Below are 63422 nucleotides of genomic sequence, written 5' to 3'. Positions count from 1 at the left end.
CGACGTTAGCAGGCGATCACATGATTTCCGATACAAGTCAGTTGTCGTTTAGACCATAGACTGTATATAAAAAGGTTCAGACCGGCAGAGGGTTTGTCTCAAAACTATGTAATTGATTCAGAAATGTTTGTTTGAATGTTGTAAATGTTAGCAAGATATTCACTAATGATTTCCATTCATAATTAATTTAAATTATTAATTCATGTTTTTATTCATGGAAATTGATTTGATTTGTTTTATATTTGCAAGATATTTTTCTTAGTTTACAGATGTATTTTTTGTATTTGTGGAAGGTGTTCTATATTTACAGATCACACATTTACTCACTGATTGTTTGGTTTGCCTAAATAGTATTGAGACAAATCTACCTCCATACCCATCCCTCTGTACAAGTTTTCACATCTCATTTCCTCATTTCCTCATCTCTCCTTCATTCTTTTCCTCCCTTTCTCTTTCATTCCTCTTTCTACTCCTTTCTTCACTCTTCAAATCCAGACTTCCTCTTCTGTCTTCTTCTCACTCGCTCTCCACCCCTCTTCTCCTGGTTCTTCATCACATATTTTTCTCCTCTCTTCTCTTAACTTCAGCTTTTCACTCCTTTCTCACTCCCTTCATCTCTTCTCCTTTTCTTGCTTCTTTTCCTGGTCCACAGGTTGTCCCGTCCTTTCCCCTTGCTGTTACTCATTTTTCCTCATGGCTCACCCAGCTCGCCAAAAATGAACCCATCAAGTGTTTTGAGTCAAGCCCAAATGCTCCACAAGTTGTCGGGTGACCTTTATATGGCTATTTCCCCAGTACAGTACTAATAGGGCTCCATTGATTTGCCGGTCTGGTCAGAGAGACTGAGAGGAAATGACACCAAGTTGAAGTTATAAATATAAATATTGTTATTATAAACTTCATATAAGATTCAGGGCTTTTGGGAAAAACATCCGGGGCTGGAGCCCCATAAGACGCACCCCTCGCTCCACCTATGCCACAAAGCCAACCTCATTGAGGAGTCCTCATGTCACTCATATAATCAAGAATTCCTTTGTGGCATCTGTAGAGTGTGTCTGAATTCCTCAGAGAACTTGATGCAGAATGTAGAAAGTCACATTACAAAGAGAAAGACTTGTCCTGCTTGTGGATGAAACTTCAGCATCTTTTTTAAAAATCCATTTGTGAGCGACATGGGAGAAACCATACAGCTGCAAAGCCTGCGGCAGAAAATTTTGTAAGCTCCACACAGGCGAGAAGCCCAACAAATTCCACATATGCTTCATCCAATTGAGCTGCAAGACTATGACAAGATGTACAGCTGCAGGGACTGTGGCAAAGAAATGTGTGTATGCACATGAGAGCTCACATAGGAAGAATGTGCAGCTGTGAGTTTTGCATTAAAGATTTCAAATATGTTAAAATTTTTTACATTCACAAAAAAAGTCCACATGAAGGGTTTGTGTCTGTGATCTATGTGGAGGGGTTGTTTTAGCAAAAAGGTCTCAAACAATATCTTAAAGCCCAATACGGATTTATTCCAAGTGATCTGAGTAATTTGGAAGTTGGGGACAAGCTGAAAGGTATACAGATCTATTCTTTGATCCCACAGAGACAATGCATTTGATTCCTGATAGAAGTTTGCCTGAGTCATCTTACTTTGTCTGAGCCAGTTAGCCTATTTGAGTTTCATGGCATTAAGTGCCATTGTGTAGCCTTGCTGTCAGCAGAAATGATGTGGGCTCAATTCCCAGACCTGGGGTTGTGCTAATGCTTGTTTCCCGTAAAATGTATTTCCACTTTCATATTCATTCACGGCATTAAAATATTGCACACATAAATATTGAAAATAGCCACTCCAAAGAAACCTAATGGTTCTCCATATATGTGGAATGGAAATCACTGTTTAACGTCTCTCATTAAGCAAAGTGTCACACACACACACACATTAAGAGTAATACAGCAGAAACAGACTCTGGAAATATAGACTTGTTTTGCAATTCTAAAAAAAGGCAAAGGCTTGCTTTAATCAGTCAGACAACTGAAGTTAGCTGAAATTGCTTTGAACCACTAAATTACTTCAGTAACCCCATAATCTACAGTACTTGTGTTGTGGTCTCATCCAGATTTTGAATTGGATATTAAGTACAATTGCAGGTACAAAGACAATTTTTTTTAGGTGGGGACACTTTAATGTAGTTATTTCAATATCAATGCAAAATATGTTTTACCCTGCACATGATCTAATTGCTGTAGAAAATCTGCGTATCATAGGTTCTATATGCAAAACCTATAATACACTGCTTTGCTAGAAGTTAGGTCAGGCTATGCACTAAGAAGTTACTCTTAAAGTATTCTCTCCTGCATGAGTACTAATAAATAAACACAACTCTTGAGCAAAATGTGAATACAGCATTTCTAGATTTAGTCTGAGTATTTCATGACACTTTTTTTTTTTTATTGTACTGTAGTAAAGTGTTTCTCATCAGAACAGTGCTCCATGTGTGAGTGGGTTTCTCCTGACAGTGTCCAGGGGGAGGTGGTGCTGTCTGGCAGATGCTGCGGTGCGCTAACGTTATTTCCTGCTGCTCCCTCCCTCCCTCTCCCTCTCCCTCTCCCTCTCCCTCCCTCTAATACAGAGCCTCTCCCTCTGTGTGTGTGCTGGCAGTGGCAGAGGTGAGTCGCCGCCGCTGTTCACTCGGCTCCCTGCTCTGCGCTGGGAAAAAGCGGCCGACGGATTATCCAGCTCGGTAACGTTAGCTCGTCGGCTAACGGTCAAGACAGACACCGAGAAGCGCCATGAAAAGCGGCCGGAGCCAGTGAAAGTTAGTCACGGCTTACTTCGGGACTTTAATGTATGGAAATAAACAAAAAAGGACGTTCGCGGATCATGCCGTCGCCCCCAACGGGGACTTTTCTCTAGTATTTCCACTTGGGAAAGGCTAGCTCAGGGGCTAGCGAGGCTACAAACTATTTTTAATTGGCTTTGGGCTCAATGGCTCTCGCTTGTTTTTCCCTGTCATAGCGACAGCTTGGGAAATTAAAACGGGGAGAGGCCCTGAGAACTTCATGACAAACCAAAGCCCGGCTTTGAAGCGTTACTTCGGAAGACTAGACTGGCAAAGGACCGAAAATGAAGAAGCAGTTCAATCGGATGAAACAGCTCGCCAATCAAACAGTTGGCAGGCAAGTACTGAAGTTGTTTACTGATTTGAAGCTCACCAGCAAACACACTTTCTTTCGGTGACTTCCAGGGCTTGTCTATTTAATTCAACTTTAACCATTCACTGTACTTTTCCTTAACGTGCCCTCTAGCAGTTATGGCATTGAAATGTTGCTCAAAAAGGGAAATTACACAAACTAATACAAACAAACCTGGTCAGTGGAGGCTGTGTTGACAAGGATAGTCTGTTATGAATGACTAATTTGCTTTTAATAGCTGACAACAAGGTTTAAGGACATGGTGCTGTTAATAAAAACTGGATGGGGGAGTGTTAAAGGCTTTCCTTGATGTGTGCAAGCGTCCACACTGCTCTCTAAACCCAACCAGATGTCCCTCTTTAAAGAATGAATCAGCTATCTACGCAGTGTTAGCAATAGCACTATCTGATATAGTGGGAAATAAACACCAGCCACGAGTCCAGTTTCCCTGCAGGGTGAAATAGCATATGTGTGTTGTGAAATTTTGAAAAATATTGGGCATGCTGGACAGGTTTAGTGATGCATTAATAGTCACTTTTGAAGCTGTTGTGGATAACGGACATTTTCCCACCAAAATCAACCCATGCCAGGCTGCATTTTTGAGTTTTTTTTGGGAGTCTTTGTATAAATGGAGATGCAGAAGAGGTTGAATATGTCAGACGTGCCTATTGTTGGTTGAGTTTGTTTCCCATACACATGAAAAAAGTTAAGTAAAAGTAAAAACGGTAGCTGCGCAACTGGTCAGATATGGACAGGTAGAAATGTTACTGGGCTAATAATAGTGAAGGTTACAAAGCCAGTATCCCCATACAGATACCATATTATGACAATATGTTGATTTGTCCCTAGCCAGGGGTCAGGCCTTTGCTGACCCGTCACTGTCTGGTCTTACATTCTCCTGTGCAGCAGAGTTCAGATATCATCTTAAAGGAAAAAGATGAGAACCGAGTGAGATAGGGCTAATATGGTAAGGCAGTGGATGCTTTGTTTTATACTCTGCACTACAGCAAGATTCACTTTCAGTCTGTGCTGATAAAGTGGTAGAAACAGCTTCTCCATTAGTGAAACACTAGACGTTCAGCTTCAACCAGACATCAAACTTGAAGCATAAAGAAAACAGATTAATGTGTTTAAGTGATGGAAGTATCTCCCTGTCTCCACTTAAAGCATTCATTTCCTCTAAACTTGAGGCATGTGCCAGTGTCTAAGCTAATAAGTGAATGGATCCACTTTTAGAAAAAGAGCACAGATCCCAACAATGACAATGTGTTCTGCTGTGTCTAGTGCTGTTATGCTGTTGTGCGATGACAAACAGTGTCCCCGTGTAACTGGATATCTAAAGTAGCACTGGCTGTGGCCCGGCCTTGGGAGGACAAGAGGGTGAGACACGTCACACAGGCTGTGTTCATCATGGGAGGTTGACGCTCATTTTTTCTGGCATTTTGTGTGTGTATTTAGTGGTTGTTAGCGTGTGGGAATCAACAATGTTTGGCACCTCAGGCGGACAGCGAGTGCACCAAGCACTGGACATCACTGACAGCCTGGGAACGATAATGTGTCTTTTTAAAATAGACTGGCAGTTTTTATTTCCTACATTTAAATAAAGAAAAAAAAAATTGAATCCATATATATAAAAGTGTGCAACAACTGAATATTTTCTCAATTAACTGATTAAATATTTTATATCGAAAATGTGAAAAACTAGTAAAAAATGCACTTTACATTTGCCAGAGCCAAAAATAACATGCAGATGTCTTGTTTTCTCCAACCAACGGTTGACAACCCAAAGATATTTCATTATTTCATTATAAAAGACAATGAAAGGCTGCAGATGCTCAAATGTGAGGAACTGGAACCAGCAACTGTGTGAAATTTTGTTACTTGAAATATGATTAATCATTTATGAAATTAGCTGCAGATTGATTTTCTGTCTAATTATTTATGCGCTAAAAAGTTAAAGATTTTAATAGAAGAATAGAAGAGGCTTCTTATGCTTCTTATCAGTCAATGCAAATATGGGCTATCGGACCAGTACTACACACAGTAGTATTTTGATCATTTTAGTAATTCATCACCTTAGGTATTGTATCCTCCGAAAAATACAGCTCTGTTTATCCATTAAATATTATGTTTTCATAACTTTTAATGAACATGAGTCATTATTTTTGTCATATTACAGTCTAAATTATATAATGCCTACTTTAATATGATGATATGATAGATGATCTGAAAATGAAAATAATCACAGGTAAGCAGACAAACCAGAGGGAGTTGTTATTAGACAGTCAGAAGTAGAATCTTTGGCAGAGATGCAGTAAACATTAATTACCATCTCGCCATCCCTGTAATGTTTATCTGATGGAAACTATATCAGCAGACTCTACAAAGAGAATCTGCCCTAATAATGTTCCTACAGCCAGGACTTGAGACCAGAAGCAGCAGGGCAGCTGGAATACTCATAATTTCCTCACTGAACTGTACAGCAGTAAATTAAGACTGGAGAGAATGTAATGCAGAAAACAGACACGTGTGTGTGTGTCTGTGTGTGTGTGCGTGTGTGAGCGTGATTGCAGTAGCTTGCTCATTTGTATGCACGTGTAGGGTGGATCCCCTGTGCTTTCATATACATGCACTTCTGAATGAGGGATCTCGTCAGCGGTTGGAGTAGGGCAAGGAAGCAACCTTTGCTTTTTGCTTTGTCCATTAAGTTTGAACCTGCCTGTGTATCTACGTCTGCAAAAATGTTGGAGTGCAAAAGGCCCTCTCCGCTGCCCCCTGGGTTCCTGTGATTGTGTGAAGGTAGAACACTGTGTCCAGAAAGCAGCCGCTCTGAGGAAATCTCTCCTTCTTCTTCTACAAACAGGAAACTGCCTCCCAGAGACATGCTAGTGCTTTCTAGAGAGGAGTAGGAGAGAAAGAGAAAGAGAGAGAGCTTGGAAAATTGATGTAGGAGCAGAGAGTGAAACTGAGGTGGAGGGGGAAAAAGAGCAAGTTATTCATTCCAGGGAACATGGTGAGGATTCTTGGGATCTCCTTGTAGAAGTTTATTTCTGTGCGCTATCTTTGAGCTCCCTGGCACTTTACATGCACGTTTGCTGCAGGTTAATTTGAAAGATAGTAACACCTTTCAAGGAGATAACCCATGAATACAGTGTTACAGGCTATAACCACTATCTGAGTAAAGATAAGCTAACAGTCCTGCTCCGCAGATCCAGGGGGAGGACTGAATTCGTCACCGTGCAGCTGATTTTTTTAAGAGTTTACATTTTCTCTGTTTTGCTTGCGATAATGACGTCACCTGTAATTGTCAGGAAATCAGACTTAGATAAGTTTGTCAGTCACATGATGTGGTTCAATCAAGGCATGAGCACAGAGGCTGCTAATAAGGGACGGTTCAAAGGTAAAGAGTATTGTACAGTGAAGGAATAGGCCTTAAAAAAGGGTGACCTGAGACATGAAAGTGAACCTGTAAAACGCATATCTCAGTTTATTATTTAGGCACCTGAGCTAGAAATTGTCCTTCTAGCTTGGTTCATTATCTTAGGCTCCTCAAGGGATTTCAGCCACTAGCAGCCAGCAGAAGTCACTTGCATATATGTCACACACCACATTAGTGTAATTGCTGCATCACTTTCAGTTTATCTGGATTGGTGAGGTAGTTGCTTTGCTACACCAGAGTAACTTCAGTCAGTCAATAATGAGTTTATCACAAATGACTGAATCAGGAGTCTTTTTTTAACTACCAGTTCCCTGTTCTGAGACTCTGAGCTTCCTAAAGTCGGGTCAACAAAATCACAGATGGTTAAAATTTCCCCCCCTGCACTGTGACAGAACGTATACAGTTTTTTTATCAGAGCTTTTCTCCTCACTCACAGTAAATCATTCACTGGCATTATAAACCGCTGTATTGTATAATCCTCTTTGATACCATATCTAACAACAACAATAGTCCTACCGGCTCAGTGTTACGCAATCTAATGCAGATCTATTGTATTGTATGAAAGTCCTTTAATACAGAGTCAAGATGAAATGACTTTTTCCCCACAGGGATTAACAAAATGTCATTGCTGAATTAACCAGGACAGGTAACTCCCACATCAGGTATGTGTGCAACTGCTAGTGATAAACTAGACCTACAAGGTCCTGGCTCGGTTTGTTTGTCAAAGTAATGTCTGCTGTCATCCAGATTATTAATTGCAAAGAGAAAAACGTAATTGGCATGACTGTGCATCTTTTAATTATAATCACTTCAAGTAATGCTGACTGTTGGGTGGTTTTGACTTGACTTAGTCTAAAGCCAACGTATCCTCAAGTGACAAACTAATCACAGGTCTGATGTTAACAGCTTAAGATTTTTGACTAATGCTGGGCTTAAAAGGTAGAGTAACAATACCACAGCTGAAATGATTAGTTGTTTAATCAGTAAATTGATCAAGAAAGAATTAATCTGCAACAATTTTGATAATCCATTTATTCATTTGCGTCAGTTTCAAGCAATAATATTGAATATTTGCTGGTAGTTATTAATTGTTACAATAATGCAATATAAATATCTGCCAGGAAGGAAGCATCCTGCCCTGTCATGATATATATAGGTTAGCTTAGCCTTGAGCTATGATCGTTTCAGTTTTCAGCTCCATGTTATTATGCTCACTCTCCAGCTCAGGTCTAATGTGAATGTAACAGCTCACATAATCAGCTACATTAGGCAGGTTGTATGGGCTGAGTCAGTCACTTATTCTCCCTGTTCCTTTCATCTGGGTCCAGTATCCATTACTTTATGCCTTAAGCTGCCAACTGTTGCAGCCGTAAGAGGTGGACCCTCCCTGCTCCTCAGCCCGCTGATTGTGTTGAGTGGCCTGCAACAGCCGCTCTATTGTGCTTATGGCTGCAGTATTTACTTACCACCCTTTTCCATTTTGATAGTAGATCGTCATGGTTACCATTCTGAACCAGTGGCCACGGCTGTGCAGGGAGGATCTCTTGTTGTTAAGAAGTCACATGCAGCACGCAGTGACACACTTTCCTCCAAAGGCTCCTGCTTCAGTGAGGCACGATGGGGTCAGCGCTATTCGCTGTAGGTCAGCTGATGCCGGCAAAACAATTGTTGTTTTGTTTGTTGTTGTTTGTCCTCTGCTCAGCCTGCACACAGCCTATTTTTGCCTCTGTGACACAGTGCTTTTTGGGGTTGGTTCACACAAATGTTGCTATTATACAAGCTAACGACTCCAAGTATCTTCACATGCACTGATCATTCAGTTGCAACCAAGTTAGGGCAACGTTTGCAAATATCATGTAAACCCCACTCTCACCAGGTTCTCTTGCTCACATCAGCTTCAGTAAGCAGAACTCAGTTAATAGAGCTGGATCACTCATCAAGCTTTTGTATTACTCTTGGCATGTATACAGTTTAGTCTGGTTTCCTCTGGTGTTTTGATTAAATTCAGCTCATGAGCTACAGAGGTCATTAAGTGGACCAGATGTAAAGCGGTGTTTGAACAGCATTAGTTGTGGTGGGAAAAACAGTAAATGTTTTTTTGCAGCCACAGCAAAACCACTTTTAAAGTGCAAGTCTCACACTGCAGCGTGCAGAGATTTGGTGGTCCTGCTGTAGAGACTCATCACTTCTGAAAAATATTAAGTTCTACCTCCATTTTCTTGGCACATTCCTATGTGCATGCATAAAGTACGATATTACAGTCCCTCTGGACATTAAGCCAACTAGCAAGCAGAATTTATAGGGGAAATTAAGTGTGCACATAAACATACTGAATAACCTGTTTTTACAGGCGATGTTTGTGATCTATAGGCAGGTATTCATGAAGGGATGAGTCTACTTGATGAACACAGTGGTTTTTCAACAGGACCACATAAAGAGCTCTTCAGCATGTAGGCTACACCAGAACATGGATTCCATACTGTGGCTTCATAATCACATTGTGTGTGCATGCGGCTCACATTTTTCCTGCAGCGAGCTGGAAGTCTTGTCTGTAGGTTTCTGTGAGTCCTCACTCTGCTTGTGTGACCTCACCAGCTTGGCTATGGCGCTCCTCCAGCGAAGAGAAACTCTTTCCATTCATCTCAAGCTTCTAGATTATTCTGGTTTGGCACTTTTAAGAGTCTTTAACCCCCACCCCCAAAATCTCTGCATTTGTATTTCTTTCCTTCTAACCCCCATACGATCATCATCCCATCTCTGTCAGTCTCTCTCTGTTTCTCCCTGCTCCCTGCCTCTGTGTTGTAATTGAAAGCAGCTGTGACAAGGTTACTATAGTTCATAGAAAGCAGTTTTTGGAGGAGGGCCCAGGCTTCATTTAGAGCTCCAGTTACCCTAAATGCAGGCAAGCCACTGTCTACAGGTCCCTTCATTTAGGAGGGTGAGCTTACACTTGACTAGACATAACACAACCAGTGTTACCTGTCATAATCTTGGGTGAAAGTAAAGAAACAGAAAGTGTGGCATTAACATTAACTGATAAATCATTTAGGCTGAAAATGTCTGAAAATGCCTGTTACACATTCCCAAAGTCTAAGGTGATGTCTTTAAATGTATTGTCTTATATTCCACACTCCAAAACCCAAACATATCCCGTTTGCTATTGTAAAAGGTGAAAGAGACGAGAGAAAAAAATTACATCTGGGAAACTAGAACCAGTGAGTTTTTGGCATTTTTATTTAAAAATTTGACTTAAACAATGAATCATTTGTCAAAAGTTTTGGCTTATTTCATTTTCTGTCAGATGTACTAAAAGCATGAAGTCTTCATATGGTAACAGTTACCTGACTGGCTGTTGGTAGAGCAGACACTTAACTGACCATGGTCAAATTTTAACGTTTTCAAAGTTTGTTTAATGATTATAAATTCCCACGCTAGTTCTGGATTAACCAAATTATGTGTCACTGAAACCCCGTAGCTAGAGCATGCGAGCGAACATACTAGCGCCTAATATTCTTCTTTAGCTGCATGGATGCACCGAGATGTCAAGGCCAGTACAGACCTTTTCAGGTGGACAGAGTATTGACCAGACATGACCAATCCACTGTAAATAGTTTCTTCATCAATAACATAATAAAATTCAGTGTTAAAGTGAGTCATTACATCATGGCTGGTTATTGACCCAGTTTTTAGCGCTACAGCAGCCCATGGCCTCATTTTACTTTACATAAAAAAAGATTTTGAGAGCACTGGTATTGGATCAGTTACATGCATTGGCAGTGGCTGTCTGTTGAGGTATCAGTAACATGCCAATAAAAAGATTCTTTGCCTTATTAAAACTCATATAGATCAAAGCATTGATGTGTTTGCTTCATAATGTAACTTCTGCACCTGAAAAAATTAACAATACAGCAGGTGTTAGTGTCCTTCTGTAAGTATACTGTAGTTTTGCTAAATTGAGTCTCTTACAGTTGCATGTCATAGCACCCAACCTGACTCCTGTCATTGACCCTTTGACTGTAGTGTTGCCTTTTCCTCCCTGTAGTCACAGATGCCACCAGCCTGTGTGAAGGTGTTGACAAGCAGTTTGAGCTGCGTCCGTTTTTCCCAGCCTTCTCCTTTTAAGTGAATCTAATCCGTCTGACCTCTTCACGTCCAACTATTAGTTTACTATTAATAGGCTAAGGAGCAAGGCTGTGTGGCTGCCCCCACGCACGACACCGTGAGCACGGCTAGCTTTGGCTTAAGGAAAATCAAAGTGTGTTGAGCAACAGAGAGGCACCTTCTGTTTGATTCTTTCTCACTGAGCTTAACAGAATCTTTTTATTATCAGATATAATTCAAGCTCGTCACAGTTCATGAGTTTTGAAAAAGGATCATGCAGCTGCAGCAGCTGTAGTCTGATGAGTGTCAGGTTTTGCCTTGGCCTCCAGCCTAGATACCAGCCTTGATGAGCAGTGGCAACAAACCCAATACACCCACCCTCTCCTGAAGCATTCTCACGGATGCCGCTGTCAATACCTGACACTATTTTAACGTTGGAAGCACAGCGTAGAAACCAGTCTGTCAGGAGCTGTGTGACAGACATTTCCACAGTGACTACACAGAGCAGCATTGAAGTACAAATTCTTATCTTGAATAATTGTCTGCCTGTGCTAATCTGAATGCTCTCTGTTGTCTCTTCTCATCCACAGAGCGGAGAAAACAGAAGTCCTCAGCGATGACCTCCTGCAGGTAAATCATTAATCTGACTGTCGAGCTCTGACCGGCTCGTAACACTGTTAGCATCTGTTAGGCAGTGGCTGCACTTTTTGTCCCTGTGGAATTAAAAACGGTTCATTTGACAAAAACAGTTTTTGTTTAAAAATAGTCCACCATGGGCAAACTGGGGAAAAAGATAGACATGCATTAAGCACAATATTATTGTTTTGTAGCCACTGAATAGAAGGTCAGCCCTCTGTTTATCTCCCCATGCCTGTGCAGGATCACATGACCCTGCTGATGAACCTGCTCGATTGGCTTTACAGAGAGGATGTTGTCGGACATCCGTATTTTAAAAGTTTGTGTTTGTCACTCTGTTTAGACCCATTGATACTGGTGTAATCATGGTGATATGAATAAGAATATGCTACCAATACCAGCTCTGGTTTCAGTATATTTCGACAAAGTGTAATGCAAAAAGAAAAATGATGTTCAAATAATGTTTAACTTTCTTATATGCACAATCAAACAGTCTTCCTGTTGTGTAGACACTGACTTGTTGGTGCACAACTTCAGCTCACTTTCTCTCACGTTAGCATCATGTGCTATTGAGAGCTCAAGTCTGTTCGTCTTTGTTCCACCTCAACAATTTCAAAGCTCAAATAGAGTAATTTCCCTTATTAGTCCCTCCTCTTGTCTTGTAGGTGTGTTAATCATTGATAAGCCTTGGTGCAGTTTATAATTACAATGACAACCTTGTAGAATGTCACTCTCCATTACACATGGTTGCATTTTTTCCCTTAGTAATGATCTGCAACTTCAGACATATAATTAAACACAAATTTTTCTATTTGGTTACTGATTCATGCACCAGCGATTCAGCCCCAACTTGGCTCTCAAAGGCTTTTTAGTTCCCTGTTGCTTTTCTTCATTCCCAGGGCACTCATCTTCTCTAAGTCTACATTAACTTGTCTTTAATATTAGCATGTGAGAGGCCAGTACTGGACGCAGGAATACCAAAATAATGACCACTTGTAACAGTAGATGCAGAATTTCGTTTCTATTTCATTACTGACTTAGACAGAAAATGGTCTGGTTGTAGCTTAAAGAGTAGTTGGATCATGTGCTGACGAAGCTCAAAAGTATGCAAGTATTCAAGCAAACCAAGCAGCAGCTGATATCACTTATTAGTTCTTGCTCTCTGGTTGAAGATTGCTAATCAGAGCATTCAGCTGGAGTCGTGCTTTGTTGAAATTAAGACCTGTAAACTCACGGGACTGTTGCTGACACAGTTGAGATGCACTGTGTATGAAAACTGCTGGTGCAGGTATTTCCCAGGGGGAAAACTATTTCCACTCCCTGAGGCCCTCTGAGACAGACAGCAGGTGGGGTTGGGACAAAATACAGGCTGCTCAGCAAAGACATTCCAGCGATGAAGATTGTCTTTGTGTGTGAATGGGAGGCATCATAGATGTACAAACAAACTCAGCTGGCTTTGTGTTATGCCTTGAGAACAGCCACAATGTCTGACAGCCTCTATTCTTATTATTCTTCTCCCCACCCTCTTTTGTAACCGGTGCATAAACAAACAGCACTGACGGATCTTTAAATTCCTTCGTTAGGTGGTGTGAAAATAAAATGGGCCGTATATGGACAAGAAACACATTTGAGTGACAGCTAGAACATCAGTGTTGTATTTAAAGCAAGCACGAGTGTAATACAAGTGGACAAGCGGACGGCGGTGACTAACCTCTCGGGGTGCTTTCCACTGAGGAGAGGATGTAGTATTATATCTGACAATTGACTTTCACTGTTCCTCAAAGACACGATTGTTCTGCCCCTGTCTGGAAGTCAGCCGCTGTGACTCTGTGGGCTCTGGTTCTCACTTCACAGGGACGTTTCTGTCTGATAAAGGAAAAGGGAGTGAGGGATGGAGACACGGAAATCACTTGACCCCTTTCATTCCTGAGATGGCTGTTTCACATAAAAACAGAAATTCTCTTTTTATCCCTTAATTACTGAAAAAAATCCATCTTTATTATTTGTGAAATGTTGACTTGAGTTACCTTCAATGAAACTTTTAATTCAAATTTGGTGCATTCACTTTCGCTCAGCCTCCTACTTCTTTTTCTAGCGTCCCACTTCTTCTTCTACAGCATTCAGGGTTTTTTCTGTTGATTCCCCCCATACAATCCACAATCAAACAGACTTGGTTTTAGTGGTATTTTCACAGTTCACTTTTTCTTTTATCACTTCTCACTACAAAGAATTGAAAGTGACCATAAAAAGCGACTATTTGAAGCATCATCTTGAGTTTTAGCTCGTGTCGTAACAGCTGCTGACCTCTGCGGTGAGAGGTGGCCGGGTGCAACGGCAGCTCTGTGACCGATGGGTCTTCAGTCTTGTCCCCCAATACCCTGTCCTGCCCGGGGTGTGCCCGTGAGCCACCCAGCATTCTCGTACCAGCTGTCCAGTCCTTGCTGCTCTTCTGTATAGCAGAGGTTACCACAGAAATACTAAAAATAAAGTGTTGAGGGCATTTTGTACGGTAGCTTTAAACACTTAATTATCACTATTGGAAACAAAGAATATTTTGTTCATCAATGGCTCACTTGAGTAATTCCACCCTTAATGCGTCATACGGTGTTATTTTTGTTCATTCTGGACTTGTCCAGACATGTTAATATTATTTCTCTTAGGAACCAATAAACAAACACTGGCACACAGACGTACACCTTCTCTGTCTTTTTCTCCCCGCCTGTCCCACTTTGTACTGGGATTCCCTGCTTCCTTGATGCGTCATGGGATTGACCAGCTGTTGACCTCATCACACAGCAAGAGGAAAAACACACCCATCTTCCTTTTGGCTCCCAATGGTTCTGCTTAGGTTCTCCCACTCCTCCGCATCTTGTGTTTTTTTTTTTGGTTTTTTTTGAGTGCATGGCATTGTGTCTCACCCCCATTTTGATACAATGAAAGGAAGAAGACTGCAGTACTCCCAGTGCCATGCAACCAAAACACTTCCAATACACCCACACAGGAACTTCGCCCCTAGAGCACAGGGAGGGGGAATCCCCCGCTTGTTTTGTGCCAGGTACTCACTAGACTGAGTCTAAGCAGTGTTTCCAAACCTATAGCCTATGGAAGCTCTGTGTGTGTGTGTGTTCAGTAAGTTTGGATTTGACCCAGCTGTTTTGGGAATGCCGGGGGCCACCACGGGTCAGGAATGACGTAAGACCGCGAGAACAGAGGGAGGGAAAAGGCGAGAGGGGAGGACGGCGTACGGAGGCGGATATCTGCTGTGGAATTCCTGAGTTCCGACTCCGTTCTGTTTTTGGAACACAATCGTCTGGTATTTGGTTGATCCTCCCTCTGCGCTTGTCTCTCTCCATCTCTGCTGGCTTTGGCCTCTGGACCCCAGTGTTCCCACTATTTACAACATTGTTTGTCCCAGCTCTTGAGTTCATGTTTGTCCCTTTTGAGAGTTTTATTTTCTTTTTCTTTTTTTTAAAAAAAAAACAGAAGACACACCTGTTCTGTTACACGCAGCCTGCCGCTTGTGGGAAAGTACAAGCGTTGCCAGTGTAAAGCAGTTCTTTGCATCATCGGACTCTGCTGGCCAGACTTTTAAGTAGACTTGAACAGTAACTTGCAATCATCAGTTCTTTTCATGGGCTGGTGACAGTCAGTCTAATGTTTACACTGACTGTCCCTGTCAGGCACCTGGCACGACAAGGACAGTGAATAGTCATCCTGCAGAGCTTCAGTCGGCCTCTGTCCTTAAGCCAGAATAGCTGTGCTTCCCATCAATGACAGTATTATATCTTGTCACACTAAAAGCACAGAGTGGATCTGTGCAGTCGGGCCTCGTAGACAGGAGAAAGCCTGTGTAATCAAAAAGGTCTTTTTAAAGCCAAAGAACCCCTCGCTCTCGGTCACAGCTCGGTGGCCGTTGCTATAGAGACACTTCCGATGAGTCATGTGTTTCAAAGATAACATTCCAGTGTTGTTCAGCAGGGACAAGCCTTATCAATCATGTTTATACTTTGACCCCTGACTCCCCGGAGGCCGCTGCAAATCAAATCTCAGCGTGGAACTGGACCTCATTAGCCATTAAGTGTGCACTGTGCACACACACTGTCGTTTTGGTTTATGGAGACAAGTTAATAGTGTTGATGAGATTAAAGGAGCAGTGTGTAGGATTTTGGGAGTATCTATTGGTAGAAAAGCAGTATGATATTCTTCTTTTTTATAAATAAGTAACAGTAATAAAGACACTTATACTGGAACAATCATGACAGGATGTAGTCCAATACTTAAGTTTATCAAAATTGATTTTAAATTAATCCAACAATCCAACAATCTTCTCACCTAAACTACAGAAAGTCTTCCACCGTGCTCTTGGATGACTTGATGTATGACACTGTCCACAAAGGACATTTGCTAAAGATCTCCTCTTCCACATTTTCATCTTACACGCAGATCGAACGGCGCATGGAGTTGGTGCGTGTGGTGTCCCACAACACACACAAGAGGATGGTGTCATGTCTGCAGGGACACATCGGTGCAGATGCAGAGAAGAGACATGTAAGACACGAAGCATGTTCCAACGAGACCTCTGTTATAGCTCCAGTTTACCTTTGACACACTAACTTCATCAATGAGTTGTTGCAGGATGTGTACTAGCTTAATTTTTAGCATCACTTCCCACACAAATTTTGAGTTCTCACTGTTTTTAGTTGAACTGACTACAATTATCCACAGTAGGCCAACAGTCCATGATTTCTCTTTTGTGTTTTCTACCCCACACTACCCAAATATGCACTACAGTCCGTACCACGCCTCTATACAGGAAATGGGCAGGTAAAAACACTGATTACTTATTCCATTCTCTGGTCCTCAGCAGCACTTGCTCCATTTCCCACTCAGACATCTGTCATCTTTATTCACTATGCATGACACTTTTGCCTTTGGGATTCTCTGGTAAAGAACAAACAGGATGTTGAAGACTCGTAAATGTTTTTGCACAAATATAAACTGTGTAACTGTAAAAAAAAAAAAAAAAGCTTCAGCATTGTCATTTGATAGATGTCTTACTTCCTTAGTTTGCATCTTAAATCCCGTTTAACATCTGTATTTTCCTCCTGTGCTCGGAAATCTCTCTTCCTCTTCCTGACTCTGTGAATTTACTGTCGAGCTGCTCAGTGGAAAGTCCTTGATGAACTTTCCATTGCTTTGAACGTCTAATAATTAAGCTACTGTATAGATATAGGTACTTCTGTGCATCTACATAGTATGACATAGTTTATGTCTCAGTATGAGTCTAATCGCTGTCTGCATCTGTCACACACGCCACAGAAAAAGCTTCCTCTGACAGCACTATCCCAAGCGATGGTGGAAGGTGGAAACCAACTGGGAGAGGACTCCTTGATAGGGTGAGTACGGTGATTGATTGATTGACACACCACATTGTCACATCCTCCTCCCTGGCAACTGTTGCTATATGGAGCAGATGCTCCCCAGAGAGTGTGAAATATGAGGCTACGTATTCAGGGCAACCAACCTGCCCAGTTTTGTGTTGTGTTGACGGGACTTTCAGCAGTTCCTTTACGTGAGGATGAAATCACTCGTCGTAACTGAGAGACACATTTAAAACAGGACCAGACAGTTTGTAGTTGAGGATCTAGAAAGTGAATGTCTCCAAGTCTCTGCAGCAGCCGTGTGTCTGTCTGGAAATAATGAGGAAGAGAAAGTACATCAGTCAGTCTGCTAGTAATTATGATTTATGTCAACTGTCAGCTACACTGTTTTTGTTTTTTTGTTTTTTGTTTTTTAAGGTTCAGGGAATTCATTGCATGAAACACTGTGGCCCAGAACAATGACTCATTATTGAAGGTCGACAGTCACCAAGCCACCGTTTGTGTGCTCCTGGTTCTGAGCTAGAAATGATGACATTATGTTGACCTGTTTTTGCTTTCAGTTATTGACTGAAACAGAGGATTATGTTCTGTGCTAGTGGCACAGATTGTAATCCGTCTGTGTTGTAACGTGAATAAATTGACCTCACATCCTCACCCGGTAGTGATAATGATGCATGAATATGAATGTGTTCCGATTTGAAAGCTCTTTTCTCTCTCTCTCTCTCTCTCTCTCTCTCTCTCTCTCTCTCTGTGCTGGCGTGTGCATTAACAGGAAGATGATGGAAGTGTGCGGCGAGGCAGAGAATCGTCTGGCATCAGAATTGATGCAACATGAGCTGCAGATAGAGAAGGATGTTCTGGATCCCCTCAGCCAGCTAGCAGAGGTCAGAGACCTCACATCTCCTGGACACAGCAACAGTTGAACACAAGTTTAAATATTTAAAAATAAACCTTTTATATCTCTTTGCTTGTTTAAAATATCAGCCCCAATCCTGTCTTTTTGTTGTACACTGCCCAGTTGCAAATGAAATAGAGCTTTTGAGCCAAAGTCACATGGACTCACATACCACATACCATATTGGCTAGTTTTGGTAATGTGATCCTGTGAGGTAGGAGAAGAAAAAGTCAAAACAAAGCTGATTCCAGCCCTCGCAACATTAGCTAAACATAATGGACTTTGACTGTGGTTTGCCATCTGTCCACTTTGTTATACCAAGTTTCCCCTAACGCGAGTAACTGTTGAGCCACCAGACATCTATATCTTTGTACCCAGAAACCTTGCATTTTAGTTTGGTTCATTACAATTGTCCTTCCTGAAAAGCTTTGCTACTGTTTTGGTTTGGAGGGGGCCAGGAGCCATTTACAGGGTTCTTAGTGTGACAAATTTGTGCCATTTAAGTATAAAATGTGAAATAAGAGTATTACACGCTGTTGCAGGTTTTTCTATTATTTTCCTGTTAAAAAGACTAATCAGCAGTAAGATCTTAGTATAGTCATCCAGGAAGAGCAAAACTAATATTTGCCAGGTCTTTGTCATCGAATGACTTTTTAGGCTTTCATATCTTGGTGTGTTTTGGATCTAATTTTTGTAGGTCGACATCCCCAACATCCTGAAGCAGAGGAAACAGCTGGCCAAACTAGTGCTGGACTACGATTCTGCCAGAGCAAGGTCTGTCTCATCGCTTTATCCATATTGATGCATCCTGCGAGCACAAGAAATGAAACAGAGTCCACATTAGAGCTTCTGAATATCACATTGTGGTTCTGTGTCACAGAAATAGTCTCATCCTGTTTTCCAATTTTCCCTTTGTCTCTCCAACCTCAGATGGTTGCAGGCAACCAAGTCAATAATCTCAGGAACAAATACACAAGCACTGACGGCCAAAGCTGACCTACTCAAGGAGGAGGTGGATGAGGCCATGAACAAAGTGGAGCTTTGCAAGGTAACCAGCATGCATGTAGATGACCTATCGCTTCATTGTAGTCTTGTGTATCAGGTTCATAGCAGCCCAGTGTCTTTGATCCTGAATGAATAGAAAGGCTAAAGGTCATTTATGGTCTTAGTGGACTGAGTAAAAGAAACCGGAAATAGTCCTTGCCATAAAATCATCACCGTATAACGACTGGACAGTCCAAGACCCTCGGGCCCTCTGACCCAGTTTGCTGACGCAAAACAAATGGCTGAAAATGCCCCGTCAGCTCTGTGCGTGTGTGTGCATGTGCGTGTGTGTGTGTGCGTGTGTGTGTTTGTGTGTACTTGCATCAATTGAGTTGAGTCACTGGTGAGTTCTAGTGCGTCGTGGCTGCATGTTGTGTCAGGTTTTCTGTCCAGGAAGCGCAGGGCCTTGTGTTTCCCCTTCACCAGCCCTCCCTCCCAGTCTCTCTGAGTCCTGCCAGGAGCTGGAGGATTTATGACTCGCGTGGTGCTTAGCTGACCACTGACGCCACCTGACTGATGACACTCTGTTGTGGAGATGGAGTTCTTTAATAGATTAATAATGGTTTAGTACAATAAAACTACTCTTCCCCTTTCTTGGTACTCGTTTGTATTCTTGACTGCACCTTTTGACTTGGTTTAGAAAAGTACTATATGAGTAATATTAAGAATATTGTTCTTAATTCTCCTGTTAAACTTCCTGTCTTTCCTCCACAGGATCAACTGGCTGCAGACATGTACAGTTTTTTCTCAAAGGAAGGCGACTATGCCTGCTTCTTTGTAACGGTGAGCACAGCGAGTCAAAAATGTGTTTGCCTGAGTTTCTGTGGGAATGTTCACAGCTGCAGAGTAACAGGGGAACACAGACTTGGCCAGCGATTTTTATTTACTTTTCTATCATGTACTTTTACTGTTTGTCTTCTTCTACTCACCATCTATCCCTCTCTCTTTTGTTTCTGTAGCTCTTAGAAGCTCAAGCTGATTACCACAGAAAGTCTCTCACTCTTCTGGAGAGCGTCTTGCCAACCATCCAGGCTCAGCAAGGTATAATGCACTCAAACATGCCTTTTCACACACACCCAGTTAACACGAAACAGTGCAGCGCTGTTGTAGGAAGTACACACAAGAAGGCTCTGTGCGGCCCCATAATATGGTGCCTTCTTACGTGTTTCCTGGAGAATGCGCATGTTTTTCTTTGGTGTCTGTGTTGTTTGGTGTCACTTTTAAACCTTTTCCCTGATACACATTTAAGAAGGTGTGTTCCTTATTCCCCTTTCTGGCTTAAGAAATCGACCAGCTACTGCACCTTTAGGTGACATCACTTTGGGTTTCTAACTTCTGGTTGCAGTAACTGCTAAAAGCCACAGCCGAGGCCCAGATATTAAAGAATAGTCTTTTGTTTTCACTGTTTTGCTCCCAGAAATAATCTATTTTTCCCTTTTTACCAACATAATGTTTCTTATTAAAGCTGTCTTGTTCAAGGAGCTTGTTTTTTTCTGCGCTAAATACATGTGGTCTAAACCGGACAAGCCTGGTCTCCCAGCATGTGGTGATGACTCACGAACTCCACACACACACACACACACACACATACCCCCCACCTCTTCTCACATCACACCCACCTGGGTTTTTGCAGGCCCCCTCCACCCCCTACCCCCACCACTTCACTCCTCTGCCTCCCTGTTGGCTCGCACATTAGCTCACACATACGCACGTAAATACAGAGAGACAGCCGAACAGTCACTCCTGCTGGCTGGGAGCATGTGGTTATTATTTGACAGCACCCTGTGGGGGGAGTGAGGAAGACTGGTTAGGAACTGGCCCGAGGGAGCGTCACTGACCCAGAAATCTGCCGTCCAGACCAGCAACAGGCTGGTTCGCTCCTGTCTCAGTGCTGAAATGATTTTTATTGCAGAATGACAGACGGGTCATACGAAGCTACTTTTGTCTCCTCAGATGTGAAACAATATGTCTTGCATCACTGCGTCTCACTCTTCACTATCAATCTTCCCTTTCGTGATTAGACTCGTGGACAGAGAAGCCTGCGTTCGGCACGGGGCTGGATGAACATCTGAAAAGGAGCGGAAGGGAGATCGCCCTACCAATAGAAGCCTGTGTTATGATGCTTCTGGAGACTGGCATGAAGGAAGAGGTGAGGAAGTGAAGACAGAGAGGGAGGCTGTGGGGGGGGGGCCCTTTTTTGTAGATTAGTCTCTGGATCGATAGAAAGTGAAGACAGCGAGCTATGAGTGGAATCACACTGGTATGGATCGTCCTCTCCTTCTGTAAGATGTGTGCAAAGAGAGAGACTGTAATAAGAAGTGAAAGGGAAGTGTCTGTCACGTTAGGAGCAGCGTGACCCCGAGGAGGCGCTCGCTATATTTTTGGACTATGAGGCTCAAGGGGTAACTCAACTGACAAATATAATTTAAAAGTGCTTTTGCTGTAGTGTGGTCTCATGTGGATACACCTCACATCTCCACTGCCTTTACAGACTTGCACTCTTAAGATTTTTTTTTTATATTAAAGCTCCTGAAAACCTGGCTTCAGAAAGTTAAGTGATCGTCTGTACTGATGAATATTCATAACTAGATAAGCAGTGATCAAAGTAAAAAAATATACATGTTTAGTTATGACCCCGGGTTCATCGCTGAAGACGTGTCAAAGTGTCACCGGAAAAGAAAGTGGTGAGAGACCAGAACAGAGCTACAAACGAGAAGAGAAACTCACATTCAGTCACAATCCTGCTGTGGCATCCAAGGAGGCAATTGTTTGCTCGCATGACAGCTTTAATTAAACGGAAATAATGTCTCATTGCTCTGTGTCTGTCAGCTTGTTTTCGACTTTATGCTAATTGCCAAAAACTGATGAATGCAACTTTAAGTAGAAGTGACCAGCAGCAGTCAGCTGTGATTCAGAGGTTGCTATATATCTTCCTCCGGGCTGATTTCCCTCTGCAGTGTTTAATAACATCAATATGATTTTGTTTGCTCATCTGGTCGATCGCTCCTTTGTTCTCCTTGTTTCACATGTAAGAATAAAGAGAGCGGTCACAGCTCGTTAAAAGTCACATGAAGCTGTGGCTGTGATTAGTGGCTCCGCTGGTCACCGACATAATTGAAACCAAGCTTTAAGTTGTTTGTTCACATGAACATCTTAAGACTGACGGAGATGACTGGACGGACGGACTGTAAACAGGGGAAACTCCTGTGTCTCCGTAATGTTGTTCCAGAGACACTGTCGGCCGTTATGCTACAGTGATGATTTATGAAATGTTTGAGATGTCCTTTCCCCGAAACAAATATAGAATACAATAGAATCTACTTGTCTCCCGTCCATAAATCAGATCTCTTTGTGCACGTACTATAAAAAAAAAAGAGCTTAAGACAGTGCAAGTGTTAACTGCAAAGGGCTTTATTTGTGGCCCTATTCATTCCCTGTGTGTGTCATTATGGTGTGAAGACGGGCTTTGTTTATGTGTCAAAGTAAAGAGCGTGCTGTGCTGTGAGGGCGTGTTTGTTTGCCTGCGTTAAGGTCTCATTATGTGCAGCTGGCAGGGGGAGTTTATGTAGTGGGGTTATACACAGTCTATCTGTAATTGACTGTTAAGATAGTGTGTGTGCATCAGAGTGTTGTGTGCACATTGAATGCCTGCGTGTATCTTTGTTTGCTGGCAGTGTTACTGTGGTTTATTTGTCTTTTGTGTGTTTGTGTGTCAGGGTCTGTTCAGAATCGCAGCCGGGGCATCCAAGCTCAAGAAGCTAAAGGCGGCACTGGACTGTTCCACTTCACAACTGGAGGAGTTCTACTCCGACCCCCACGCTGTCGCTGGTACGTCCCAAACCAAGGCCACATTTTATTTAATTTTTTTTTAAATATAAAAAGATAGGTGTGTCACTTGAAGTAATTTACGTTTATTGAATAGTTCGTATTTGTGTCTCCTTGCCTTCTCTGTTACAACCTCTTCGTGGTCTTTTCTGTGGCTTTTATAAAGTGGCTGAAGAATATTAAACTATCAGTGGATGTGTGTTTTCAGGAGCACTGAAGTCCTACCTGAGGGAGCTGCCTGAACCTCTAATGACCTACCAGCTTTATGATGAGTGGATCCAGGCGTCCAGGCAAGGCTCATAACATCCTCACTGAAAATGAAATGTACAAATAGGGAAGGATATTTGAGCCATTGAGCCTTTTGTAGACTGGAACTAAGTACGTGCTCGCTTTCAATCATATTTGTTTTTCTATCTTTCTAGTGTGTCAGACCCAGACAAGAGGCTCCAGGCACTCTGGGTTGTTTGTGATCAGCTACCAAAGAACAACAGAACCAACCTGAGGTTAGTTATTTTCACAAGAAAGCTCGTCACACTTTCATGTTTTTCTGTTGCATGTGTTCAACCCACGTTACTCTCGTGTTTTCATGCAGGTATCTGGTGAAGTTTTTAGCCAAACTGGCTCAGGACAGCGAGGTGAACAAAATGACTCCCAGCAACATTGCTATAGTCCTGGGACCCAATCTGCTCTGGGCCAAGACTGAGGGGTGAGAGGGGATTGAGGGAGGGGATCATATTGATGACGAAGAAGAAAGTAGCTACAGTGTTAGTCGTGTTTTTAAAAAAATGAAAGGCATAATTCTAGTCTAGGGTGATGGAGTCTGTTATTTTTAGCTTAGAGTGCCACTCGTTATGGTGAAAGCATCTAATTTCTGCTCATCTGTATGTATACACCCAGGACTCTGGCTGAGATGGCTGCAGCTACCTCTGTGCACGTGGTGGCCATCGTGGAGCCCATCATCCAGCACGCTGACTGGTTCTTTCCTGAGGGTAAGCTCTGGATCCCTGTCCAGCTGTTGCTTTGCAGTCTGACCTTCTCTCCTTTACTTGCAGCCAATCAGAGCCCACCGTTGCGTCAGTGAAGGAAACTTAACTGCCTAGTAAGATATGTACTCTGGAGGTCAGATTGAAGGTTGATGAAAACAGATGTTACATATTCCCTTAATTCAGCTTGTGTTAAGTTAAACGTACAGCAAAGCAAATGAGGTGAATACAAATATAGTTCTGCATTACACATTTTATGACCAGAAGAGGCCTTTTTAGGATATTTTCCACTCTCTTCTTATATATTTATCTTTGGCTGTAAAAGACACCTTCACTTTGTTCCAAAACAATACTGTCTTGGTCGGAGTCAAAGCCAGTTTGCCTTTTAATCTGTGTATTTCAAGATAAATTGACTGAGTTTTCACCTTAACTGACTCGCCTGTGCACGTACAGAGAGGGATGATGGGTCAGAAGTTTGTGCTGTCACCTCTCAACCAGAGGGAGCTTGGATAATTACTGGCTATTTCCGTGGAAGTGCTTTGACACCTGTAATATAGACGTGGTGATAGACTCGAGTCACACATAATCCTGGAGAAGAATACCTAAAATAAGGCAATGGATACTGTTCATGCCAGGTAACAGCAAAGGTCTAGTAAAGCTGAGTATGAGCATCTGCTCAGACTTCACCTTATTTTTTTAAATTCTTTTTAAGTCTCAGGAGTTGCCAGTGCATCCCATGTCTCATGTTGAGGTGTCCTTGAATAAGGCTTTAACAGCCCTGTGGATTAGAGCAGTAACTTAAAATATCATCCTGTTGTCCATTGGCTTCAGTAGCACAAGTTCAAACTAGATATATACTAGTCTGTGTTAGTAAATCCAGCCCTCTCTGTTCCTGCAGAGGTGGAGTTCAACGTGTCCGGCATGTTTTCAATGCCCATACCTGCATCCAACCACAACAACCACCTAGATTATGACTGTGGCACCATTGAGAGGAAGAGGCCTGGCAGTATGGTGGTACCAGAGAACGACACAACACGCAAAGACAAGTAATCACCCCGGAGATGCTTTGTGCCTCCTGTCCCACAGCATTCATGACTTACTCCAGTTAATACTTTGGAAATCATTTTGCCTGTAATCCAGTTGCTTTTTCTTGTCCCTGTCTTTTGCTTCTAGTAAAGTTTGGGCTAAATTGGATCCTTATAATCAATATATAATCTTAACAGTTTTACTGACTTCTCTCAGAGCTCTGGGGTTTTGGTGATTCTCTGTCCTGCTCTGTTTTCTGTTTTTCTCTCTCACTGTGTCCCTGCTCTCCCCGTGTAGCACCCCTAACAAGCACTCGGACCACACCCTTCGTAGAGGCAGTAACACCTTAGGTAGAAAGCAGCACACTTCACCTGCCTTCCAGCCTCCTTTACCCCCTGTGGAGGCTCCAGGGCAGGGGCACGGGGCCGGGCAGGTCCCCCAGCCCGCGGCCGAGCCCCAGCCCCAGCCGCAGGCTCCTCTTGGGGGTTCAGGGTCTGACACAGCCCAGCATAGCTTGGCGCAGGGTTTGGCAGCTCTTGCAGCCGCTCAGCAGCTTCTAGCCCAGCACACAGAAGAGCTCAGGTAAGGGCTGCTTTCCTGCATCTCTGCTGCTGGTGGAGAATGACACAGCATGCCATGCAGACAGACAGACAGACAGACAGACAGACAGACAGACAGACAGACAGACTTTTACACTTTCATGTACTTCTCTGTGAAGTGATGAGGTCAGTCTGTCTGGCCTTTTAAAATGTAATGGATTAATAATGCATGTTTCACCAGTAGCTTGCGGACACCTCTTCATTTCTCGGTCACTTTGGTTCAGCTTGTTGTTTCTCTAGAAAAACCACAAGTTTTCTTACACCACTGCCACTTCCAGCTATGCAGACCAGACTTGTCTGAGGTCAGCCCACTGAAACAGCACAACAATGGCTGCTGTCATTCCGCTAACAGTCACTCTCAGGGCCTCTCGACTTCCCATCCCTCTGCTTTCCTCCCCAAATCACTGGAATCAGCAGGAACTTCACACTAACTGGCTCAAACTGCTTTGAGAAGCCTGGACATTGGTGCCTGTTATGCAACGGCTGAAGGGTGTCTTTGATTTAGTTGGTGAAAGGACAACATTCATTTCCAGACAGATAACACTATTCAGCTCAGCATTCTTTTTCGTCCTTTACAACACTTGACCCTGCAGACGAGTTTGCTTTTAAATAATGCTGAATCTACTCTAATAGCTCTAACCTTCATTAAAAAAAAGAAAACATTCAGCAGTGAATGCTGTTGTATGAGCAGTATCCAGAATTTCAGAATTCTGGGTTAAAATTTGAAGGATTTTTTTTTAAAACCTTTCTTTTTCCGTCTTCTCCAAAGCAACCCAAAGCTTCGTGACTCCACGACCGCCCCGACCCCCCTGCTCCAGAGGAATGGCTCTGGAGGAGGCGGCCAGGCTGCAGGACAGCTGGGCACCGGGACCCCCGGGGCAGGATCCATGGGGCCCAGTCCTCATATGATGCGCAGAGGTAAGAGTCTGCACTCTCATCTGGCACAAATAGACATATTTCTATAATATTATTAACAGATATTTGGCGTTCTCTCAGCTTTTATTGTTGGCCAAATTGTATTCTTTTACCTTTTTCAGTGGAAACAGTTTTTCCACCTTTTTTTTAAAATGATTTTTCAGTTTTTATTTGTATCTCTGGTGTTTGTGTTAATATTCTTGGCATGTAAACTGTGAACATAGATGAAAATATCATGTATAATGTCCTGTCAGGATATATATATTTGATATTCTTTTCCACCAATAATTATAAACTTCCAGGTACCAAGAAACAGGCTCCTGCCCCTCCCAAGCCGACAAACCCTCCTCCCTGCCAGCCCTGCAATTCAGTGAACCACACCTCCTCCTCAGGCTCATCCCAGTCCCTCAGCCCGACTCCCAGACCCCTGTCCAGCCACTCCCCCACCTCGCCCACCTCTCCCACCTCCCAGCCATGTGCCACGCCCAGACGCCACTCCAGCAACCAGCCGCCGATCCAGGCGCCCAGCCATCCGCCCCCAGAGCCCCCGACGCAGGCCAGCCCTCCGACACAGCTCTCATCACTCGGTCAGTCCGGCGGGGACCAGCAGAGCGCGGACCCCTCGCCTCCAAGCACCCCGACCCCTCCGGACACCCCTCCGCCCTCCACTGCCACCCAGGATGTAGCTGCTCCTCCGTCCCCGTCTCCCTATCAGTCGGGCTCTCTTCCGCGGCCGCGACCCGTCCCCAAACCCCGGAACAGACCGAGCGTCCCGCCGCCACCCCAACCCACCACACTGACCAATGATACTAATGGGATCTGTGCCACTGCTTACAAGATGATGGGTGAGTGTTGCCTCTCAAATAATGACAGCATGTAAATACTTTGCTTTAGTTTGTATATGAATGTCACTGCTGAACACTAATGTGCACTCTTGCTAATAGTCTTGCGTTGTAATACCTCCACAGGTTAAAGAGGCACCTGTGAGAGGTTTGTTATTAATTGACCTTTTCACTAGCAGCACTTGCACTTTTTGTGTCGCTCCTCACTGTGGACATTTAGTTCTGCCTGCCGCCTCCGTCAGATCTCATTTACTTCAGCCCTGATGCTCGACTGTCGAACTGTGTATCAAAGTATAGGCATTGAACAAAGGGACGAGAGCACAAAGCCACAGGAGGGAAGGTGAACTGACGGTTGTCCAAGTCAGTGTGCAGCGCTGACAGCTGGTGAGCGAGGAGGAAGAAGAAGAAATCATCAAAACCAATTAGTATCTCTACATGCATTGATCGAGTTTAATGAAATTAGCAACTTCCCGTCATTGTAACGCATCTTTTTTGTTGCTTTTACATCGTCCTCTCAAAGTCACTGGCGAGTTCTTGTTTCCTCCTGTGGCTTCGTATTTCCAGCAGTCGAACCTCATGAGGAGTAAATGCCAGAAATGAGAGCGACATTACATATGGTGCCCTTTTTTTTTAATCATGACGGCCTCGCATCAGGGCTCTCATTTATCATGAGTCACTCATCTTCATCTCCAGTCACTGAAATGCGATATACGAGTATGTAAGGGTTTGAAACTGATCATTCGTACCAAGGCTGGTTTTACAAACTGTGGTCATTTTCAAACCCTCACCCATTGTGTTGTTTTTTTTTTTGTTTTTTTTTAAATGTGAAGTATTGTATATTGTTTCTCATCGTAGGTATTGTTTTGAAACCAGTGTGTAACCCTGACGTGCATGTTTGCATGTTTATAACTGGACTGTTCTTGTCTTGTCACTAATATAACTGCAGATGTCGCACACAGCTCTTCATATCAATCATTGCATTCAGATGTAACCTGGGGATTTCCTGCACTATTTTCTCCACAGCTCTGGTCAAGCAGATTAATTCCAAACTTGCTTCACTACTCCTGCTTCAGATTACACACACTTCACTTTTTCCATCTGCCTGTTGCTCGGCGGCTCACAGTCTCTGAGCAAACACCGCCCCCTGCTGTGGCACTGAGCCGCTGCCGAGCCTCTGCTGCTGTTTAAGCTATGGAAAATATTACACAGGCTCATTGGATGGCATACTTACACCAGCTTTAAATGTTTTCATACTGCAGGATGAAGCTGCACATGGTTGTGATTATGGCCATTGTTCTTCTAATGTGGGCATGGATAGTCTGTTTATGTTTGCAGGATGTTCTGTGTGAATGTCTGCATGCATGGAAACGTGTTACTAACAAACACAAGTGGTGACAGACAGGATCTTTTCTGATTGATTTTGTCGTAGTTATGTATTTTCTGTTTAAAGCTTCTGCTCTTCGCCGTCTCCTCACCGTCACTTCTTTGTCCTCCATCTTGTGTCTCGCCCTCCAGACCCGGCGATGTCTTTCAAAGGGCTGAGTCGTGCTTTGGTCCCTGAGCTCGCTGTAGACCAGCAGCCAGCGACGGCCCCCGCCTTGCCTCTTCCCAAAGACTGTGACCTGGACACCGAGAGCACTGTCCTATAAGGAGGACATGAGGAGCTGAGGACACGCGCGCCGCTCCAGTGCGCCCACGCTCCTCCTCTCATCAGACACACACCTCATTTAGTCTCCTTCTGTTTTAGTCCCAGCTCATATCTGCAGCCCTCGACCTCTGCTGTTATCTTCTCCCAGTCCAGTGTAAATGAAGGACTTTAATGTGACATAATGCAGCTTCTGGCAGCCATGATGGAGGTTACAGAGCTCTGGGTAAATAAAGGCTATGATAGTAGATTGTGTTGAATAGGCGCGGTTAATGTCAAAATAAATAAGGCGGTTTATGAGAAACCAAAGTATCATCTTGTTTCGAGCACATTTGATTGATTAACCGATGTAGCTGCCGCGCCTGAACATCACTTACTTTTAATATTACTGATGCACATTAGTTGGATTAGTTGGAATCCAAAAAAAAAACAGTAAGTTATCTTTATATTACACATGATGTCACTTGTAATATGTCAGAGTTGGAGCTGAAAGTCAATGATTCAGCAACAATTTTCATAATTGAAGAACCAGTTTTAAGCAAAATGCCAAGAATTCACTGGTTCCTGCTTCTCAAATGTGAATATTTGCTTGTTTTGTGATAGTAAGAGGAATATCTTTGGATTTTACTCGGACAAAACAAGCAACCTGAATGTGTAAACTTAGAATAATTTGCATTTTCTTTACTGTTTTGGCATTAAATGATAAATTGAGAAAATAATCTGCCATGAAAATAATTTTTATTTGTTGTAACCTCATAGGGAAAATTACCATATTAAATAATTTAGTTCACTCACAGTCAAACTGAACCGATCTCTTCTCACACGCCCACCATCTCATCTTCAGCCTTAAAGCTGTTATTAGCCATTATTTACTTACAGAGAGTCCTCCTGACCTCCATGATGGTTCCAGATGTGGTTGCGAGGAGACTTGTGACACAAAGACTCTACACTGCAACACACACACACACACACACACACACACACGGCACCACCACCATCTCTATCTTCATACTGCGCTTCCTGCAGAACAAGCTCCAGACAATCAGCAACAAACAGCAGAGCGTGAGGACCGGAGATTCGCCTGTAACACCGTCAGACAACTGTGCTAACGATGATGCATAGCAATATAAAGTGTGGGTACTGACTGTTGTGAGGGGGGAGGGAGGGGGGGGTTCATGGGGAAAGCCAAAAAAAAAAAAATGGACTGATGAGACCTGTGTGGAATTTGGTGTGAGGTGTTTTTGTATTTTTTACTGTTGAAAAATGGCCTTAGAAGAAGAACTGAAAAAAAGATGAGGTATTTCTGCAGCACAGGGGGGAGGAGGGGGCAAAAGGTCAGCCGGTGAAGTAGAAACCAAAACTGTTGCTTAAGGTGTAGCTGGTGACTGCAGGTTTCCAGTCGCCTCAAACACTTGATTCCCCGCCCCCCCTTTTTTTTTTGTATGGAAACCCCATTCTTTCAACCCCACCCTCACTCTTGTATTTATTTACCAAGTTAAAAACACACATTCCCTGTGGCTTGACATAATTAATGCAGTCTTTAAATGTAAATCATGCCTTATCGGTTCCTCCCAGAACCATACAATAAGCATTATATATTTACTGTACGGAGGATATACTTGTCTCCTAGTACTACAGTATTTCCAAGAAGCTGTCTTGGCAACAGTTACGTTTCAGGGATGTAAGGAAGGTGATTTGACCCTCTGCAATAGAAGACGTGTATGGTTCTGTATTATTCCACAAAAGTTGTGTATTTAAATGTGTTGATTTCTTTGGGTTTTTCTAAGCTGAAGTAGCAGGGTGATTTACCCTCCCAGCCTGAACGCAGTCAGTATTTTTGCCTTTCTGTTTTTCTTCATCGCTGTGTTTTCTCTGGTGTGTTTTTGCCGGAGCATTACACACAACAGGCTGTGTGTGAGTGAATGTAGTGAAAGGACAGTTTTTTGTTTGTTTTTTTTTTTTTTACCAGCCTCTTGATCCTGAACAGAAAGACGCATAAACAGCTGATATTGCACTTGAGCGCAGGCCAATGAGTGGTTTCCTAGCTTAGGATTTTTTTTTTTTTTTTTTCAGTCTTTCCCACTGAGCTGAGAGAACACGCCGCTGTGAAACCTCAGTAGTGATGTGGTGTTAGATTTTGCCAGGTCAAAATATTTTTTAAAAATGGCTTTGTTGTATTTTCTATGTACGCTTTGCTTTTTTTGGCCTCAGATATAATGCAGAGTTTGGTTCCTACAGGACTGACTTAATATGGTACCAATGGAGAGAGTGTCAGATGTTGCAGTTGCCCTGAAAACGAGTGGTGTTTTTCAGAGACAATCAAGCATTATTATCCCCTCCTTTCTCTCTTTGCTCCTGTACCTTGCTGCCTTATCCCTGTGCATCAACAGAGCTTGGTATCTCAAGGCTCTTTAAGACAAACAAATGCCATTAAACTAGAAATGATAATGCTGCGTTTTTAAGCTCCTTTTGTATGTATGCTGTCTGGTGAGCTCAAATGTTGAATAAAAACATGTAATATGAATGCTTGGTTGTACCCCCTTTCCAAAGAAAATAAAGTATATGAAGAAACTATTTAAATCTGTCCTTTTCTGTCCATAATTACTATACTTACAATACTATGACTTTGTTATGCCTTTCTATACCATGACGTTTTTATGACATTTTTATGACATTTTTTATGCCTTACTATAGTATGACGTTTTTTTTACATTTTTTATGTCTTACTATACTATGACCTTTTTTGACATATTTTATGCCTTATTATACGATGACATTTTTTATGCCTTACTATACTATGACGTTTTTTGACATTTTTTATGCCTAACTATACTATGACATATTTGACATTTTATATGCCTTACTATACTATGACATATTTGACATTTTTTTCGCCTTACTATAAGTATGACGTTTTTTTACATTTTTTATGTCTTACTATACTATGACATTTTTTGACATTTTTAATGCCTTACTATACTATGACGTTTTTTGACATTTTTTATGCCTAACTATACTATGACATATTTGACATTTTATATGCCTTACTGTACTATGACATTTTTTGACTTTTTTTTTGCCTTACTATCCTATGCCTTTTTTTGACATTTTTTATGCCTAACTATACTATGACATATTTGACATTTTATATGCCTTACTGTACTATGACATTTTTTGACTTTTTTTTTGCCTTACTATCCTATGCCTTTTTTTGACATTTTTTATGCCTAACTATACTATGACATATTTGACATTTTATATGCCTTACTGTACTATGACATTTTTTGACTTTTTTTTTGCCTTACTATCCTATGCCTTTTTTTGACATTTTTTATGCCTAACTATACTATGACATATTTGACATTTTATATGCCTTACTGTACTATGACATTTTTTGACTTTTTTTTTGCCTTACTATCCTATGCCTTTTTTTGACATTTTTTATGCCTAACTATACTATGACATATTTGACATTTTATATGCCTTACTGTACTATGACATTTTTTGACTTTTTTTTTGCCTTACTATCCTATGCCTTTTTTTGACATTTTTTATGCCTAACTATACTATGACATATTTGACATTTTATATGCCTTACTATACTATGACATTTTATGACATTTTTTGACATTTTTTTCACCTAACTATACTATGACATTTTTTGACATTTTTAATGCCTTACTATACTATGACGTTTTCTGACATTTTTTTCGCCTTATTATACTATGACATATTTGACATTTTATATGCCTTACTATACTATGACGTTTTCTGACATTTTTTTCGCCTTATTATACTATGACATATTTGACATTTTATATGCCTTACTATACTATGACGTTTTCTGACATTTTTTTCGCCTTATTATACTATGACATATTTGACATTTTATATGCCTTACTATACTATGACGTTTTCTGACATTTTTTTCGCCTTATTATACTATGACATATTTGACATTTTATATGCCTTACTATACTATGACGTTTTCTGACATTTTTTTCGCCTTATTATACTATGACATATTTGACATTTTATATGCCTTACTATACTATGACGTTTTCTGACATTTTTTTCGCCTTATTATACTATGACATATTTGACATTTTATATGCCTTACTATACTATGACGTTTTCTGACATTTTTTTCGCCTTATTATACTATGACATATTTGACATTTTATATGCCTTACTATACTATGACGTTTTTTAACATTTTTTTCGCCTTACTATACTATGACGTTTTTTGACATTTTTTATACCTTACAATGCTATGACGTTTTTATTCCTAACTACTATACTGTGATGTTTTTATTCCTTACTATGCTATGATGTTTTAATGACATTTTTATGCTCTACTATACAATGCTTTTTTATGCCTTACTATACTATGATGTTTTTTGACATTTTTTATACCTTACAATGCTATGACGTTTTTATTCCTAACTATGCTATGATGTTTTAATGACATTTTTATGCTCTACTATACAATGCTTTTTTATGCCTTACTGGTGATATACTTGTCCACTGCAGTACTCTCACCTAGTTCTTTCTTAAGAATGCAGCAGTGGCCTTGGAAGAATGTTCGGGGTCATTAGGGTCCCAACACCTTCAGCACTCATGCATCCCCATATAAGAACTTTACCACTGCCTTAATTTAGTGTTGGAACCATGCACTTACTGTACTCCTCCCCCTTGCAATGCCATACATTTCGGATGCCATCAGAACCAAAGAGATTGACTTTGGTCTCATTAGACCAGAGTATAGATTCCCAAAAGTCTCCACCTTTGTCAGTATGGAACTTGGCAAAGGGGGACTTTCAGGAGGGTGTACTCATTTTTGCAACATGACCTTTAACCATTCCACCAAATCATATTTTCCTGTTTAGTATTGACACATCATCATTGGTAACTGATGTAGGAGAGTTCCCGGAATATTACATCATATGGAAACCACAAATACGTCTTACTTGTAAAGAGAAAGCACTGAATTTGTTAGGTATAAGAGAGGGTGTACTCATTTATGCTGTATACTGTAAGTTGGATTCACGTTTAGAAGAAAAACCTGCAGTTTCTTAACTTCTAACTTTACTCATAAAATCAATGAATCACAGTTGACCAGAGAATGAAAAGTTTTTCATAATACATTCAAATATGACACAGTTGAAGCAAAATATCTGAAAATAGTTCATTTGAAAAAGGTTTTTGAAGGCTGATACTGTCTTCTTTTGCATTTGAGTTGATGTGTTTTGGCTGTAAACTAAAATTTTACACTTTCACATCTAAAAACTACGAGTTTTAAAAGGTGCCCTGTGAGTTTTACTGTAAACAAACAAAAGTTGGTGAAAAATACAAACAAGAGGCCCACTAATAAAAACATTGCACCACAGCACCAATTTAACAAGCTGATATGTCGGGTTAAATAATGCATGTATCAAAGTTGGAATTACATTTTTTCATCAGGAGGCACAGATAAGTCAGGCAATTTTTACTTTCAAGCATGATATTTTTATAGATCAAAAACATATTCTTTATTTGAAAGCACTGAACCAAACATAAAGGTAAAACAAGCACAAAACATGAGCAATTACCCATGAAAACATATAAAACAGTTATAAAAGGGAACCTTTAGGCAACCGATGAATAAACCTAACCAGACTAACAAAAATGTATTTCATGTTAAACCTAAATATCCAGGGAGGGTAAATGCTACCAGCTGCACATCTTAATACATTAACTGCACCAACATGCAATTGATTGGGACAAGAAACACGGTCAATACACTCGTACCAGCTAGGATTGCATTTTTACGAGATGGCGCTCACCTCGTAAGCCTGACTAAAGCTGTGCATGAAGAAGAAATGAAATGAGACTCTTGAAAAAAGAAAATAAACTAGGACTTTGGACACAAGCATACAATACAAAATTAGAATGATGAGCAGTGCATAGCAAAAACAGTAAATTTACAATCTCAACAATAGTCCATCAACATGAATACAACACAGCTACAGGTACACTGTACTGTAGATGAGTCATGAGATCACCATAACGACCAGAGAAGCAGGAAGTAACCATTTACAGTAGGGTGACTTTTCTTTTTTCCACACGTTTGACGTTCATTCATTCAGCAGCCACCCACTTGATTAAGCAGGGCTGCGTTCAAAACACTCAAGCAGACACGTGGCGAAGTGCAGAACCATCAGCTGTCCTCTCTGCCAGAAGCACACAGCTCAGCCTTCACATTAAAGCTGGCTTTTATCTTCCTGTTACTGACAAACAAAGGACACTAACTGTTGAAAAAGATTCATTATTCCACCCACACGCTCTATGAAACAGACGAGCCAAATTTCATGTGCTGATGGAGTCAGTGTTACCTCACTATAAAAGGTGCAACATGGGTAAAGAAATGAGGGTATTTACTGAATGAATCTGGATGTGATTAAGGAAGAACAGTCATAATACTCATGCTGAATGGTTGATAGTGGAGGACTCCAAATGTTTATGTTTAGAAGTTTCCTAGTTTGTTCGCTGCAAACTGGCCTGATTGGATGGATTTCAGATCAGGACTGAGTCCAACTGGGACACGAAGGGATGTGGTTTAAAAACAGTTCTAGCCACTCATGCAGAAAGGTAACGTCTTTGATCATGTGTAAAGGAGAAGCTAAGTGGCTAACATGGTTCACTGTCATGTAAAAGCACATGGTGCTGAAAATTATAGAAGCTGTGCAAAATAATTAAAATTTTAAAAGCAGCTGAATGTGTGAAATGTAATCACTTCTGAATACTTGTTTAAGTTTAAATATCACTGAATTTTCAATGACTGAAACAGTGAATTTATTTTGCTTGAATTCTCCTCTTGGATATTTCAGATTTTTGCAATTTCTAAAACTTTTTCTTTTCAAGTTTCACAAATTCAGGTAGAAAATTCAGTCGTGCAGGGTTTCCAGTCCCTCGTTTCTATTTGTGGGATCACGTGACTGAGAGTCTGTAAACAGAGATCTTATCAATTTCATTCATGATCAATTGCTAGATCCAAAAATAACCAGTTGAATTTGACCTAATCAAGTTGCACAACTTGAAATTGCCAAATGGAAAATTCAAAGGGGTGAACTGAAAACTTTTAAATTCAGGCAGATGGTAATATTTCAGTTCAATGAAATTCATTTCAGTTTCAACATTAAGAATTCAGTAGTGGTTCATCTTTATGGCCTTGTTTTGCTTCCACTGGAAATGGTCATCTGATCCTTATCAGCATTTTGGAAACGTAAAGTGACCCAGAGCTCAGGGGTGGATGACTTTGACTTTAACTCACTGCATGAGGAGAAGAAAATGTAATTTCTTGCAAAAGATGCCCCTTAAAATCACAGTCAGTTACATGAAAATGGCCACTTCTGTAATCAGCGATGTGGGGATACATGTTGTTGTAAAACTCCAAATATGTACTATTTTTAAACCTTTAAATGAAGTCCTGCTGTCTTGGAGGCAGTGAGTGCACTGCTGTATGAGCTGTCTGATTAAACACTCTGATCCGTGCAGCACGGCTCTGTACACACTACAAACACTACACTTGGGAATCATCTCGATTCCAGATAACTGTCCCGGTCTACATCTACGCTTCATTTTTTTTTTTTTTTTTTACAATTTTCAAATATGAGCTGATAGAAAATATAAACTTTGTATAGTCATATAATAAACAAGTAATCTGTAAATATCCAGACCAGTTGTTTTCATTGCTTACATCTCATTTTAATGCAGCATCAAGATGAAGTGAAGCAACCAAATGTGCATGGATGGTTTCTCTAATGTATCTTTTATCTAACATGTATTGTGTATTAAAGGGAGATGTAAGTAATGTAAAGACTAGTTTGAGTCTTCAGTCTTCAGTGTGTGGTGAGTTCCTGTCAGACAGTGGACACCTGAATGTTCCTGCTCTACCCAGCACCTGAAATAACAGCACTGCTGCACACGGGGCACTCATTATGATTATCTACACATAGTTACAGTATATTTCCATTTTTTTTTTTGTCTCTTTCCATTTGCTATAGATGATGTGGTCTCTGTTCCCATTGGTTTGAGTGTCTCTGTGTGTGATCTTGGCACTTTGGTTGTGGAGAGCAGAGTGAAAATGGAGCCAACTGGCCTTGTTGGTTTGGCCCGACATCTGCCCGCATTCGTTGCTTCTACCAGGCCAGAGGGGAAGACAGTCTGGGGCTTCTGGGGTTTTCTGGAGTCTGGGTCTCACTGAGAGCCCTCTGCAAAACAAAACCCATAATCTCATCTGATTTATAGTTATTTTGCCACATTATTTTCAGATTTAGAGCACATTTGGTTATTCCACAGACTGCAGCGCTTTGCTGAATAACCACTGTCTAGCTGCAGGCTGTCAGTCTGTGTTAGCGCGAACTGAATACCTAAATGTTTTGGGGGTTTGACTCTGACAAACACCTGCTGCATAAATCAAAACATGAGCACAGCTCAGCAACTCACCTCAAACTTGGACATGAACTCTGCAAAGATGCCAAAGAAGGCCTCTGTGCTGGTGGACTTGCTGTCCTCTCCGAAGTACAAGGCCACCTTGGAGAACTCTTCCATCGCCCGGGTCTGCAGAGACTCCAGAGACTGGATCGCAGGGTGGCTGTTCTCCAGGAAGCTCTGTGGGTGCGGAGGGTCAAACGTTAAAGGGCATTCGTCATGAGGGGGCAAAAATCAGCCCGTGCAAACAGTTAAATGATGTCATCTGTGGATCTGGAGAGGTTTTCCAAAGTCTGAGAAAATAATCCGGATGATGTCACCATGATGTCATCAGGGTTGTCTCAGCTGGGGCTTGGAGACGACAACAGAAAGCCTGTGTTATGAACTGGAGGAGCGGAGGTTAGCTAACAGGTTGCTGCCTCCAGCTTCATATCAATCTTGTCATCTAACTCTTGGCAAGAAAGTAAATAAGCATACTTTTCCTTTAATGACACAAAAAGTCAGAAAACAGTAGCTTCCATGAAAAAGAATATGTAACAACAACAACAACAACAACAACTACCCACACATTTCTGTATGTTTGATGTGTATAATATAATAACGTACGCTCATGACAGAAGCAAAGTGGTCCTCAGAGGTGGGTGGGATCTTCAGACAGGCTGACCTGATGTCCTGGATGGTCGTGTGAAGGTCACTCAGCTCTGCTGTGATCGCCCTCTGGTTCACTGGACAAAAGAAGTGCAGAGTTACCAACACACTCAAACATGCTGCCTATAACAGAGAGCAAATCAGACAACCTGCAGACTTACTGAACAGCTTCAAAATGTCAAATAAAAACATGCAAACTATTACCTTGTCATTAACATACCAACTTAACATAAAGCTGCAATTTGAACAAACAAGGCATAAATCTGCATGAATTTAGATGTTTTCAGTGAAGTCTGCCAGCCCTGCAGTGACGTCCGGCACACAGTGTGCTGTATCCGAATTAGCGTTTTACAGGATGGAACAACTACATTCAGCTACTAAATGAAGTACTACTAAAGGAAGGAAAGCAGATTTGAAGAGCTATGCTGCTGTAACGTCATCGTACCCTTGGCTGCCAGAGGCACTGTTGTAAGGTCTCTGGAAAAGTTGAGCAGCTCAGGGAAGTGTTGGCACAGAGACTTGGCCAGAATGTGGAGAAAGGTGGATTTTCCGTCTACTGTTTTGGTCGTGCTCAGCTGCAAGACATAAAGGGAAAGAATGAGACACGACGGTCCAGGGAGTAGAAACTAAAATCAAGATATACACAACGTGGTTAAAGCACAGGTGACCGCGCTGTACCTCAGTTAGGAAGTTGATCTTAAAACTGGTTGTCCTGTTGCCCTTCGGCTGCCCATTGTTCAGGTAATTCCCCATCGCAAGAACAAACTGTGGGCAAGAAAAAAACACTCAATTACAGCCGTCAACATGTCGACCGGCGGCTTTACATCCATGTTCTCTGCTCTGGATGTTCACCTCCAGGATTTTGGCCAGTTTCTTGCTACTCTTCAGCTCCACTGAAGCCTTGTAGATGTAATCGTACGCAACCTTCATCTCCTCCGTCCTCTCCTGCAGGGTCGTCTTGAAGTGGAGGCTCCGCAGACGAGTCTTATACTCAGGCACCATCAGCATCTGAAACACACCAAACCACTCTCATTTATATACACCATTCCTTTGCTTTGTCCTTTGCTTGTTGGATTTTTTTGTGTGTGTGTGTGTGAGTGTGTGTGTGTGTGGTTGTACCTGGAAAATGAACTGGTCGGGCTCGCTTAGTTTGGCCGGGTCCTGGTCAAACCGCTCGTACTGTTTTACCTCCTCGTCGTCCGGGGCGTAGAGCAGCAGCTGCTTGATGTGGGCCGGCTCCAGCCTGTTGGTGGTCATGTTCATCAAGACCTGACGCAGCTCGGCGGGGGAGAGCTTCAGATGGGCGATGAGGATGGCTGCAGAGAGGAGGAGGAGGAGGAGGAGGATGAGGAGGAGGAAGAGGGGAGCGGGCGCGAGGACGTGGAGGATTCACGTTACAAAGAGGATCACTCATTTGCACACAAAACCTTTCATCCCCTTGTGATGATTTGTGATATTCTACTATATTTTAAAAGTTTTTCTCCCTAATTTTCTTCTTTTGATTTTGTTGATCATGTATTTACACAAGTCTCTCCCGCCAGCGCCCGTTCTTCAGATGTGTCTTAACTAATTTAGAGCAACACGCTGTTATCAGGCTGAAATAATCCTGTTAATTCTTTTGTTGTTGGATGGGCTCGAGAATCTCTCCTGAAAATCTGCACAACTGGACGTCTTTTACTCCCGCACCTCTTCATCACAGCTCCTTTTCCTTCTCTCTTTTCTTTCTCTTTTGAAGCACGTTGGACTTAAGCCTGATTACACGATCAAACGTTTTCTACTTCTTCGTATTCTCACACAGTGAATGAGCCGACACAACAGAAGCAGATGTCTCTTCACGAGGAACAAGACTGAAAAGACTGCGAGCAGAGGACTCTCAGGTGAACTCAGTGTCTGTACTTGCAAAGCACGTTTTCAATGTGTAAAAAGAGCCAGAAATCATTATGAGTTATGCATTTGCAGTTGTGATCTTCAGACATCGTTGGCAAAAATGCACCAAATCAATGGAGGTAAAGTGTATTAAATCTCTTTTTTTTTTTATTTCTTTATCGAAACTATTACATTTTATTAAACAACCGTTTAATAAACACCCGTTTAAATTCACCATGAGTGCAGACAGTGTGTGGGAGTTGATTTTTTGTTTTGTACTATTGCTTTTTTCTCTTGTCAGTTTACACGTGTGCAAAGACTCCTTCTCTTTTATTTTCTTTCTGTACGACATGTCCTCAATAAAGCCCGGGGTCAAAGGAGTTAACCCGTGGTTCTTAGTCAAATTGTCCCTCAGTGTTTTACACTTTATATTTAAAGTCAGAATTTTGTGCTTAAAGGTGAGAATTTAGTGATTCTGTTTTGCAAATTAAAACGAAAATTGAGCTAACGCGACAAAATACTCGCAGGCGTGTGTGTGTGTGTGTGTGTGTGTGTGTGTGGTACTCACAGGCGTTGTAGGCTTTCTTATGAGACAGAATCTCCACCACGTCTTTCTTTTTAAAGTTCTCGGGAACGAAGGCTGGCTCTGGAGGAGAGACTGATAATTTTAACAACAGTGTGAGGATGTGTTCTCCAGGCACCGGGGGGTCAACACAAACACACACACACACACACACACACACAGACACACACACAGTGGATGAATGAGGGAGGTTGATGGGTTAATAACACAGCTCTGCTGTTTGGATTGCTGGAGGCCAAAATGCTCCTTGACGGATCTTCAATAGATACAGGTGAGGTGTGTTTCTCCTCAGAGCAGAGCCGTGTTATTACAGAGAAGAAGAAAAGAAGAGGGGGTGGGAGGGGGTGGGGGGTGGTGCCTTATGGAGAATGAACATGATGAGCAGATGAACGGAGCAGCAGAACATCATAACTGTGAAGGTACAAACAAAACAGAAGATGTCAATAGATAAACACACAGATTCACTTTGACTGTACACAAACACTCCGATAATGAATTTGAAGGAGTATTGTAATTTGTACGTCATTAACCATGATGTAAATGAAGATATGAAATGTTATCGATGATGACGCAGTGTGATCAACGTCGAGCAGAAGCACAGAACAACTTACTGGATCTACGCTGGGTCCCGAAGTGCAGATCAAGGTCCAAGTACTTCACCATGTCAGTGAGCTTGTCGTAGTCCGAGTCCTCGCCCAGCTAAACACAGACAAGGACAACACACTCTGTACTCTCTAAAGACACAGTCGCGGTTTTGTTTCTTTAAACCCAGACATCAGACTTAATCCATGTCTGACAGGGTGGTGGAGATGAACAGAAAAAGTCTAAAAAAGAGCAGAGAAACCCAGCATGAATTCTCGTTACAAAAACAAGACTTCTGCTTTGATGCCACCATGACTCATCAGAGACACCACAGAGGAGATGAGTAGGTTTTTCCAAAAACGGGAAGAGAGATGTAGGAGGAGTGAGAAAACTCACAGCCAAAGTGGGAAGATTGTTGTTTACTGCATTTAAGAAATAAAAACAAAGAGCCACAGCCTGAAACAGCGACTTCACCAAAGGGTAATGTGACTGGAATAAGAGCTCACCTGACCCCAGATGGTTCCCTCGGAGTTCTCCACCTGCTCCCAGCGCAGCCTCTTCACACTCATGTGGTTGGTGTCCGAGGCGTGGTGGCCTGGCTTGGGCAGTGGAGGCGGATCACAGGGTGGGGGCAGGGGCGGAGGCGGAGGTGGTGGAGCCTTCGAGATAAAAATTTTTTTTTTAATTATTATATTTAATTTAATTTAATTGAGAGCTCGGACCTAAGACGACCAGCTGCACTGTGACGAACTGAATGCTTTAGATTTACCTTCTTTTTGTAGCACGCCTTTTAAAAACAAGACATATTTTGTTTGCCTTTCTCGTGCTTTTATCGTGTCTTCTTGAGATGTGTGACAGGAACACAGTGAGTGAACCGCCAGCAGATGCAGCATGTTGTCTCTTCTGTCAAATCTCAACAAAGTCTTCTATTTATGTGTGAGCTCTGTATAATTTCAAAGACAGCAACAGATCTTTAGAGCGGTGCTTCAAACTCTTGTCTTTTTCTTTTTTTTTTCCTGTGACATTTTTGTTGCTGGGTGCTCATTGCAGTGGCACTGCTGCACTGCACCACCCTGCACCACCCTGCACCCTGTCATTTTTTATGAATGAATGAATATCTCTCATGTGTCTCTCAAGTGCTAAGATCCTTTATTTTAGTAAATACAAGCAGTACAACATCGTGAAAAGTATTTGTTCAGAATAAATAGCTCATGTGATTGATATATCATTATAGCTTTAGATTGTTAATGATGATGCATCAATTTGTAGATGGATTTTATTGTTGTAGCTGGTTGACGTGGAGCTAATTTTAACTATTTTATGCCGTATACAGTTACAATTTAGTCCAGTGGTTGTGTGAAATATTGGATAAAAGGGAAGAAGGAAAAAAGGGAAGAGGGAGAGAAAGAGAAGCGATAGAGAGGAGGAGAGGAAGGGGGAAGAGGGAGGGAGGAGAAAGGAATAAGAACAACTATATATATATATATATTAAAATGCCCTATTTTAGTCACCTTTTTATTCATTTATTTACTATCTCTTTTCCTAAATTTACCTGTTTAATTAATATTTTTTTTCTTGAACAGTTATTTACAGTCGCTCTTTGATGTAACTGCTAATAAGCCACAGACATCTGAAACATGACAAAGGTCCCAAACTACACACTGCTTTTTCTGTAAGGGATCACAAGCCGAAAAAGCACATAATATGAAAACATATGTTTTGTTTTGTTTTTATGTAAAATCTTAATCTGACATAAATCTAAAAATCTGAAAGTAGGCAGTACAGCTGTCAGACAGATGCAGTGAAGTACTTTCCACCACTATGTGTCAAAAAGCCAAGATATAACAAAGTAGAAACTAAAGTTTAGAGCATGTGATTATATTTTAATACTGGCATGATGCATACTGTTATATCAGTTGGATGCCTGATTAATTAATTGACCAACTGTAAGGACGAGTTACCTGCTGTGACTGGGTCTCCTGTCGTGTGGTCTCATAAGTCTTAGTGTGACTGGGGAGGGTGGAGTGAGACGCTGGAGGCTGGGAGAGCAGGGAGGAGCCTGCGGGGCCTTGGCTCGTAGGCTGGGAGGTGCTGAGCTCCTGGAGGGACGGTGGCAGCGGGCCCTGGTAGCTGTGTTGGTGGTGGAGCTGGTGGTGCCTCTGGAGGACGAGCTGGCTCGGTCTCAGCACCTGAGGGGAGGGCTGCGGGGATGGCTGGCGGATAGGCTGGGGTTGGCTGAGCTGGCGCGGGAGGTAGCTGGGGCGGGACGGCTGGGAGGAGCGCAGCGTGGTGGTGTGGCCATGTGAGAGACGGGTGGAGGTGGCCTGGAAGCGCTGGTGAGTGTTCTCTGCTTCGTCTCTGGTCGGGAGCACTTTGTGTAGAGGAGAGCGGCTGGACAGGAGCGTCCTCGGAGGGGGCGGAGGTGGAGGGATGATGGGGTGGTGTGGCTGGAAGGGCATCCGGCTGCGGGGGATGTGCTCGGGGGAGAAGCGAACGGGCGGGACAGGGTCGATAAACTGGACAGGAGGGGGTATCAGAGACTGGAAGGGCGGCGGAGGTGGAGGGCTCTGGGTGGGAGGAGGTGGGATCGGTTCAGATCCAGAGGAGTAGGAGGGAGAGGAGGCCTCATCGCTGCTACTGTGATCCTCACTGCTGCCGCTGCTCAGCTGCCGGGGCATGAAGCCCAGGTCCTGGTCCTCCAGGAAACTCATCTGTCGGGAGGAGAAGAGCACCATCAGACCTGACAGTCACAACTCTCCATACACACTAATGCACAGCTCAAATAAAAAATGTAAAAATGCATTGTAGCTCTTCTTAGATTTATAGTCCTGCTTATGATTCTGCTGTGATTCAGAGGAAATGGCCATTTTTAGCCTCATTTAGGTTCTGAAGCAGAAACTTACTCTGTTGTTGCTCCTATAACAAATGACAAATAAATGTCAGCTAAATATTTCAATTATAAAACTTAAGTTTTGTTATATTAACTGCTAAATCCTTTAAATTCACATATTCTTTCTTTCTTATTTTCATTTTTTAACCTTCTTATGGGGCAGAAAAGCAACAAAACAGAATGAAACAAAAGACAAAAGGTGCTGATCTACAAGATTTTAAAACACATGCACTTAAATAGAATCAAAAATTACAATGTAATAATGAAAAGTAAAAATAATAAAAACAATAAAAAAGATCAGTTTTCAAATGAATGCAACCCAGTGACTTATGTACAATATGTATTCATCAAAACAAAGACAAAGGTGTAACACAGCTCTAATGTTTGTCTCATGATTTAACATCAGCCAGCACCTTATTAATAACCTTAGATTTCTATTCAGAGATATTCAGATATAATCAGACTCTATAACTGTATAACTGAGTATCGTGTTTTACTTACAGTCACACCTCTTCTTCTGAAACCATGACAATCACCTTCATATATCTGTTCATGTGACACAAGTGTTCATTGTAGCGCACATTAGAGTTGCTCTAATGTAAACATGCAGCTATGCACTACAACGTAATTACTACAATTACTACAACGTAGATGTGAATCTGCTCAGTGTTTGATTCATAAGCAAATGCACAAACAGTAAGATTCTCTCTTATTCATGCTGTATGTAAATATAATAAACTGATAAACACACTTATAATAATATACAACATTTTAGCATCATCATCATCATCATCATCATCATCGCAGTGACTGTGAGACCATGACAGTCTCTACAGGGTTTTACAGGTCATCTCACATCATGTGGGTCAGGCTGCATGGCAGAGCTGAGCCGCTGCTGTACAGCAGCAAACAGGAAAATCATGACGTTATAGAGTTTTAAAGTTTGTGGCAGAAAAAGTACAAATAGTTTTACTGGCATGAAATAGAGACTGTGAGCCAGTGGTTTTATACATAATCTCAAATGTTTACGGTGAGTTTACTGAGGCATCACATTCATCTCATTTAAAAATGACTTATTTGTATATGATGGATTCAGCAGCTTTACATTTAAAATGGAGACACAGATTAGCGTCTAAATTATTCCTTCCCCCATGATTCCTTGCGTGAATTGTTCGTTTCACTGAACCAGCGCCTGGGAGAGTTAGTAGCATGCTACTGCTAACGGCTAGGGAAACTGGGATCACAGGTGGCCTCAGGTAATGCTCAGTAGCATATTTAGCTACTTTATAGATTCTGTTGCTAACATCAGTGAGCTGATAAGCTACAATCAGTTCTTCAGGATTTGTCTTCTCTTATTTACACTCATGTCCCTGAAATCTGTAACACTTCTTTATATAGAAGCTGCACCATGTTCTCTGTCGTCCTGCTCCATCCTGCAACTCCTCAACCCGACCAGTCGAGGCAGAAAGCCGCCCTGAGATAACTTCTGCTAAGATTTGGCGCTATATTAATAAAAATCAAATTGAATTTAGCTAACACGAAGCTACCTTAAGTTTGTTACAGGTATCCAAAGCCACTTCTTCATGGCGTCCTAACATCCCTCAGGAGTAGAAGCCAGAGATGTGATAACGTTGTTCTGTGTGAAATGTGTCAGACTGTGTTCCCACTTCATTATGTTCCTAAAAAAAGCTCCAAGAGAAGGGAAGAACCCCGTAGCACACCGCTAACTCTCAGAGTCGCCAGTTCAATTAAAGGAATAACCAAAAATTGAGCAGCTAAGTTTAACATATGAACATATTAAAAACACTAACAACTAAAAGCTTAAAATGGCATAAAAACAGGCATGTGCTGTGTATGCATAAATACAGATGGTGATGTGGTTGAATGGAGGCAGGTCTCGCTCACCTCCTCATAGTCGTTCTCCCCGGGCACGAAGTCGTCCACCAGAGTGACCCGGTGGCCGAGCTGCTCGCTCAGGGCGTCCAGGAACTTGTCGGTGTCCCGGCTGCGGGGCGGGCGGGAAAAGGTGAACAGCTTCTTGCGGCGGGTGAGCGTGTTGGGGTCGCTGTCCAAGTGCTGCGGGGAGGCGGGGGGGCTCTCCAGGCTGACGTAGGGGTTGGAGTCCACGCTGCTCTGGTGGTGGATCTCATACACAGGGGTGGGGAGAGGCTCCTTCCAGGACAGGGACAGGCCGGATTTACGGTTACCTGTAAAGAAGGAAATCAAGATGGCTGCTGCTGCTGCTGCTGGCGTCGGCAACGTTTTGACACTCACACCGCACGTGCTCACGCCGTCTGGTGCTGAGGCTCTTTTTTTATACTTTACATGACTTGGCTTGTACAATATATGATGCGATTTATTCCTTCTAGAAATAATCTGTGACATTCTTGGCCATGATGTCGCCTTGGGGATCATTTTCCTCTGGGAGGGAACCATGGCAACAAAAAGATAAACTGCAGGCTTATCTACACATACAGACTGTGGGATTTGAATGAGTTCTGTCTCGAACACATTCAAAAATCAGAGCTTCTTATGCCATGTTCACATCAAGATTTATAAAAGTTGTTGCTTCAACCATTGTGTGATCAAATCTAACATGACATGAACATGGCATCAGTCATGTACCGCCGAGGCCCAGAATCACACAGGTTTCATTTCAGCTGATTTTCTGAACTTTTCTAATTGTGCAAAATCTTGGACCTTGACGGCAGATGGCTGGGAGTCATTGATGAAAGCGTGTCTGACAGCATGTGTGTGTGTGTGTTGATTCTTGTGTGTAGGTGAGTGTTTGGGTGGGTGTGTGTGTGTGTGTCAGCCCCAGAGTACCTGTGAGAGGGGGGAGAGTAAGGGGGGAGAGTGAGCGCCCGAAGGCCTCAGTCTGTCCCGGCCTCTCGGGCTCTGCTGAGGAGCCCCCCTGCAGTGGAGACACACTCTTCCCTGCGTACACGTTCTCCAGCTCCGTGTACACACCTGTCATCTATGAATGGAGGCATGATCAGCTGGTTAGCACTCAGAACATTTGCTTTGAAGGTCTGCTGCTTTTAAGCATTTTAAGAAATCAAATTTCATATCACAAGCGGACCTTCAAACAACGTGAGACCAGAGAGCACAGGTAACATGACCAGCAGCGGTTATACCTACATGACTGAGGTCAGGGGACTCGGGGAAGGAGGTTCCATCTCCTGACTGCCTCTCCTCCGGGCTCCCAGATTCATCGACATGAATTCCTGAAGCACAATAAAGCATGAACAGTGACACATGGAACGAAAAGCCTCCTCCATCCGTCAAACCTCCAGCCAAGAGAGAGGAGAGAGGATGAAGCAGAGCAGGAGAGCGTGGAGGAGCACGAGGCCAAAAGCTGGGCTCCTGGAGCAGGAGTTAGCAATGGTAATGGAAAACAGGGGGAACTATGAATGAAATACCCGAAGCCTACAACAGCCTCAGATGGATAAAAATATGTGCTTTCGAATTAATAGTTTTTGGGGGCGCTTATGAAAAGCAAAGACAGCTGAGATGTGGAGTTAATGTATGAACCGACGATGCCTTCGAGTGTCTGCAGAGGATTTGCTGAGAACGCTTGTTTTTCAGCAACATCCTGCTGCACGGTCTGTTCTCACTGTTACACACAGTCTCACCTGGGAGCTGACCAGTGCAAACTCAGCTCTTATTACTGAGTTCTGAGCCGTTCAGCCGGAGCCAGTGGGGGTTAGATGCCTTGCTCAAGGGAATATTACCAGTACAGGAAAGGATAGGCTGCGTTACTCACTTACTGTCTCTACCTCGAGTTTACTCCTGTCCTGGGATTCCAACACAAAGGATGCAACAACTGAACACTGAATTAATAATAAGAAGGGGATTTCAATAGACACAGATAAGCTTTCATATGCATATGCAATGCAAACTTTATTACTATAATACTATGCTGTATACTATATTACACATTATAGTATTCTTTTGAGTTTCTGTTATATATAATAGCTATTGTATAATAACAGTACTCTATTATTATTGTATAGTTTGTGTGTATACATTATTTTTATTTTCTTATCCCTCAGCCAGTCGCTTGTGTAACATGTACATTTCTGCTCTGGGATCAATAAAATCTTTTTTTATCTTAGAGTAGAGGATGAAAAAAAATAAATAAAACCCACCACCGCCAACGAAAGTGTGGTTTGTTGAAGATTTTATATTCACTGGCAAATACTGTTATGTCAGGTTGGGTTTTAAGAGACGCAGAGAGAAGAAAGAGATGATGACGTGTCAGAGCAAAAAGGCTCAGTTCAGGTGGGAGTGTCTTAAATTTCCATTTTGGTGGGAAGTTTTTAATCCAGAGAAAAAGCTGGAAAGCTGTTGAAATGTTGGACTAAACTTCCCCCTGGAGATGAATGATAATAGTTCTGTGCTATAGATCAATAAAACCTTGCTTGTCAGGAAGGAAATGATCTTGCTTTGGATGTTACGTGCAGCGTACCCATTCCCAGGTGAGTCCCGATGATGCAGTCGTCAGAGCTCCTCTCTCGGACGATGCCGCGGTACGACGTCCCCGTCACGCGCATGGAGCTGCTCCGCCGGTGGTGCTCCGGACCTGCGTCGGGCTCTAACACTGCTGCAAAACACACACAAACACACACTCAGCGACACTTTATTTATTTATATTTTAAGATTATTATGCACAGCTGCTCCTTTGTGTCCGCTTTAACGATAAAAAGAAAAAAAACATTAAAATGCATTATAAAAGTTTAATTTTCAATTTCATCAACCATCTTTAAGTGATTGCCTGCTCATATATATATATATATATATATATATTCTTATTTTTAACAAGTGCAGATAATCTCCATATTGGATGTTCTAACTCACCACTGCTCTTGAAACCCAGGAAGCGTGACAGTTTGCCCTGGCAGCGCTCCTGTTCGTCGTAGGTCAGTAGCTGGTAGATGAACTGCCAGATCAGCTGTTTGGCTGGAGTGTCCAACACTGGAAACACGTCTACTATAAGGGTGTCCACGTTCCTGCAAACACACACACACACACACACACACACACCCATACATGTAATCCTTATGTAACACACCCCTACGTGCTGCTGGGTAATTGACTGTCATTTGATGTAAGGATTTGGCTTAGATCTATATCCTTTGCATCTGTGAGGACACATACAGCTGAGGGTGAAAACAGATTATAAAAAAGGTAGGAGGATAACAGAGATGTCAGTTACGCTAGGATTCACGCCTCTGGGTTTTTATACTGTATGCATGTACAGTAGAATTCAGTTGCTTTTTTTTCTCCTTATAACCCTGGTGCATCACGTTTTGCATGATCTGCAGAGCTAATTCACCATCCATCTCTTGTCTTCATCCCTTCATACTCGAGGAAATGTTATCCCTGCTTCCCGCTCAGCTCTGCGCATCTGTGTCTTCATTGCTTGTCCGCTCCACATGCATCAATCTCTGTTTCTATCTCTGTCTTCTGCCTGCATTAAGAACACCCTTAACAGCTAGTTTTCTTTCAGTATTACCGCACACACAAAGTGTAACAGATGCCGAGAACTGAACTTAAAGCCACGTTCTGCACTTACTGCTTGGACCTGCCAACCTCTACGAGAGCTGATGCTCCCAAGTGAGGATGGTGATTATAATAATAACCAAACATGCTGAAAAATAATGCTATGAATTTCTAACTTTTCAGAAACCTCTGGAACAAAGAAATACACCCTCAAGCAGCTGCTTCTCTCCTCGCTCCCATCCCTCTGCTCTCTTCCATCTGTTTCGCTTCCATCGCATTAGTGCAGACTGGAGACCAACATGTCTCTGACTCCACGTGGATCCCTTCATCCTCTTTGTCTACTTCCATGTACAGACCCCTCATCCCTCCATCCCACTGACCTGTGCTGGAAGAAAGTCTCCAGGGCCTTGCAGACTGTGTACCTCTCCTGGATGGTCAGCAGGTGCTCCAGCTGCTGGCTGAAGGTCCGCCCGTGGACTTTGATGCTTGGTGGAAGAATCTCGGCCACCCACTGCAAAGAGCTGAGGGCCGGAGACCTGGACAGCCGACACACTGGGATATTATCACCTTGTTTTCCATGTATACATTCACACTTCATGTTATTTAAAAGTGTCAGTGTTGTTGACAAGAAGAGTCTGATGTTAGGTTCTTAGTTTCAGCAGCTGAGGACACGTGGAAATGCCAGTTCAAAATGTCAGGTTTGTCGGTGCGCACTGACCTAGAGCGTGGTAACGTGGCGGGGGCCAGGCCAGGAGACTCCTCGGGGTCGGTCTGGTCTGAAGAGTAGTCTGACGGACCCTCCTCCACCACCAGAGTGGGCATCGCCCCGCTGCCCTGCAGCATGGACACCACCTTCTCATGGGAACAGTTCCTACAGAGAGAGAAGACAATGTGAGTGAAGGTTGTAACTAATAAACCATGATTTCTTTTTATCTAAATAATTGTAAAGAGGTCAAATCATCCAGTAATTTCCAATAAAAAAAAGGCAAATATTACAAAAATAAACAGAACTTTGTGCAGCAGCAGTGTATTTTTTTAACTTTCCTATCCTGCTAATCATCCTGTGACCCCTCACATTTATTCTGCGACTCACTGTGGGGGTCCCAACTGGAAAAAAACATCCTCCCACGCAAAGTGTTGATACAGCTCCCATGCCTCATAATAATATACTATGAATATTTATAGTCACTTAAAATGTAACTGTATAACTGTGATCTTGTGACCAAAGTCTCACACTAATGAAGACTGTGAGATGCTGTTAGAAGTTCCTTTGAGTGGAGACTATCTGTGCTGTAATTATAAATTGTTTCACTGTGCAAAAAAACCAAACAAACAAATAAACAAGATCCTTCCTAAATGAGACGGATAAAACTGATAATGAGGAAATAATTAATTTTCAGAGAATCCTATGAAATCATGGAAAAGACACATAATCACTTGTCATCACCCCAGAGAACTAAATATTAATAAAGGAACAAATAACAACAAAGTCAGGCTGTGAAATGTTTTGCTTCCTTGGATTAAATCTGCCTCGCAATGTGTCGACTGCTCCAGGAGACTCTGTGAGCTGCAGTCCACACTTACTGTTATCATCTTATTCTTTACATGATCTACAGTCGACATAGTCCCAGCTACAACGCTGTGCTGTATGTGAGAGAAGATGACTGTTGGGATAGAAGATATCATTTTCAGGTTTTAATACACCTGAGGTGAGGACTGTACAAAGCGCTTCAATCAATATCGTAACTATCTCGTTTTGCACATTTCAGTAGATGTCATAGACCATATGTTCACTTTGTAAACAGCTCCCACATATCATGTACTTTATTTTCTTCCTCTCTCCGGTGAACAACTCCCACTGTTTTTCTGATCACCTCCTACTGCTGCAGCACCGTGTTATCAGGGTGAGCAGCGACATTATACAGCGCCAATCAAATCAGTACATCAGGCAGCCATGGGAACAGCTCTGCAATTCCTCTATCACATGGCTATCAAGGTGGCAGGGTGAGTAATACTGTTTCTTCACGCAGCATTGGATATGTTGGCTGATACGCTGGTTGGTAGACTCCATTTGCTGAGCCTGGAAAGGTACCATTCAATTTCATCCATGATGAATTTCTTATCTGCACTCCCACACTCGCTCTCTGAAAATCCAGAGACTGAAGGTCAAGAAGTTGCGAAGTCCACGTGAAAAAAACTACCACGACTCCTACAAGAAAAGTTCAGTTTACATAAAAGCTTGTGTTCACACGTGTCGTACCTGCAGAGACACGTGCAGAAAAAGGTTAATTAAAGCCAGTGTCACTTAGTGTTCTCGCCTATTGAATATTGTATCTGTTCAGTACATCATCTACTGTACGTCAGGCTTTAGCCATGCTAGCAGCACCGCTGTAGGGATGGCTACGTCTGTCGGACGGTCCGGACTGGAATATCGTTTATATAACTGCTGGATGAATGTTCCATTAAAATCTTGCTTTCATTTGTGTTCCCTTAATGATGACATTTTTTTTTAATTTAAATTAACATTGTAGTGCAAAAATTGCTGTTATCTTCTCCATTTTATAAATATCCATTGCAATTTCCATCCATGTATTTAAAGTTTCATGATGAATTTTAATCTCTCTTAAACTGTTGATCCCCTGATTTTTCCTGTAGCGCCACCAACAGGTCAAACTTTTTATGTCTGATACTTTGGTTTGACACACGACCAAATACCTGCCAAACCACCGGCATTCCCACCTGCTGTGTGTTAACTGCTAATTACCGGGCTTTGTTGTTTGGTGCTACTGTATTTACTAAGATGGGGAACATTGTAAACTGTTAGCACTGCAGCTGTGAGCATGTTAGCATGCTAATGTTAGTATTTACCTCAAAGCACTGCTGTGCCTAAGTACAGCCTCACACAGCAGCTAGTGCGGCTGTAGACTGTTTGTAAATTGTACTTGTCTCTACAGTGAAAACTTCCATCCATTCTGGCTCTTTCCACTGCCACAACAAAGAAGAGTTAGATGTGATCATAAATTTTGAAAAAGCAACATATTTTTGAGGGTTTAATTCGGGCCTGAGTCTTCCATTTCCTCCTGAGAGGGACTGACAGGAAGCAGAGCGCAACGTACAGACTGTTTCAAAACTCAGCTAAGAAACAGTGAAAAAAACAATGACAGAGGAACTATGAAAAAAATCAAATAAAAGCTTAATGTGCTCTGTAATGTCTGTAATCTGGCACTGTGAGAGATGTTTTTATACTGGCAGCAGATGGTTTCTCCTGGAGACAAACAAGCCCCTGATATCCAAAGTTCAAGAACTTGGACAGTGGGCAAAGACAAAATACCACTGCTGCTGCTGCTAATAATAATAACAATAATAATGATGATAATAATAACTATGTTATCCATTAAAGACAAACCTCATGTCCAGTCCATTGAGGAAGAGGATACGATCGCCTGGTTTCAGTCCACATTCCTCAGCAGGACTATCTGAGAGGGAGACAAAAGATGGCAGACAAACACACATCAATCGGAGAGTGACAAAGCAACCCTGGCAGCAGCTAACAAGGTGCACCGAGCATACGGGCTCCACAGGGAGAGATGGTGACTAATGTGATGCCGTCAATCTGCGTGTGACACCCAACAAAGCCCATCAACAGATGAGATGATCGCCGTGCTAAATCTTATTACGTAAGGAAACAGTGCTGTCAAAACAATCTCCGGTGGAATCTGTTCTGACTGCGCTGCACCCGTCCGCCGTCGCCTCCTCATCTGTCAACTCGCTGCTCGCTTTCCCTCACAGTGAATGCCATGTCATATTTTTTATTTTTATCTTTTTTTATTTTTTTTTTTAAAAACCAAAGTTTGGATGTAACAAACTCCTAATGGGATGATGTAGTGTGTGTGCAGGTTTAGGCGCATTCGCGGGCCACGAGAACAGACTTCATATCGTGGAGCTTGTGGTTTTCCTGGTTATCGATGGAGGATCTGTGTTCAGATCACGATGAGACACATGCTGTCCACCCCCACCATCTCCACATCAACCTCCATAAGGCCCACTGAGTCAGCCCGCTCTGGCCGCTTCAGCACATGATGGTGGGAGATGATGGTGGGCGGGAATGGTGCCGTCATCATCAAATACACACACGTACTGTACACACACACACACACACACAGTACACACACAGTACACACACACCTCCCTCTCTGTCGAGGAATCTGGCCAATTCCCTCAAGAGCAACTTCACAGCTTCTCTTGTCTCCTACTTTTATTTCACAAAGCAATAACAGTTAATTAAATAACCTTTAACTGCTGGAAATTTAAAAAAAAAGTAAATTAAAGTAATTAAAATGTTCACCAGAGGCTATTTGTAGAAATGACCCCCCAAAGTTTGATTATCACAGTAATAATTGTAAAGCAGTAAGTCATATGTTATATAGACTACAGTTAAACTGAGCTTACCACTTAAGAATTTAAGCAATATAAAGTTCTGCATTGCTGAGACACACCTGAGGGAAGCTGATATTTATGAATTAAACAAACAAAATACAACGTGTTTATTAGTGAGCTTTAGCCGTGCTGGTGGATTAATCACCTTTGGACAGAGCCAGCTGTTCCCAGTCTTTATGAAAAGATATCTCCTCGTCTGTAGCGTCATATTTACCAAACTGATATGAGAGAGGTATCAATCTTCTCACCTGACTCTCAGCAAGAAAGTGAAGTAGGGAACTTCCCAAAACATCAAACTTTACTTCTGAAAGAAATGATTTAGATTCTTCTATATAATGGCAGCTGTTGTCACACCTTGGTTGTTTGTTGTGAAATGAGGTTTGCATTACAGAGAACATACAGTACATGCTCCTCTGTGGGCGTCCATTAGGTAAACTGAAGAAATGAAAAGAAGTCAATCTGAAAACAAGGAAGCGTTTCTGAGATTCTGTTACAGCAGATTTTTACCTGGCAAAAGTATTTAGTATGAAATTGTGATAAAACTATGTGATGCTTACAGAAGCCCTTAATTATTTTAGAACTCATTTGCAAGAGGTTTGAATTTTTTGCACCTAGAAATCAACACGACTAATATATTCCCAAACTCTGGGGCCGAGCGTTCACCGAGAAAAAAGACAACATGAAAGCAGGATGTAAAAAGCTCCAACTCCAGAGAGAAATCAGTGTAAAATCCCTGAATGTAACATCACTGACAACTGTAAGTGTGTGTTACAGCACAGCACAGCACAGCACAGCCTGTTCTGAGTGTTTTCCTCTTAACATTTTATTGGTGAGTCAGACAAATCCACTTCCTGGTACACTCATAGTCACACACACAAACCACCTCCTGATCACCTTCAACCCCCAGCGGCTGGCACCACAACAGACTCACCCACATGAAATACATCCTCCCCTCCCTCCCTCCGCCAGCCGACACAGGACAATATTTTGTTCAAACCACCACACAAAGTGAGGAGGCGTCTCTCAGGGCCGTGCCGTGCTGGTTTTTAATAGAGGAGCGGTACCTGGGATAACGGAGTCGATGCAGACGGGAGCGTGACCTCGCAGCGTGAAGCCAAAGTTCTTCTTGCCCCTGTAGACACGAACGATCCTGAGGGGGAGACGTAAATGGGTCGTGAGATGAAAGAGTGAACATCTGATTTACGGAGTCATGACACTAATTCAATTTCCTTCACACTGAAATAAAAATACGTTGAGCTGATATCATTATGTACCTCTTTTGCATCACTAATGGAAAAAAAAAAAGCCTTTTATGCCACAATCATATGACCTTTTACTACAGAATACATTTACTCCACACCTCTCCATTCAGAACAATACTGCAGTTTCTTTTTCACGGTGACACAAAGCACACACGGTTCAGTGCAGCGCTGAAACAATTAATTTTATCTTCAAATTAGTTTATTTGTTTAAGTGATTTTTCCAGGTAGAAGTCGAACATTTGAAGCTCCAACTGTTCTTCTTCTTCTTCTTCTCTGTTTTATTTAAATGTAAATTGAATTTGAGTTGTGGAGAGTTGGTCAGACAACGATAGCAACCTGAAGATGTTGTTTTGTGTTAATTCATGTGCAAAGTGGCAGTTTCAAGTCATTCCTAAACTTCCTGTTTCAAGTAGAAATACATCACATTAGAAAAACAATCCAACATTTAAAAGCTGCTTCTGTGTAATCTCAAGTATCTCCAGTGTCTTTCTTCGGCTTCAGCTACCTCTGATTTTTGGTATGTCGTTGATGAAACGATGAATTAGTTATTACAGCTGTTGTCAACCCACTAACCAGTTAATCGTTTTAATTGTCAATCATTTAACTGCGCTGATGCATAACAGCCTTCCTGTGAATGGACGGGCAGCACAGCTGTCTCTGGAGGGAGCGCTCACTCACTGCTGTTTACGAGGCTGTTTATGCTTCACTTTTGTTTTGGTTCGTCACTTCCTGTTGGTGGGAGTCTGAACAAGTGGAGACATGATGCTCTTTTTTTATTTTTCTCTCCCTGCGATCCAACTTAGTGATTTAGTGCAGCTTCCACCTCGTCTCCACATCACTCCACACGTCTCTCTGTGTCTGTTTTACTGCAGCTTCTGGCGCTAAATTAAAAAAATCTTTCAGGACACTCTCCACATAGAAAACAAGTGCTGACATTTTGCTGATGGTGGCACTTCACTCTCATTCAACCCCCCCCCAGTGGAGGAACACACACTGGAGCCACCCATTACATCAAAGATGAGGCACACTTGCAGCACGTTGCCATGGAAACGACTCAAGGCAACACTGCCTTCATATGTAAACAGGGGGGGGTGAAAAAAGACAAAAACGGGGGGGTTGGGGGGGGCAGAGAAAACAGACAAATCTATTGTTTGATAGCTGCTGTTACTGTTATGTAAGATAAACTAAATGCAGATGGGTGCATTCTGTGCTGTGTGTGTGTGTGTGTGTGTGTGTGTGTGTGTGTGAGGAGGGTGTTGCAGAGAGCAGCATCAACCTTGAGCACACTTGACAAACTGCGTCTATACGACTATCGGGCTGCTCAAGGCCTCTCCTGCCTCTCATCAAGTCAACACCAGCTGCTCTTCATACTTTTACATGATGTCACATGAAGTCAGGGAGCACACAAAAAATATTACATAACAACCCAAAGAGAATCAATCAGCCACTGCTGAATGAAATCCACTGGGACATCAGCAACCGGCACATTGTGCACCAGCTACAATATTGACCTGAGAAGACAATTGCCAATCTATAGTGATTGATTTTGATTATCTTCATCAAGTTTGTAGTTGTAGTAAAACAATCACATCTGTGGGGGGGGGGGGGTCATTAAAAACAAAAAGTTATATCTATATATTTGAAAATGATTAAAACTTATCTATCTATCTAGTTACTGTGGAGACACAACAGAGTTACACAACACTTTTGGGGGTGGGGGTGGGGGTGGGGGGGTTACTCAGGGATGCATGCAGCAACACCTTCTTATTGTGCCACTTTCACCACACGACGTAATCTCTCCCCCTCAACACAATCAGTTTGTCTCCTATTGCTGTGTGACCTGTCAATATGTTCACACTTGACATGTTCAGCATCACATTATTTTCTCTCCCATGTGGATGAAGACAGATCTTGGGATTTAGTTGGCTGGCTTAGTGTGGGAGTGTGGGAGTGCACTGCCCCCCCCCCCCCCGTGTAATCCTGCACTAAATCCATTTGTGCTGTTATTAATTGGACAGTCGTGTAATCAGTGTGTTGGTGGGTGGAGGCTGAGCCGGAGAGGTGGAGCGGTCAGGGGCTCTGAAACGATGCAGATTTAACATGTTGAATAGTTGGAGGTGGCAGAAATAGAAATACTGTACATCTGAACACTGTCTCTGACTTACACTGTACGCTATAAAAACATGATTCTTATACACACAGATTTTGCGTTTCTTAAGTTCAGTTGTCATGACTAGACTCGGAGCTTTAGGATGTAAACATCAGAACATGACAGGAAAACTAGCCAGACACTGTATGAGAAAATACCTTGTCCCCTGATTCTTATATGTTTTCAAAACTACTCTAAATATCTGAATAAGGAAGTGAATCATTGGCTGTTGCATTAGGTGTTGAGATTAACCTGTTGGCAGCCTGAATTCCCATCACATACACGTCTGCTCACCTCTGATTCGGTCCAATGGGGGGATGTGCGGGTACCCCAGAGACGGACTTCCTTACGCCCCTGTCTCTTTCTCCCTCACCCCTCCCTCCGGGTTCTCCTCCATCCCTGGGCACGGAGCTGGCCCGTTTGGACCCGTGGCGGCGCTCGGAGTGATCCTCGCTCCGACTGCGCCGCACTCTGCCATGCGGCTCGCTGATGCTCTTGCTGCGGCACAGCCGGTTGATCACGTTCTGGGAGACAGCCTCATCGAAGCGCTGCCGGTGCTTCTTCGGGATGAAGATCCTGGCAAACATGGTGGCATGTGAGGGAAATAAATGAGGGGTGATATAAGTTCGTCTGTCCACAAGAGTTGCCTCAGAATTAAAAAAAAGAAAAAGAAAAAAGAAATGAGCAGGAAAGAGGATGGATCTACATCACAGATCCACCTCGATCCATTCTGAAAGCACACAGTCCATAATCAAAAATCTTCGATTTCCAGTGAAATAAGTCAAACATCCAGCATCATCATCGATTTCTACCGAGATAATCTTCACAATCCAAGTCCACGCCAAATTCAAATCAACAGGCTTCCTCCTTCAGCACTTAGACTCAAAGACAAGAAAAGGAAAATGAAAACGCTTGTGATGGACAGATGACGTGGAGGAGACTGCTGTCCCCAGAGAGGAGATAAGAAGAGAAGTTAAATGGGAAGCCAGAGAGAAAAAGATCTTGCTCTGAGGAGAGACAGTGAGGAAACCTTGGCATCACTCGCTGCTCGCTGGAGTCTCACTGCTGCAGCGTGAGGTATCAGAGCCAGAATACAGCAAGAGAAAAAAGGTGTGGGAGTGAGCGAGCATGGGATTTCTCCTCTGCTCTCTCTCTCTCTCTCTCTCTCTCTCTCTCTCTCTCTATCTACAGTATCTCACTCTCTCGCTCTCCTACACTTCCGTCCACGCCTCACCTCTGTGTCACTTTGTCAGGGTGAGCACTGAGCAGGAAGCTGGCATCATCTACTCGACCTCGGACCTTAACAATTTTCACATTTTAATACTTTAAAGTTTTCCAGCTTTATGAGAGAGAGGCATCATTAACCGAATGAAAAACAGCACTGAGTAGGTGGATAGGTTTTTACTATATTAATCATTCTCTTTTCAGTTGTGAAGAACAATAAACAGGCAGCTTTATCCTGTTCAGATGCTGTTTTCACTCAATTTTCATTCAAATGCAACATTTCTTAGATCTTACGCTTTTTTATTTTAACAACAGAAGCCAAAGTTTTAATGTTAAACACAAACAGCCTTATGAAAAACTTTACCAAAATAAATCTGACTGATTCAACTCCGAAACGATCTGATTAAAAAAAGATTTTAACAAATCTGACTTGACGGTTTTCAGTACTCGCTGCTACAAACACTGTTTTAGTCTGTACGGGGAAAAGTAGTGAGGTTCCATATTGAACTCTAGACTACAAACATACGTTTCGTGGCACAATAATCTTGCTGAGAGATAAGTGTGTTCTGTACATGCTGTGCTGTCCACCCCCCCCCTCCACACACACACACACACACACACACACACACACACACAACAACACACAACTACTAAGATGACAACAGAAAATAACTTTTCATTCAATGATCAGAAAAGCTGCCAAGCTACACATCCACACACACACACACACACACACACACACACACACACACACACACACACACACACACACACACAACACACACACACACACACACACACACACACACACACACACACACACCACATTAAACCACATTAAGATTAAAACCAGTTAGTGGTTTTAATTCGCACACACACTTTCTAAAACGATACCTGTGGGGATATTCACACTGTAACAGTACTATGAGCCAACTGGCCAACATCATCTTATTTTGGAGGATTTATTGTGACAACAATGAATATGTTCTCATCAGAGAGAAAAAAAACAAGAGCCTACAGGAGAATACACAGTATAAACACACAGCATGTCACATATGTTAACACCACGTCTTTTTCCAAAACCGGACCCAAAGGAAATGTAGAAAATTCATACTGCACTGTTTAACCAAGCCGACGTGTCAGGCGAGGCAGAAGTTAATTATTGGATTCCACGTTTGTTGAATCACAGCGACATTAAGATCCAACTGAGAGCTGAGCTCGAGCACAGATTCGCACAAACAAGCGTTTTTTGATTCCCGCCTACACCAGTCTGTTGTGTTCTGACTGGCTGATCTGCCGCTGATCTGCTGATCAGATGAATCAGCCACCAGCAGACAGGCTGCAGCGCGATCTGTGCAGAACAGCACCAGGCGAGTAATTAGCGACACACGCGCCGAGAGAGAGAGAGAGAGAGAGAGAGACAACAGCTACCACTGTACGTGACCACAAGAAGCTAATTAAGCTGCGTAAAAACAACTATGACAGCTAAATAAGGCAATTAGGACACACTTATTGTACAGAGAGAAGGAGAGAGAGACAGAAAAAAACAACTTCACAACAAACGTGAGGCCTATCTGCTGCTCATTTCATTATCCAGACTTGTTTACTATTTCTTTGCATTTTTATTGAAAGGTATTTGGGTAAATACAGAAAACCTTTAGCCCTGTGCTGTTTTTATAGTGTATAGCAAAAATAAATCTTGATGTGTGGAACCCAAAAGGTCACAATGACACGCTTGCTTTGGGGAAAAAAACTGAATTGAAATAGAAGTGAATCAAATAGATCCTGATCCATTATCTGTCTATAAGGCCGATACCAGTACAGATAACTGGGAGTTTAAAAACTTCAACAGCAGTGCAACAACTGATACAAGTGTGTAATGGTAGCGCTGTTCTCCACTGACTTTTGGTGTTTCTGCACAGCAATTTCTTGTCAGTTTCAGATCTCATGCTACTCTACATTTAATCTGTGTTCATATTTTGCTAACCAGGTAAAAAAAAAAAAATCACTATTCATTACTTTTTGACTTTTAAAGATAGTTAACTTTTTTTTTTTTTATCAAACTTCTGGGGAACTAATCTCATCGTGTGTTGTAGGCGCTGCCAAAAGGTTAGTCGGTAATAAAAATAGATACAACACACTGCAGGTGAGCTGAAGTCTACGACTACATACTGAAAGTAATCAGATACAGTCCCGTGCAAAGTTCTACATCACGGATCTGTTGAGTGAAAAGGTTTAATATTCCAAACCTAAAAAATCTGACATTAGTTTTTTTCCCCCCCAGTGGCAGAATGAATGAACAACACGCTGCTGCCCTCTTGACAGGAGCTCTCCGTTCAGCACCACAACAACAACAACAACAACAACAACAACAACAACAACAACAACAACACAATGACAAAACATTTTGCTCCTGCTTGAATTATCGTGTTTATTACGCGATTTTTAAATGGCTCACAGCAGCTGCAGTTTTACAGCCATGTGATTAAAGCAGCCAATTAAACGCTTCTTTTTTATTTTTTTTTCTAGACACAAAGAATCAATTTAGTACTGCTGAGCCTGTCATCAAGTTTATCTCACATTTGGCTTGAGTTGTTTCTTTTTTTATTATTTTTTATTGAGACAACTTTAACAGAAAGCCTTGTGTTGCAAATTGGCAGTGTGGAGTTTGACAGACCTGGGCGTTCAGGTGGGGAGCGTTTTATGTATAACAATATCAAGTTATGATGATTGGACGTGTAGGATCTTTGGGATGAGCGGTATGGCTAATGAATTAAAAAATTACTTCTCTTCTCAATTCACTTCTATGTAGGGCAATTTTATCTATTTTAAATTTTAAAACATTTTTTTTTACCCCTTGTGTGAAAAATAGCAATTATATTTCCAAAGGCGTCTTATCTTCACCCAATTTTCCATATTTAGCAGCAGAATTGAATCATTTGAAAGATGATATAAGGGAATAAAAATCTACACATAGCAGCTTTAAGTTATCTGCGATCCTAAAACAGACCCTATTTATTTAAATGTGTTTGCTATGACTCGTTTTAGCTCGGCTGCCACTTTTAACAAATGGTGGGTGTCTCATTTTTGGGACAAAATCTTTTCAGTAAAATATATAGGCCACATATTCTTAGCCTGCTGTCACTGTCGCTGCAGATTGTGATCAGGTTTGAGATGTACTTGCATCTGACTGCAGTCTGAGACGCTGTTGACTGAGCACAGACTACCGGCTACAACAAGCAAACTCCAGAGATATAAATAAATGTTCTGTAGTGATGTAGGTGTAGCAGCCCACACAGTCCCTCTGTTTGCTATTCGCGCTTCCCTGCTATTTGTCATCTATTCATATCACAGCACTAATTCGTCTCCGTCTCTCACACACATACAGCAACCTGTCTGTGTCAGGGTGTGTGTGTGTATGTGTGTGTGTGTGTGTTTGTGTGCAGCTGCTGCTATCAGCATTATGTTTTTATAAATGCAGATGTTGATCCACCTCAGAATGAAATGCCATCTGTTGAAACAGCCGCCTCATCACAAAAAGTTTTCCGCGTCAACTCTTGGAAACTAAATGAGTGCTCTGATTTGACCTCATTTATAAAGAACAGAGATCTATAATTATCTGAAGGAGGGTTGTGGAGGAGGAAGCAAGCAGGGAGGAAGGGACAGATTTCTCAAAAGGGAGGAATGACAAGCAGAAAACTACAAAGAGGAGACCTCATTTCATTTCAAGTGTCCAGATGTGGCTCCAGTGCAGGTAAGTGAGTCTTTAACTGTGCGCTTTGTTGCCGTGTCTAAACACATGCAGATATGACATAACAATGTGTGTCCTCGAAAATAATGGAAGCAGTGCGGCGGAGGACTTCTCCTTAAAGGATCTTTTTTTTGCCCTCCTTCTTTTTAACACTGACAAAAAAGGGATAAATTTAGGGATAAAAAGCTGTGGAATTAAAAAAAGACTTATATGAGCATCGGTGGGTTTCTGGTCTGTGTCCAGGATATTTACAGACTGTGGTAGTGGAAAAGGTCAGCCGCATCTGATCCACCGCTCAGACATGTACACACTGAATTAATGAGGTTAAAAATATGTGTGATCAAAGTGCGCCTGTTTATAAAAGGGATCCTGATAAAAAACTAAATAATAAAAACAGAAAACAAGCAAAGAAAACAATGGGAAATATATAATAATATGTTACATAACTTACAGTATGCGGAGGTTCCAGGTTCAGACAGGACTGAAGGCTGTATATATATATATACATACATATACTGTACACACACTTATCCCACATGTGATGCTTATACCTCATTCACGTCCATTATACTAAATCTATTTGGTGATTATTAATGGTTTAAGTGATGATGGCGCAACAAAATTACACAGATCTCTGTGATAGTAGCTCCACTGAGGATCAGTTAACGTTGGACCAATCACCGGACCTGAGTGGAGCTGGTCAGATCAGTGGTCCCCAGCTGTTTTTGCTGATGATCCTGCAGTATGAAGCCACATCGACATGTGCGTCCTCGAGGTATGATCAGTTCAGTTGAAGAGTGAACTTGGCTTCTCAGACAGTTTCATTTGAACAGTTTTTATAAACCTGAGGAAAGGAAACAGTCTGGAAAATTTACATAATTTGGTTTGTCTTATTATTTCCAACAGTGATCTCACTCCGACTTGTTTTATCTTGAACACAACATATTTTTATGTCCAGTTTTCAACTACACATAAAAATTCTTCATATTTCTCTTCTTTGTTTTTAATCATCTTAATGGTCTATTAGGGCGTTTGTTCTTCCTTCAGCCTGAACAAGGTGGTAAGCAATTCTCCCATTCTTTCTAAAGATAACTGGACTGTGTTTATATTGGAAATAAGCAAGTTATGAATGCGTTGCCTTCATTGTCTGTTTGTGTTCATCACCAACTTTAATAAAAACAGCTTTAAAGGTACTTGGGAGCCACTAATGTTTCTCCTCTGGTGCAGTGCAGCAGCTAAGAACTGGCTCCAGCTACTGGCTCCTGTAGTTAAGATTAAACACCATCATTATCAACGCTACTGAAAAAGAAAGCTTTGTGCATGTAGTGTAGAGCAGATCTGGAGGAGCTGGTAACTGTATTATTGTGACTGGTCAGGACCAACCATTATATATTATATATATATATATATATATATATTATATTAGGCACAACTGCCACCACAGTAAGAGACAGTAACATGGTTTGGATGATTAGTTAGAGTTGTAAAAGACTTATTTAGCTCGATAAGCACATCTGCTTTTAAACACATCTAATGTTCTAA

At 42.1% G+C, this 63422-nt stretch overlaps 2 protein-coding genes across 5 annotated transcripts in view; one reads left to right on the top strand and one right to left on the bottom strand.

Annotated features, from left to right (window-relative positions):
• The first annotated feature begins 2680 nt into the window (after positions 1-2680).
• LOC111219702 (rho GTPase-activating protein 17-like) lies at positions 2681-29646 on the top strand. Of its 4 annotated transcripts, XM_022742425.1 has the most exons (21): positions 2681-3165; positions 11311-11350; positions 15800-15904; positions 16148-16180; positions 16676-16752; positions 17510-17621; positions 18330-18406; positions 18563-18680; positions 19391-19459; positions 19636-19717; positions 20698-20825; positions 22393-22504; positions 22710-22791; positions 22924-23004; positions 23094-23207; positions 23399-23490; positions 24383-24530; positions 24808-25092; positions 25879-26027; positions 26327-26869; positions 28382-29646. In XM_022742425.1, the coding sequence occupies exons 1-21, from the start codon at positions 3113-3115 to the stop codon at positions 28513-28515; spliced, it is 2634 nt and encodes an 877-aa protein (XP_022598146.1). In that variant the 5' UTR covers positions 2681-3112; the 3' UTR covers positions 28516-29646. The 4 variants fall into 4 exon arrangements, with proteins under 4 accessions (XP_022598146.1, XP_022598147.1, XP_022598148.1 ...); XM_022742426.1 differs by lacking the exon at positions 16148-16180; XM_022742427.1 differs by lacking the exon at positions 24808-25092.
• Positions 29647-36487: 6841 nt separating this feature from the next.
• The window catches only part of grid2ip (Grid2 interacting protein), a 31086-nt gene continuing 4151 nt past the window's right edge, over positions 36488-63422 (bottom strand). The window contains exons 4-24 of the mRNA XM_022742363.1: positions 57200-57481; positions 54559-54644; positions 52464-52533; positions 49776-49928; positions 49438-49593; positions 48413-48564; positions 48024-48149; positions 46694-46779; positions 46379-46529; positions 45458-45759; positions 42624-43373; positions 41169-41321; positions 40692-40779; positions 40066-40155; positions 38751-38947; positions 38484-38639; positions 38310-38396; positions 38077-38206; positions 37590-37708; positions 36999-37163; positions 36488-36763 (exon numbers count right to left, since the gene is read on the bottom strand). Coding sequence (XP_022598084.1) covers positions 36692-36763; positions 36999-37163; positions 37590-37708; positions 38077-38206; positions 38310-38396; positions 38484-38639; positions 38751-38947; positions 40066-40155; positions 40692-40779; positions 41169-41321; positions 42624-43373; positions 45458-45759; positions 46379-46529; positions 46694-46779; positions 48024-48149; positions 48413-48564; positions 49438-49593; positions 49776-49928; positions 52464-52533; positions 54559-54644; positions 57200-57481 — 3571 coding nt within the window. The 3' untranslated portion in view covers positions 36488-36691. The remainder of the gene's footprint in view (positions 36764-36998; positions 37164-37589; positions 37709-38076; positions 38207-38309; positions 38397-38483; positions 38640-38750; positions 38948-40065; positions 40156-40691; positions 40780-41168; positions 41322-42623; positions 43374-45457; positions 45760-46378; positions 46530-46693; positions 46780-48023; positions 48150-48412; positions 48565-49437; positions 49594-49775; positions 49929-52463; positions 52534-54558; positions 54645-57199; positions 57482-63422) is intronic.

Source organism: Seriola dumerili, unplaced genomic scaffold (assembly GCF_002260705.1).
Source record: "Seriola dumerili isolate Sdu_G_001 unplaced genomic scaffold, Sdu_1.0 BDQW01000068.1, whole genome shotgun sequence".
Lineage (NCBI taxonomy): Eukaryota > Metazoa > Chordata > Actinopteri > Carangiformes > Carangidae > Seriola > Seriola dumerili.
The sequence above is the reverse complement of the archived record's forward strand: the minus strand, read 5'-3'. Positions and strand labels throughout refer to the sequence as shown.

Excerpts from the sequence above, each read along its gene's own strand:
- LOC111219702 (XM_022742425.1), top strand. The coding sequence starts at position 3,113 with ATGAAGAAGCAGTTCAATCGGATGAAACAGCTCGCCAATCAAACAGTT. Across the intron at positions 22,792-22,923 it reads GAGTGGATCCAGGCGTCCAG|TGTGTCAGACCCAGACAAGA; the intron begins GCAAGGCTCATA and ends CTATCTTTCTAG. Across the intron at positions 25,093-25,878 it reads CAGCACACAGAAGAGCTCAG|CAACCCAAAGCTTCGTGACT; the intron begins GTAAGGGCTGCT and ends TCTTCTCCAAAG.